The 71,863-nt window shown below is 40.8% G+C and overlaps 5 protein-coding genes across 5 annotated transcripts; 3 read left to right on the plus strand and 2 right to left on the minus strand.

Annotated features, from left to right (window-relative positions):
• Window positions 1-5,423: 5,423 nt before the first annotated feature.
• On the plus strand, window positions 5,424-6,841 carry LOC128715830 (vitellogenin-3-like). The gene is made up of 5 exons (XM_053810748.1): window positions 5,424-5,670; window positions 5,756-6,154; window positions 6,223-6,457; window positions 6,524-6,561; window positions 6,627-6,841. Exons 1-5 carry the CDS (start codon window positions 5,424-5,426, stop codon window positions 6,839-6,841), a joined length of 1,134 nt encoding a protein of 377 aa, XP_053666723.1.
• A 2,532-nt stretch (window positions 6,842-9,373) lies between these two features.
• On the plus strand, window positions 9,374-10,782 carry LOC128715829 (nedd8-activating enzyme E1 catalytic subunit). Its single transcript, XM_053810747.1, has 2 exons — window positions 9,374-9,530; window positions 9,590-10,782. The coding sequence occupies exons 1-2, from the start codon at window positions 9,374-9,376 to the stop codon at window positions 10,780-10,782; spliced, it is 1,350 nt and encodes a 449-aa protein (XP_053666722.1).
• A 494-nt stretch (window positions 10,783-11,276) lies between these two features.
• Window positions 11,277-20,071, plus strand: LOC128714610 (centrosomal protein cep290). Its single transcript, XM_053809484.1, has 11 exons — window positions 11,277-11,447; window positions 11,517-12,655; window positions 13,303-13,458; window positions 13,529-15,114; window positions 15,176-15,329; window positions 15,403-15,631; window positions 16,698-16,923; window positions 16,987-17,372; window positions 17,437-18,864; window positions 18,931-19,103; window positions 19,438-20,071. Exons 1-11 carry the CDS (start codon window positions 11,277-11,279, stop codon window positions 20,069-20,071), a joined length of 6,282 nt encoding a protein of 2,093 aa, XP_053665459.1.
• Window positions 20,072-20,363: 292 nt separating this feature from the next.
• Window positions 20,364-21,121, minus strand: LOC128711405 (charged multivesicular body protein 5). Its single transcript, XM_053806276.1, has 2 exons — window positions 21,053-21,121; window positions 20,364-20,972 (listed from the first exon to the last, which is right to left on the minus strand). The coding sequence occupies exons 1-2, from the start codon at window positions 21,119-21,121 to the stop codon at window positions 20,364-20,366; spliced, it is 678 nt and encodes a 225-aa protein (XP_053662251.1).
• Window positions 21,122-23,253: 2,132 nt separating this feature from the next.
• On the minus strand, window positions 23,254-58,678 carry LOC128715839 (homeobox protein orthopedia). Its single transcript, XM_053810757.1, has 8 exons — window positions 58,645-58,678; window positions 49,845-50,095; window positions 49,568-49,729; window positions 27,854-27,923; window positions 27,641-27,775; window positions 27,302-27,427; window positions 24,076-24,308; window positions 23,254-23,439 (listed from the first exon to the last, which is right to left on the minus strand). The coding sequence occupies exons 1-8, from the start codon at window positions 58,676-58,678 to the stop codon at window positions 23,254-23,256; spliced, it is 1,197 nt and encodes a 398-aa protein (XP_053666732.1).
• Window positions 58,679-71,863: the final 13,185 nt, after the last annotated feature.

Below are 71,863 nucleotides of genomic sequence, written 5' to 3' on the forward strand. Positions count from 1 at the left end.
TGTGTAGTCAAATCCTTGCTTTTGACTGAAACCTCTAGCAACCAAACGAGCTTTATATTTGGATTGCTGTCCATCGTCACCAGGCTTCACTTTAAAAACCCATTTGCACGATATAAGATTTCGTCCTTCTGGTAATTTTGTTAGCGTCCAAGTCTTATTCTTTTCCAAAGAATTGATTTCATCTTGTAAAGCTTGTTGCCACAACTTCCAATCATCTCGTTTCTTTACCTCAGATAACGATTTGGGTGTATTCTCTACGTAGGACAGAGCATTCAACGCAAAATTGGCATTTATCTCATAGTCTTTATGCCATACAGGGGCAGTACGTTCGCGAACTGGTCTGGTATTTGGTGTATCTTCACTAACCTCATCTTCACCAGTATCATATTGTTCCTCGCTTGCAGTGCTCTCCTGATCGATAACATCATCTATGTTTTGACCGTTATCTCCTCTTGTTTGTTCCGTCTGCTCCTTCTCTAAAACGATAATATCTGATTCGTTATATCGCACAGAAATCTCACCTCTTTCGTTGTCTGATAGCGACTCCATTTCGAAGAAATCAACATCTCGCGAAGTAATGATTGTTCTCGTTTTGGGGTTCCATACTCTGTAGCCAGTAGGTGCATATCCGACGAATGTACCTTTCCATGCCTTTGCATCCATCTTTTTACGATTTTCCTTCGGTATGTGTACAAACACCGAACATCCAAAAACACGCAACTTAGATACATCAGGCTTGATGTTTTCCCATATTTCGGCTGGAGTTTTATCATTGTCGTTCGCTCGTGTCGGGCATCGATTAACCACATACCCGGCTGTCTGTATAGCTTGCACCCAAAATTGTTTATCAATCTTTGCACCTTCTAACATTGATCTTGCTCGTTCAACTAGTGTCCGATTTATCCTCTCACTAGTGCCGTTCTGCTCAGGAGTATACGGCGTTGTATATTGTATTTCGATTCCTTTCTCACGACAAAACTGTTCCATAGCATGATTTTTGAATTCTCCACCATTATCGCACCTCAAACGTGATATTTTTGATGAGAATTTAGCCGTTACCTTAGCCTCATACTGTTTGAAATTCTCGAAAACCTCACTTTTGTTTTTCATGATATATATCATAACAAAATGGCTATAATCGTCTGTAAACGTTAAAAAATATCGCTCGCCTTTACGACCAGTAGGCGTGATTGGACCACACACGTCCGAATGGATTAGCTCCAACACTCTCGAAGAACGTTTCCCTCCAAATGTTGTAAAAGGCTGTCGCGTTTGCTTACCGATAATGCACGTTTCACATACCGTAACGTTTTTGTCCTTTTTATCAAAGTTTTCGAAATCAAATCCTTTCACTAAACGGTTTCTTATCAACTGCTCAAGTTGTCTACTATTTAGATGACCGAATCTACGATGCCACAAATCTAGATTTTTCTGGATTCGACCATGAGCCACCAAAGAATTGTTCTCGATACGTTTATCACTAAACACATCTAAAGCGTAAAGATTTCCATAACGCGATCCTGTTGCAACGAGTCTTTTGTTATCCCACACATACACCTTTCCATCTTCGAATATCACTTTCATTCCTTTTTGTTCTACTTTTAACACGGAAAACAAATTGAAACGCAAAGTAGGGACATAAAGAACATTGTGTATGGTACACGGAATTTGAACACCTTTGACCACAGAACAAACCCGTATTGTTCCTATATGCCGAGCTTCGATAGATTCACCATCTTTGGCTACAGCAATTTTCACAGGAATTGCTAAAGGAGTTAGCGTTTCAAACAATTCTTTGTCTTTCACCAGATGATCAGAACACCCCGAGTCCACGAACCACTGCACTTTGTTTGTTTCGATAGAACTAACACAACTCACAAAAGAGACACTTTCTGCTTTTGTTAGATTTGCTTTGGGCTTCCTTTTAGGGCACTCGGATATCTTGTGTCCTTCTTGATGACATCCGTAACACTTTAGAGTTTTCTTCTTTTTCATCGGTTTCTTAGCACTCATGAATACCGATGATTCACTTTGAACCGTTGGTTCCACACTTAAGCCTTTCAGCTTAATTTCTTCGTCCAAAAGACGACATTTTGCAAAATCTATGGTAAGATTTTCTGCGGCCATGGTTTCTATCGCAGTGATTACCGTGGAAAATTTGGGTCCTAAAGTGAGTAACAAACTACACACCACTTCCAAATCATCCATCACTGCGCCTGTCGCACGATACTCACGCACTAATCGGTCATACTTTAGGAAATGATCCTGAAGATTTCCGCACTCGTGCTTTAGTGCCACCAGTTGTCGCTTCAAATACATACGGTTCGCGATACTTTTCCGTTCAAAGATAACAATCAAGGCGTCCCAAATAGCCTTTGGTGTTGCTTTATCCTGCACGTATTCCAACTGAGAATCATGTATTCTAGACACCAACAAACTTTTGCACCTTTTGTCCATCTTGAACCTTTTTTCACGCGCCAAAGCCTTTTCGGCTTTCTTAGCCGTTGTATCACCTTCATTATCACAAAGTTCCGCGACATCAGCCACTTCCGACTGAATACATCCAAATAAATCACGCTCCTCTAACACAACACGCATGCGAAACTTCCATGCATTATAGTTGGAGCCGTCAAACAGCGGTAACAGAAATTTGTCGTATTTTTCGTCTTCCATTTTCTAATACTCTGGGCCCATAACCTAAAGGTTATGCAGTGATATAAAGAAAACCGTGTGTTGCCGCTTTCGATGTATACTTCGGAATGAATATATTTCAGTGTTGCCAATACAATGTAAATGGTTTACAGTAGAGTCTTCGCACATCGTGTCTATCACACGTCATAATTGAATATGCAGGGTTTGCATTCCTAACAGTCTCAACCAGCAGTAAAACATTGGAAGGTTTGTCCATCCATTATGACTATCATTATGCCAAGAAGTAGAGTAGTAGAATTAGTCCCATAATTTGTTCAGTGTTTGATTGGGTTCTTGATAACACGTTTTGAAACTGAATCTTCACTTTGATAATCGTCCGATAAAGACTATTTTTAGGCGTGTCTCTATATAGCTTACTTACTAATGTACTAACGTTCATTAATGAACCCGAAAAAAAAAATGGAACGGTTTAATAAATACTTCAACAACAACAGTTTGAATCAACAGTTTGAATAATTATTCTTTTTCGATAGCGTTTAAATCATCTAACGATCAGATTTCCAACCTGCCAATAGTGGTTGTCAAGGTCAAGAGAGTGCCTCCCAGTTTGCAAATGTTCTCGAAAAACTCACACTCGACCGTAATGAGCGTTAATGAAAAAGGTTTACGCCTGCTGAATATTCATAAGTCAACATACAAATTTGTCAGTGGTCAACCATATATTCAGCGTTTGCAGTAGAAGAAGACGCATACAAAGAATGGTGCTAGTTGTTAGTGACATTGACGATGCATGACACACAGGAAGTAAAAACGATAAATGAAGCAAAATTTCTCTTACAACTTAGCTTTCGATATCGGCTGCAGTTCGGCCAATATTTTTACCCCTCAGTGTGATGCATCGCATGATCGGTTCATTGATCGTTAATGTACGTGTCCTGTGACTAAGTTTTTCCTCGTTGATTGTAAAACAGTGTGTGGTTTACCTCCCAGCATCCAAAGTGTTCTGTTATCCTTGAACCGAAGACACTAGTAGTAACGGAACCTGTAGCGTATGTCGGAGGCATTGATGACATTGACCGTGCACGAGGTAACGTACATGCAAAGGCTCCGGTTGTTTTTCATCTTATTGCACACGCACGCGCCTTTTTGCAGTGATTTACGGATGCGTAGTTGCGCCACCGTCAGCATCTCTCCATCGCCGGCGGTGTAGCAGAATCGTATGGCATCAATTAAGCTGCACCGGCATCAGCATGATTCAACGTTAGCCCCGCAGTGTACAACCGTTTAAATGGCGACAACGGCCACCAGCTCAGGTGTGCCAGCGGATGGATTGGCAGGGAGCATTTGAGGCGGGACGCGAGAACGCAAGCCACGCTGCATTACGCCGATATAAAATTATAATTTTTCTCAGATCACAGATTAGTTCGATTTGTTTCGCCGAGTGAAGCTGAACACGGAATTACACCGTTGCGTGAAGCGTTTCTGTGCTAACCGAGTTACCGAGTGGCTGTCACAAGACGTGGTATGAATATTGATCTGTGTAGCAAACATAGTTTGTGGAAAAGGGTATGTTTAGCATGAGATTTACGAGGAAAAATTTTACAGTGTACGCGATCGGTGCAAAACCTGTGTTAAGGCTGGTTTAAACTCAGATTGAATTTAAGGAATGAATTTGAATTTTTAATGTCATTATAAACAACAATGTATGTCCTACAACTGGCCTACCTTTTCACAGTGAAAAAGCCCTATTTCCAGTAACTGTATCTGAACCAGTGGAATGGGTGATGGTTCATTATCATTTAATTGGTTTTCAAACGTTGACGTTCGAGAGTTATGAATTTTTCATTCCACGCGTAGTTAATGTTAATTTATTGCAGTATACATTAATGTCAACTGTGACATCTTTAGTGGAATGAGGATCACGTTCTTTTCTGAGTAACAATTCGAAGTTTTAATGCTGTTTCCCAGAACATGAGCACGTTTCAAAAGCAGCATAGTCAGCATACTTTTGGCATTTCTACCCCAGAGTTTTGCCAATACCAAGCCACAAGTGTTCCCGCCAGTAACAAGGATATTATAGGAAGTTTGGAATATTATAAAGAATAATAACAGCTACTACCATGTTTATAGAATAGTGACGAAAAATATCTAGTACTGTGTTCGTCATTAATCGTTTCATCATTTAACATAATCAGACTAAAGATTTCAGTCATTTCGGTTGGTGCACAACAATTCTCGTTTGAATACACTACCTTTTGGCACTGTTTGAGTTGTAAGTACAAGTGTTGAAGTTAGATTTTTCTTGACTGAAACGTGGCTTCACTCCTAAGCGATGCTAAAGAATGGGAAAGCTTAGCAAATTTCAATCACCTTTGAATGTGGGCTTCATTACAAAAGGTGTGTCTATCAACTTGGCACCAGATTAGCTTATAAGATGGCTTAGCCCTAAAGAATATTTTAAATGTTTTACTATTTTTGCCATGAATGAATCATTTTCGACGTAAAGAGTTTCTCGTAGTTACTTCCTTGTACTCGTCCCAACCTGTCTAGTCACAATCTATTATTTTGCGTCCGAATCGTGTAACGGTACACGCAGTATTTACGCTCAAGTTAGTCAGCAGCGTCATCAACAAACCGAGGGAAAGTGGAAAACAATGCTTCGAACAACGCGATGTTTTCCCGTGTGAAGTTCACTGGAGTGTTCTTATATTGTTGTTTTTTTTTTTAATTTCTCACGCTCGACAAAACACGCCCGCCTCATGTAGTTGATAATGGACAACCGGTCGATCGTGTTGATCGTGCTGATCGCCTGTGTTTGCACTCCTCAAGTGCATTCGTTCGATTTGGGAGGGCTCTTCAAAACGACTGGTGACGTCGCCAAGGTGGCAGCCAAAACGGCGAAGGGTGTGGCCGCGAGCATACCGCAAATATTTTCACCGGAGCAGCTGCTGGAGTTTAGTAAGCAGTCGATCATTGGCCTCCCGGCGGAAGCGATTGCCGCCACGATTAATCAAATATGTGAGTGAGATAAGGGCTGACGGTGGTTAAGTGGATTTTTGTACAAAGTGATAGTAATGTGTTAATTCTATTTCACTCGCTTAAGGCTCTGTTGCGCTACTGTCGAATGCGACCGCGTCGGAGAATACGGTCAACATAACCGACATGAACTACATCCTGATGACGGAGGACAATAACGTGACGATACCGCTGTTGGAGTCGGATGATCTGTGGAAGAATGAGCTTTTCAATAAGTCGTACGATACGGTCATATTGGTGACCGGATGGACGTCGAACGTGAACGAACCGAATCGGGCCATCGATACGATCTACAACGCGTATAAGGCACGTGGCGGATACAACTTCGTTGTAATAGATACAGCCGAGTATGTGGACACGCTGTACACTTGGTCCGCGTTCAACACGAATGATCTTGGCCAAGGTTTGGCGGATGGGTTGAAGGGATTGATCAAATACGTGCCACTGGAAAAGATTCACCTGATAGGTAGGCAATGGTGGGAAAAAAAATCACTGCTCACTCGCACACCTTCAAGTCGATTTCCGAATTTATAGGTCACAGTTTGGGTGCACACATCGTTGGTGCTGCCGGCAGATACTTCCAATACACAACGAACAAAACAATTCCCCGTATTACGGGACTGGATCCGGCAAATCCTTGCTTCAATGAAGGAGAATCACTGAGTGGCATACAGCGAGGTGATGCCGATTTTGTGGACATCATTCACACCAACGCTAAGGTGTTGGGAAAGCGTGATCCGATAGGCGATGCAGATTTCTATCCCAACGGGTGAGACATCGTCTTGTTTGAATGCTGGCGATAAGATTGTGCTAATAATTTGTTGTTCCACTTTAGCGTTGTTTCCGTCCAGCCCGGATGCATAGATCCATCATGTAAGTAGGAAGGAAACGCTTAGAAAGTCGAATTGCTTAGACTTCTTCAATTGCTTTCACTTCAGGTTCTCATAAGCGCGCCTGGGAGCTGTATGCCGAGACGGTGTATCCTGAAACCGAAAAGAGTCTGCTGGCTGTGAAGTGCAATTCCCTGCTTTCGCTCACTACTGGTGGCTGTATTGGAAATCCGGTTCCTCTTGGCTTTGGCTGTCCCAAAACGGCCAAAGGAAACTTTTTCCTGAAGACAAACGACAAATCACCGTTCGCTCTAGCCTCGTAACACCTTTTACTCGGTTAATGTTGATGCAGGTATCATGGATTACTCTTTCTGTTGTTTAGTATGTATGAGAGTTACAGCCCACGTTATGGAACGAAGTTTTTAGATTGTTGGACCGTTGTACTGAAATGAAAAGTGTTGCGTTGATATGTAATGCACAGCAAATTGAAATAAATTGAATTGACAAAGCCGCGTGAACGGTGTGCGTTTGTTTTGTAATTACAGATACGGTGCATTAGATTAATTACGGTGCACGAGGCGTGAATGAATGGAGAGCACCACGTGTTTTAAAGAATCTTCTTTTTGCTCGTTCTTGGAGGAGTTTGGATATCATATTTGCCTTTCTATGATTTTTATTGGAATTTCGATTGAATTCAATTTCGATTCTAATTCGATTGAACTGCCTTTACTAAAATTATTGACTCTGCCGCGTTAGAGTGTAAGAGTAGTGTGTGTTTGATGGTTACATAATAAATACTGTGTTATGGGTACATGGTTTCTGTTTTTGCCTTAGCATAACGGGTTCGATATTAATGCTCTCCCATTCTACTTATAATTAAAGGAAGAAAAGAAAATGAAAGGAAACATTTAACCTAAAATCTATCTATAGCACTATTTACACTAGCACTATTTTACACTATTTAAATAATATGCTAACGAGGCTAGTGCACTAGTTGTTGTAAGATCGGATTTTGGCTTGCCAAGCAGTTATTATAGTCAGCCTAAATTATCTCATACTGGGAATATATACTTCTATTTTGACCATCACTGGTCATTAGTAATATGTTTTTGTTAGTTTTGGAACAATTTTTAGAAATCGGTGTGCCGTATTTGAGCATTGGCCAGAAACAGGCAGAGTATAGGACAAGCTTATTTTTTTTAATTTAGTTGAGATTTTCTCGTAAAAAATATGGCCTCTGATTTGACACCGTTTATTTTCAATTTCCACTTCCTACAATATCTGATATATGATTTCAAAGCGTTATTTAGTGATCTGTTTATGGTGTTGGGAAATTTGGATGATGATGAGATAGTAAAATCGGCCGCATATAAATTTTATTCGCAATTAAGCATAGTAAGGATATCTTATGTATATATATTAAATAATAGTGGTGATAACGTGCTCCTTTGCGGAACTCCAGCGACGGGTACATAGGTTTTTGATTTTTCACGACCAATGCATACGCTATTTTGTTTATTATCGAGAAAAGATTTAGTTTGTTTGATCAAATATGAAGGAAATTTGCCAGATATAAGTTTGTTTAGTAGTCCTTCGTGCCATATGGTAGCAAAAGCCTTTTCTCCATCAAGCTTAACTAACCCTGTTGATTTTTAGTTTTTCTGTTTATTAGAATATTTTTTGTTAATCTGTGTAACTGATGGTTTGTTGAGAGTGCTGGTGATACCCAAACTGATATTTGGGAATTATTTTCTTATTATCTGTATGAGAACGAATGCGTATTTCTATCATCTTAAAAAAATCCAGACAATTTAGTAAACTAATAGGACTAAAATTCTGCGGGTTTGTTTGCCTTGTTTGTTGAAAAATATAATTAAGAAAACTAATGCTTTGTTAGGGCCTTTGTAATGATTTGTTAGTGATGCCATCGTATTCAACTGCTTTCCTGGGGTATATTTCTTTTACTAGTTTTTCGATTTCTTTTGGCTTAACTAAATTTAATTCACTCAGATCTGATGGTTTATGATCCAAGATTTTTTTTTGTTTATCCATGTTAACATGTTTATTCCATGTTTATCCATGTTGTCCTTGTTTTTCCATATTTAACTAAATTTAATTCACTCAGATCTGATGGTTGATGATCCAAGCATTTTTTTTTGTTTATCCATGTTAAGTCTACTGGACTTTTGGCTGTTGTAGTTTGATTTACGTTTGACTTTAAGCCGCGTTAGAAAATGATTGCGAGTCGCTCTAATACTAAATTTAGGACATTTATATTGAAGAGCAAAAAACAGAAAATGGAGAAATGAAAAAAACATTTATCGAAAAATGGTAATGCATAATGTATCTAGAATAATATATCTAAGTTTTTTGTTCTTTAGTATCACGTCAGGAACTACCTAACTGCATTGTTGGAATGAGTTATTAAATTGTTTTTGTAAGATCTTTATTTGAATTTGTTATGCAACGGTCAATAGAAGAATTTGAAATTTAAATTGAAAAGTTTCATCCGACAATTTGAAATCATTCCGAAGTAGCTAACCATAGGTCGTAGCCCAAGATAAAGAATTGACATTTCTGTTTGTTTTCGGCCGGCAAACGTAAATAAATTTCTTCCGGAAGCTTGCGAAGAAATTATTTGACTAAAAGGAAAACAGGACAGTAATTCTGCATAAGATTTGGTGTAACCCAATTCATAAAAAGTTGTCGATACGAACTTTGGTAGTATTTACCGCAGAATGTGAGTGAAGTGGTGTGTAAGCAAACACAAGCTAAAGATTAACCTTTTCACTTTGCAGATTCGTACTCTGTACTGTATTCTACTTTGACCAATTGAGCTTCTCAATACTGATAAAATGGAAGTTGCTTCGCCGAATAACGATCACTTGAGTAAGCGTTGGAATCATTTGCGTAAAATCCTCGAACGGTCTGGTCCATTCTGCCATCCTAACTTCGCCGCATCGTCGGAAACTTTGGAATTTTTGCTGAATACTTGCAAAATTCTCGTAATTGGTAGGTACGTCCATCGTTAAACATGGTTAGATTCTAATAGCTTCTGATGACCGTTACAGGCGCTGGAGGGTTAGGGTGTGAACTATTGAAAGATCTGGCTTTAATGGGGTTCCGTGATATTCACGTAATCGATATGGATACGATCGAGCTCTCGAATCTGAATCGCCAGTTCTTATTTCGGCGTGCGGATATCGGCAAATCGAAGGCGCAATGTGCAGCAGCTTTCATTAATGGACGCGTTCCGGGGTGTGTCGTTACACCGCACTTTTGCAAAATTCAAGACTTTGATTCAGCCTTCTATCGGCAGTTTCATATCATTGTGTGCGGATTGGATTCAATTGTTGCGCGTCGGTGGATCAATGGTATGCTGATATCGATGCTAGAGTATGAAGAAGATGGTTCAGTGGATGAGACCTCCATAATTCCTCTGATTGATGGTGGCACGGAGGGTTTCAAAGGAAATGCACGTGTGATTCTGCCGGGAATGACGGCATGCATAGATTGTACGCTGGATCTGTTTCCTCCCCAGGTAAACTATCCTCTTTGCACAATCGCGAATACGCCAAGATTACCTGAGCACTGCATAGAGTACGTGAAGATTATCCAATGGCCCAAGGAAACTCCATTCGGTGTAGACATTGTCCTCGACGGTGATGATCCGCAACACGTCACTTGGGTGTACGAGAAGGCACAAGAAAGGGCAAATAGCTTCAACATAACAGGACTGTCGTATCGTTTAGTGCAGGGTGTGCTGAAGAATATTATACCGGCAGTGGCCAGCACCAATGCTGTGATTGCGGCGGCCTGTGCTACGGAAGTGTTCAAGCTTGCTTCGAGCTGTTGCGAACCGTTGAACAACTACATGGTATTCAACGATGTGGACGGAATCTACACCTATACGTACGAGGCGGAAAAACGCTCGGACTGCTTGGCGTGTAGCCAAATACCAAGACCAGTGGAGGTTAACGATCCAAATGGAATGACTTTGCAGGATCTGATTCAGCACCTGTGTGACAATCCGGAATTTCAAATGAAAAGCCCAGGATTGACCGCGTTGCTGGACGGCAAAAACAAAACCCTGTACATGGGGACGGTGAAGAGCATTGAGGAAGCCACGAAGGGAAACTTAACACTCTCTCTCAACGAGCTTGGACTGAAGGATGGCCAGGAAATAATGGTAGCCGATATAACAACACCGAATACAATCCTTATTAAGCTCAAATTTCAACCGAATGAGGTGGAAATGTCTTGAGGGAAACCGGAAGTTGTCAGAGTGATGTTTCATTTGAAAAAATGGTAACAACATACAAACAAACAATCAAGCCACAATAATTTATCCTAAAAAATGCATCAATAAAATTGATTTTTGATTGATAAATTGAATTGATTCAGTTTTTAATATTATTCATGGGAAATTATTCATATAATTGCTTGCATAACTAGTGTCTTACGAACTAATAAGTGGAACTTTTCAATTAATATAATTTAGTTACATAAATTACAAGCTGTATGTACTTTTAACAAAAAATCGTCAGCTAATATGTATAACATGAAGGATTTGAAATTCGATGCCAATTGTAGCCCCTGCGTGTGCGTACCATGTGACTGTTAGTTGTAGCAACGAACGGTTACCATAGCTACGCAAACAAAAACAAAAGCATTTATCACACAGAAAAAAAACTGTTTGGCTTAGGTTAGTTTGTGATTCAAGGTTGACTGTGCCAGAGGGACAATTTTTCTCAGAAAATGGATTGGAAGCATCTGTTGTCGTTGTCTCCGCATAATTTAGATGACGTACGCAAGGATGGTGCAGCACAGGAAATCGCCAATTTGTCCACCGACATTAAGTTGGACAGCAAAAGTAGCAAAAAGTTATTCCGTTTGGCACAAGTGGCGCTGCGTTTCCGGAATGAACAGGTAACGGGGACATTTGGCTTACGGATGTTATTTATACAATTACATATACGTTATGGCTCTTCTTTTCAGGTGCGACAATTGAAACAGACGCTAGCAGAAGGTAAAGACGATTTCGGCAGCCAAGAGCGGCTGAGGGAATGGAAAAGAACTATTGAAAAGCTTGAGCTGGAACGCCACACCCTGCGAACAAAGCTCAAGGACGTGACGGAAGAGAATGCCAAACTGCAGGCCAAGTATGCCGAAGGACTTCATGTCGGTGGAGGTAGCGAGGGTGACGATTCACCCGATGCTTTATCGGAGATCGAAAGACAGCAGGAGCTGTATAATAACATCAGTATGAAGAATAAGCACATTAAAAGGCTTCTACGCGATATAGATGATCTGGAAAAGCGGAACAGCTTTCAGGTTGATACCATCAATGGGTTGCAAGTGAGCTTGAACGATGCAACGCTAAACATAACCGCCCTGACACATAAGTTTGAAGAATTACAATTGCGTTCGAAGGAACAGCAAGAATTGAACAACAAGCTGAACGAAAAGCTTCAGCAGATGGAAGGTGAGCTGTTGAATGTTTGCGACGAAAAGGAACATTTGCTGGATGAGCTTTCCAAGGTCAGTAAGCTGCATGCGGATCAGGTTGTCGAATGGGAGGACCAATTTGATCAGCGGGAGAAGCAGCTGAACGAGTTGCAGGATCGGTACGACGATCTATTGAGCCAGTTCCCGGGCATTGACATTGAGGCGGAACGACGAGAGTACAAATTAATGATGGAGCGGCTCGAGCAGAAGGATGAAATCATTGTCGATTTGGAGCAAAAGATTTTAACGCTTTCCAAGGAAATGCACCGCACAACGGAAGTGATGAACCGGATCAGCGAGGAGAAGGAGCGAGCAGGACAGGAAAAGCAACAGGAAAGTCATTGCTGCCAAGAGTATCGAACCCAGCTGGAAAAGGCGAGCGCACGGTGCCGCGAAATGCAAGAGATACTGGCCGATGTTGAGGAGGATAATCGGTTAAAATCACGCCAAGCTGTAGAAGCAATAGAAGCACTGAGACGGTACGAAAATGGCGAAGAGGGTCTGGCGAGTGCGCTGAAGAAGGTGAATCGCTTGCAGGAAAAGGTGAATTCCCGTGACAAACAAATTCGTCAGCTGATAGCGGAGATAAATCTAGCTAACGAGATTGCCATCGAAAATAGTGTGTTACGGTATGCAGTATATGAAGCATTATGTGTAGTGTTGGGTCAAGCAGCTCATTTGATCGAGCTGAGCGAATGGCTCGCGCTCAGCAAGTTGAGCGGCGAGCGGAAGGTAGCTCAAAGCTCAAACAGCGGTTGAGCGCGTTGAGCGATAGAGCTCAAACAAGCGCGCTGAAATTTGTATGAATGTACGGGTTGAACATCAAACAAAATCTCTTTTAAAGTATGTGCGTTTTTCAACTCTAGCGAGAAGATTACTTAACGATGAACGATGCTTTATCTGTGCCTTACGCTAATATCTAAAATTTAGACAAACTAATCGAATACTCTAGGTTCATGCTGCTAGAGTATTCGATTAGTTTTAACCGCATTAAAGTTAAAAGAAATTTAGTTTGACGTTTCACCTGTTCATTCCTACAAATTTCAATACACTTGTTTGAGCTCTATCACTGAACCGCTCAACGCGCTCAACCATTCGACGTGCTCAACCGCTCGTTTCATTTTGAGCGCTTCCTTGAGCTACCTGTATTTCTGCTGTGCGCGCACTGAGCTCGCTAAGTTAGTTGAACCGAGCGTTAAAGGAGGCTCGTTCGCTCACGACCCAACAATTACTATGTGTATTATGTTTAGATATAAATGATGTATTTCCGTTTCAGAAAACGATTAGGCATAGAGGACGATGAGGTTGTCGCGACGAGTTCAATACTGGCAAAACAGAAAAAGATTTCCAAAGTAAACGAACGGTTAGCGCTAAAGCTGCGTGCTTCGGAAGAGATGAGACTGCAGCTAAAGTTGGAGAAAAACGACCTCAAGTAAATGCTTTCAGCTTTGCTGCATGAAAAAAAAAGTTTTCTCGTATCTTAAACGTTGGCCTTTTTTCAGGCGACAGTTAGCTGGACTTGCACAGAAAGCGAAAAGACAAACAAACGAAACTATCAATGAAGCTGGTGAAGCAACACCTTCATCTCCTGGTGCACAAAGTGTGGCAGAAGTAGATGGCGTGATTTCTTCGATCACTGATATGCATGGAGTGAAGTTCTGTGAGAAATGTATGAAACAGTACAACGTACAGGACAGTATGAAACACTGCAAGGCGTGTATATTTCGGCACAGCTTCAACTACTGTGACAAATGCGTTGGGCAGTTGAAAATGAATTTCGACGATGAAAGCACCAGAGGTACAGTACAGACCAACGATAGGAACGATGAATCCAACAACTATCAGCGTATCGTCGAGTTGGAAAAACAATACATTACGGTATTGGAGGAGAATGAACATCTACGCGATGGAATGCATGAAATTTTGGAAAAACTTCGAGAATATGACGCAATGTCGGATCAGCTTACGATCGATAAGGATACGTTGGAGAAACTGCTGAACGTGCTCAGTGTGCGACCGATGTCCGGTTGGCATAGCGGTATGCGACTGCCAAACGACCTACTGGCGGCTCGGGAGCGGGATATGCTCCTGAAGGAACGTTTGACCATAGTGGATCCGGATGCAAGCGGGCGGAAAAGCAAGAGCATCCAGTCGACGGAAAGTGTGAACGATTCGGGAAATGTTTGCAACGAGGATGATAATTCAGAGTCAATCGATCGACTAGAGCCGGAACAGCTGGACTTTAGTGAACAGGTTTTGCTGAAAGCGGTGGAAATTGACCGTCTGACGGAAAGAAACGAGCAGCTGCGTACGGAAAACGAGCGACTGCTGGCAGTGCAGGACGAGCTACACGTAACGCAAAAGCTGTACAACGAAATACTTCACATTACCAGTGCGTCTGAGAGCGAAAAGGATCGACTGCTTGTCCAAACGGTCGATCGGTTGAAGGATATCGAATCGGGCGTCTGTGCGCTACAGCGAAAGGTGGATTTCTTAAAAGCGGACAATGACAACTTACACAACACGTTGCGTCAGATTAAAAGTGAATATTTAAATTTGCTACACGATCTGCGGTTAGAGCTGGCAAGGAAAAGTACCGAGCTGAAACAGACGCAAGCGACAGGTACACACAAGGAGGATTCGTTTGAATCGATGGATAGCGATCTGGTCGAAAAGTTGGAGAGCGAGATGATGCGAATGAAGTTTGAGGCGACAAATATTTACAACATATTTTTGAAAAACATACAAGAAGTGGACAAGGATCAATTACCCGACGTAGATTACGGCAAGCTGAACCAATTGACCATAGTGGATAACAACTTGGCGGTAGAGTTCATAACCAAGGATGAGCACAAGCGCATGAAGGACCGTTTGAACGAATTGGAGCGTGAGTTAAATCGTGAGCTGGTAAAAAATGGACATTTAGAAGAATTGTTAAAAGTGTCCAACGACCAAATCCGATCACAACAGTCCCTTATTTCAAAGTATTCCGAGGAAGAAGTTAGCTTGCGTCATCTGGTTGTTGATTTGCAAAGTGAATCCAATGAAAAGTACTTATTGGCCCGTGCAAACAAAGAGCTAGATCTCGGTAAGTGATGGGTGAGGAATTATTTTGTAAAGATAAAACTAACATACCTTTCCCATTTCAGTGCGCGAGCAGGAGGAAAGTTTAAAGCTAGACAATAGTAAAATGAAGCAAAAGTTGATGCAAAAAATGGAAGAACTTGATAACTTGAAGCAACGATACGAGCAACAGGAACAAGAATTTGGTGTCCAACAAAAAGAGAACAAGCTCAAAATAAGGTACATATCTTTTTGGAAGGCAGCAAATTGGTTGCAACAGCATGTATCACATTTCTGGTGACAATTTCTGCAGATATCTGAAGAAAAGCCTACAACACCTGACGACGGGTAACCACACCTATCTACCCACCTTTGCAATACCGGAGTTTATTAAAATGTACACAAAAGTGATGGAATTGCGTGAAAGTTTGGAGGAACAGCAACGGAAAGCTCGCAAGGAAATGCGGGATGAAGAATATGAGCGAATATTTGCAAAATTGAAGGAAAATATTGAAGGCAATCATATACAGGATAAAATTAATGTAAGTAGTTTGGGCAGTGAACTTTAAGGTAAGTATACTACTTACTTATCAGGCACTAAAACTTGTCCTGCAGTCCTCAATATCGCTAAGCTGAAAGTAACGAAAAAAGTAGCGGGGCGAATCCGTTCACGCTGTGGAACGCGCACGAGTGGAACCGCTCCTTCAGGTCTTCTAAGCCTACAGTGGATTAAGCCTTAATGATGGAAGGGGGTGTGGATGGGAAGGGGGGGGGGGGTAGTGTGGATAGGTCATGGTTAAACACCAAGATAAATTGCAAAACAAAAACAGTTAGAAATATTATGAGACGTTGAAGGAACGATATTTGGAACGTCGTTCCAAGCCGTTTCGTTCAAAGAAATGATATTTGGAGCGATATCAGTAAGGAATTTAAGATATAATTTTTTGAACCTGTTGTCGTTCTCTCCAAGTAAGCAACGGTCCAAGACCTTTCTATCGTGTTCGTTTCTTATTTCACATCAATAGTGGACGAGATAAAGATATTTTACGTGCTGGGTCGTACGGTGTCATTCTCACGACGTAAGCAGCCCACCAGAGCTTGGTGGAGTCTAATCCGCTGTATGAGAGTGAGCTCGTCCTACAGCTCATAGAGCTTTTCTATGTAGCCGTTCCTCCAGCGGTCCTTACACACATATCGGGCTAAAAGTACTTTTGAGCATCTTCCTCTCGAACGCGGCTAAGAGGGTTTCGTCAGGTTTAGACAAAATCCATGTCTCAGAGGCTTATGTAACTACTGGAACTATATACGTTCTATATAGTCCCAGTTTCGTTCGTGGCGACAGGTGTTTTGAGAAGAGAAGTTTCCTTATACTGTAGATAGACCGGATGGCAGCCAGCACTCTAGCGCGTATTTCAACATCAATGTTATTGTCGGTGCTGACTTTTGACCGCACACCTGCTCAACTCTTCGTAAGTTAGGATTTGATAGCAGGGTCGCTGGTGGTGCCACCATCAACTTGATTATTGTCTCGTCAATCTGCAACCCGAGGTTTTCCGCCGCCTGCTCAAAGATAAGTGTATTTATCATGAATTCCTTCTTCAATTTTAGTTGATTAAATTCGAAAGTCAAAGTGAGTATTTGACTAGACAGTTGATACTGTGCCAGGAACAAGTAGATCAGTTGCAACGTGAAAATAAACAGCTACGTTTGCACGAAATAGACAGCACTAGACACTGGGACACACTCGAGCTATTGTTTGACGAAGAAGCAGCAGCACAGCGACTGCGCAAGGATCAGGACAAATACTTCGACAAAGCGGTGCAAGTATCTGTTGGTAAGTGATGGACCAGGAGATTCACGGCCAAAGCTGTGTTCTAATGTGCTCGTTCCATTCCAGATACATCATCCAAGTGTATTAATACGATTCCTATAATAGACGATAGCTTCGGGGAACCACCAAGAAGATGTTCATCCGGTGATACCATAAATGATTACGACGATAGAAGTGAACGAAACCAAACCGTAGTGGTAGAGGATGAACAGTCAGTTAAGCCCGTTCAAACGGTGGCTCAAAAATCGCTCGAATCTCAACTTAAACAGGCAATGATGCTAGCTTCCACAAGAAGTGCGCTTTTGCTGGAAGCCGAAAGCCGGCTGTCCGAGTGCCAGGGAAGAATTAGGCTGCTGGAAAAATCGCTGGAGGAGAAAGATGGTTTACTCCGGCAACAGACACTATCATCAAACGTTGTAAAGCAAGATCACGTGGAAGACAGTATTCTTAGTGTAAGTTTCAAAAAGTTCCATTTGACGAGAAGATCAATTGCAGGAAGATAATTGTGTTTCTCAGTCTACTATAGGCTCGTTGCAGAATCTGCTTCTTGAAAAGGACACAACATTATCGAGGTACCAAGAGTTGCTAAAATCGGAACGAAACGAGCATTCGCAGGTGTACGATGGAAATATGGCTCAAATAAGAAATCTCAAGCAAACCATCGACGAGCTGGAGCAGAAGCTTTACGAAAAACAAAAGGAGTGTGACAATATTTCCACCCAGCTCAGCGACATGAATCGTCTTAAAGCTCTGCAGGAGAGTGTGCCGGAAAAGGCCAGACCGATGGAAGAGGAAACAACCGTATCGGAAGCTGGTGCGATGGTTTACACGGACAAAATAATTGAAAACATTTATGAAATTGACGAAAAAAAAGAGCGCGAAATTCAAGATCTTAATGTGCAGGTGAACATGCTCGAAAGTAACGTGCAGAAGCTGGAAAATGAACAGAAGCGGCTACAGCTACAGCTGCGGGAAGCGAATACTCGAGAGAAAAAGTGCGAAAAATTGCTACGGGAAAAGGACATGGAGTTGGCATCGCTGAACGATCGGTTAACTAAGGAAGCGAACGATTTGCGTGAATTTACCGAAACGATCGCAAGTGCACAGGAGATTGAGCAGCTAAAGGAGATGCTGGAGGAGAAGGATCGGCACATACAGGATCTCACCGAAACACTGTCGCAATTTCATGAAGATCAACGTAGCTTCATGAACGATACGTCGCTACACTCGGCCGAACAGGTGTCCCAGTTGAGTGCAGACCTGAATCGCAGCGAGGCTAGCAATCGAGTGTTGAAGACACAAATCGAAGCGCTCAAACGGCAGATCCTTAGTATACAGCAGCGCGAAAAGCAATCGCGCGACCTGGTAAAAACGCTCAAAAACCAACTGATTAAGCGTCCCGTCATTGCGATGAAGCCAGATCGAATGTCGACCCCACGCGAGGATCAGTTAGCCCGCCGTGTGCAGCTGCTGGAAACGGAGCTACTGGATACGAAAGACGAGCTGCGGAAACAGACTGTGATGAACGAAAATCGGCGGGCGAAAACGGCGGCCGAGTTGGATCTGTGGAACAAACAGAAACGTTGGCAGCAAATGGCGGAACGGTTGAAGGTGCAGCTGAAGGAGCGTGAGGTAGAGCTGGAAAAGTTGAAGGTTCACTTCAACACTGCCAAAACGACGATTGCTCGAATGGAGCGTGATCGTACGCGGCTAAATAGTGGCGCGAGCACAACTGCTGCAACAGCAACACTGCTGGACAATAAGTACCAACCTGCGGGATCGCCTGATCAGTACTGCAGCACGGACAGTACGGTTTCGGAGGATACCAGCACCACGACCACAACGCAAATGTTCACACAAAACAGTAAAGAAATCATCGATGCACTCAAGAGTCGGATCGAATCGCAACAGAGAAGAATTATTGCCATGGAGCTTGATAGGAAGGTGATAATGTCCATCCTTGGTGGTGGTTGATATTCAAAATAATATTTTCTATCTTTTCTCGCGAAGGGTTCCAATACGGTTGCACACGAGCTGGAGAAGATGCAAGAGAAGCTATGCAACATGGAAGCTCAAAATGTGCGTCTGGAAGCCAAGACTTTGCAGCTCCAGCTCGACAACGACATGTTGCGACAAAGTGATGAATCGGAACGATTGAAAAGGCAGATCAAGCATCTAGAAGAGTAAGTAATTCGATTAACTGAGCTGTTGGAAAGAATGAAAACAAATCAATTGTGATAGTAATTTTCCGTTCAACTAACGATACGCGCTATCAACGCTACTGCAATGCTGTTGTTCAAATGTGATTGCCTAATACGCGACCAGTTCCGTGCGGTTCGATCGTGGGGGAATTCCCACACGTTTGGAAAATACGCAAACTGGTTCTTTGCGGTCGTTCACGCAAGATTGTTTATCTTGTTTTTTTTTTGTTTTTTGCTCCTGATAATTTAAAGCCCCACGAACGTAGATTTCGTTGTCTTTTGTTTTAATGCACGTACTGTGTGTTTCTTTCATAAGGTATGTGATCGCACTAAAGGAAGAAATCGCCAAAGCAACGGCCGGTTGTCCAGAGTCTATCAACTTCGAGAATCTTTGCATACGTTGTAGTCGACGGAGCGGTTCGAATGATTTAGTCGAGCGTAACGCTAATCTCGAGCAAACCGTACTCACCCTGAAGCGCATGATCGAAAAGCTACGTGTCGAGAACAAACATCTTAAAGAACACCGCAACAGGGAACGTGCGGCTAATGCGGAATCTGTAAGCAACCCACCGAATGAAACGATTGCCAAGGAGCTGTACGATCGACTGAAAAAGGAGCACGAAAAATTACAGCAAAATCTTACGGAGGCTCTCAACAAGGTGTCGGTACAACAGGTGGAAATAGAACTTCTGTCCAGCGTTACGTGCACCCGGTGTAAAGTACGATGCAGTGGTGAAACGATGGCAGCCGGGGCTAATCGCGACGAAGTTGCCGCAGACGAAGCGTTAAAAGATAAGCTGGAAAAGAAAAGCCAGCTGCTAGAGAAGGCGAAAATTCTCCTGCAACGTGCAGCAGCAAAAGAACGTTATCTGAAGGAGCAAATCGATTTACTTCGGCGTAAATGTTCCGATTTGCAGAATGTACCCGTTATAGACGAAATAAGTGAGTAAGGGTACGTGATGTTTTCGTACAAGATAAATCATCTATTTATGGTCGTGTTGCAGGTTTAGTAATGAGTAGTAATATTGTAAGGTAAATCAGAACAATTTAAAATCGTGAAAAATATACATGTCAACAAAACAGATCACTTACTAACTGGTGCCGCCTGCTGCCAAGGACCGATTGCGAGTAGGTGTATGTAATTGTAAATTAATGATAAATTCCATGCTGATGCCACAGCGCACATGAATCTCCATTAGGGAAGCATTGCGTGCGAAAGACATCTCGGTAAGGCCAAAAAGCTTAGGTTGTTTTGACGGATGCAGGAATCTTTGGCAGACCAAACTCATCAACCAGTATTCCATCCTTGTTGGTAACACTGTCCGCTCCCGGTTCCTTGTCGGGAGCTTCGGGCGCCTTCACGACATCGTCCAGATAGCTGGCATCGTCATCGAGTGCGATCTCATCGCCGAGCGCATCTAATTCGGCCTGCAACTCATCATCATCCAGCTCCGGCATGCCGTACGTTCTGCCCATCGCTTCCTGTACTTCATCCGCCTGCTCCAGCATGTCGGCCATATCGTCCTGTATGTCTTCGATCTCTTCGATATTAATCTTCTTGAATTCTTTCTTCATCGACTTCATGCCATCCTTCATGGCGGCCACCGTCGCCTGAGTATCCTTCAGTGTTTGATGGGCAAAGTTTGCCTGCTCCATGTTGAATGACTGGTTCCGCAAATTTTCCACCTGGCTCTCGTACTGTTTACGTTGCTTCAGCACACGCATGGCCTTCTGTTTGACAGCGTTCTTCGCCGGACCTTCGCGCATCTTGGCCATTTGGTCTTTATACTTCCGAAGTTCGTTATCGAGCGTTTTTATTTTGCCTTCGATTGTCTCTGCCCGTGCATCAACCTGGATGGTGGACGGTGTGAGAAAGAAAGGCGTTAAGGGTGAGTCATCAGTCTGAAATAAATTCTAGCATTGCTGCTTACACCACTGATACAATCACTGATGCTTGGACCCGGCTCTTTGGGTTTTGATTTTCCAAACAAACGGTTCATTTTGTACTGCTTTATAGTGCGAAAGGAGACCAAATAAAGGTTAACAAATTAGTTTTCACTGTATATCGCGTTTTTGTCTTTCCGTACAACAAATGAGGCACAAATGAAGGTTGTTTGTTTGTATACTTCACAGTGTGCAGATGGCAGGCTCTATCATAGCACGGGTTCTGGTCGACTCACTGACATGCAAACTGTCATACAGGTGTCATACGGGTGCCCCAGTGATAATACTCTGCTAAAAGTACAAAGCACCATATTTAAATTATGAACGTTATATCGAACAACTATTAAATACGTCATTTAACTGATTATTTTACTTTCTCTTGTATTGGAATTAAAAAAAAGGTACATTATATGACGGACATATGGCGACAATGTGAATAAATTTTAATTCTGTTTGAAAATGTATTTGCTTTGCTCATTTCAATGGAAATATGTTTAAAGAATAAGAAGCTTTAAATTGTCCATTTATTAAAAATAATTTATGTTTTTTTTAAATAAAAAATACCAACGATGTATACCATCAAACCGTGCATTTTCATAGTCATTGTCAATATAATCGACTTACCACATCTGCGTCCAGTTTATCAACATTTTCATACGTTTGGATTGAATCAAATTAATGTTCTTTTTATTCGATATCAATACTATAGTTACTTTTACTAACATACATATTTTCTGACCCTTTTGGCATCGATCTTGCTGCTGTTGCTGCTAATCGGACATTCATCTTGAATGCTTTTGTGCTAATAACATAGCTAGTAGCTTGGTAAATCGCACAAGCACTGTGTTATTGTTTAATCCACGCAAATCAAAACGGGAATGATAATGGAAGGAAACGAATGGCGACATTTTTTTTCCTAGCTGCACTACTACAAAACGCCATGCATTATTGGCGCACAAATGTAGCCCTGCTTCGGATAGACTCGTTCTGAAGTGGCAATTCAAATACGAATGAGTGAAACAATTACAATATGTAGGCGATTATTTACAATAAGTTGCATTACGTTTCCGCACGGGTGCTTTCGGTTGGTTTTATGTTGTTGCGTACTAGGATTGATTCTTTTAGTAGTATGGTTTTTGACAATTGTTACTTTCTGTTCTGACATTGCAGCGCAGCGCATCGGCGATCGAGGCGATTTTCACCGATTAAATGTACTTTTGTATGTGTTTTGTGTGTGTATATATATAATTTTATATATAGTTTTCATAATATAATTTCTCCACGCCTCGCATGCATCTAGCCTTATGCGCAGAGTGTCTACTAATCGTACCGTGTAGTCGTATACATGTTCTCAAGTCTCTTGAAATTTTGGATTTTTCTTCCATTCTCTTGTGTTTCGTAGTTTCTAAAACGCATCATAGTTCCTGTTTTGCAACACGCTCGACTAAGCATCGGAGCAAGTGTTTCGTATACATTGGTTTACACTTGATGTTTCTCTCTCTTTAGGCTCGATAGTTTACTTGATCACTAGGGAGTGTAGGTGTGCCTTAATGCTCTAGGTCTGTCTAATTTGGGGCCGACCGTTTCTGCTTCACTTAAGGTTGCATGCAAATAAGTTACGTTCATTACAATTGAATTGTGTGTTTTGTTTATTTTTGTTTTGGATTAATGACGATCAGCTAAGCGCGAATATTCCGGCCAACCCTGCATTAAAACAGGGTTGCTCTCGTATACATCGATTTCAGGTGGAGCTCTTCTGTTCTGTTTTCGGTTTTAGTATCTATGCTTCAAATGATGCCATGCTTGTTCGCTATTCGATGATATGATACTAAACTTTACATTGAATTTGATTTACATGTGCTGGGATCACGATCGATCCCACCCTAAGATGATACGAAACTAAACAGAAGGGTGAACTATCTTAGTGACGAATGTAACAGACTATTCCAACAAAAAGGGAAAACACAAATAAAACGACGATCCGCCAGCGCTCCATCGCTTCTGCAGTGTGCGCGGCACATCGTTGCGAACACAGAGGCACCGACTCTATCCTTCCCATCGCTTCGTAATACTGCTCCGGTATTCGATCCGTGTCGATAGATTGCCGCCGTGGGTTTCCTGGGTGTGCCTGGTGTGTTGCAGCTAGTAGTTATGGTTGCAATTCGTTCGCTCACTTGAACAGCTGCAGTCAATACACCGAGTTGTGGTGATCGTAGTTGTGCGCGTGCAAGTAGGAGGGCATGGTTTGATTCAGCTCGGACGCTCGGCGTCGCAGGGCCGCTATGCTGTGTCCTCGCCAAACATCGTCATCTCCATCCGGAGAACCGGCCGACAAGCTCTGACAGTTACCGATACCATGCTGATTAGGGCCGGGCTGAAAGTAAAAGATTGATAAGATTCAGTGATCAATGATCTAGTAGAAGCTGTCCGTTTAGTTTTTACTAGGAAATGTATTGAACTACTTGAATAATCTAAGGAATACATAAAAGAGTATAAGCAGATTAGAATAATAAAATTGAATTACGAGGATAGGAAAAAGTTCGATAAAGTTGGTTATTTTGTTTGTTGAATTATCTAAAAGTTTAAATCTTCGGAAATATCTAGACATAAGATATTGTCAGATAGCATCACATTCAATGTTTAATTCGGGTTTTCTCAAACCAACGTGTTGCCAGTTGATAACCAGAATTCTCAAAATCCTGATTGACTGGAGACTTTCATCAGGTATTCTTTACGCAAATTACTAGTATTATTCTTCAACTTTAACTATTTGTCATATAGGACTTACTGGAAATAGTCAAAATCTGGCATTCAAGGCACTAAATTTTAGTATTTTCCTTCATATTTTTGAAACGTTGATGATATAAGAAGGAAAAATTGAAACTCATGTAAATAAAAATAACTTTAAACCATATAGAAAATGACAAATAGCTGCCAAAGCATACAAGAACTAAACAAAACAGACGTATGAAACGGTTTAAGCGCCAGTCTGAAATAAACCCATACGTACCATTTCCCCACTGGCCGATGCATCGTTCTGACTGGCACCTTGCTGTTGCTGCTGCTGTTGTTGCTGCTGTTGTTGCTGATGCTGTTGCTGCTGAGGCTGATTCGGCTGCTGGCCACTATTTGTTAGGGGCGGAGTGGATGGTGAGCAAGCATTAATGTTGGGCGGGGTGGACGTGGGTGAGCCTCCCGTGCAGCCTACACCACCAACCGAATGTTGGTACATCATCGTATCACCTGGTGGAGAGAGGAAAAAAACAAGAAACAAACGGATTTCCATGTTTAACATAGCTAGAACTGAGCATCCTCCTGCACACTTCTCATCACACCGGTCCGCGTTTCGGTTGACTGGACGGATCGCTTGAAGAACGAGAAAAACAACACAGACGTGTACAGTTCCTTGCCAGTTTGAACAAACAAACGTCCCCGTCAGCAACCGAAAAACATTTTTCAGTCATTTCTGCTTCTTTCGACACCATGCGTGGCCCCACGATGAGCCGATCCAAACCGGCGACGGTAGAAAATAACCCTGAGTCGTCCTCGTGGGCAAGGCCTCGCTGGTTGAGTGTTGCGAGCATGAATAATTTTGTGTCGATACGCTTTTTTTCTGTTGTTCATTTCTTATCCGAACCTCCGGAAAGGTGTTAATGGGTTCCGCATACCGGATGGGCCCGTGCGTGCAGTAGTAAGTCGTGACGACCATTGCCAAAGCGCACCGTTCAAGGCGTAAGGGGTGTAGCGGGTAGGACCGTAACCCATCTCAGGGATGATGTTCTATTTGACCATTAGGTGAGGTTTTATGTGAGCTGACATACACCTTGGTGTTGGTTTTCTTCAACATGACCTTGCGAAGCGCACATTGGAATTCGAAAGGCAAGGGACAAAACATTGCTACTAGTTCTAGGGTGTTACATTCCGAAAGATTTTTACGAACAAGGTAAATTGTGTTTTAATTAGAGAATTTAACATGAAAGTTTGGAAAACGGTAGAAGTTAAAACATATCTTGTCCATATCCATTTGGTTTAATTGTTTATTAGGTAGACGTCTAAGTATAAGCAATTGGCTATGGTTAATCCCGAAACTTAGTTAGCATAGTGTTAGTATTAGCGATAATGCAAGAAAAATAGCTTATTTTGGTATGTATTGTAATGAAAAGTAGTCATGTAGCTACTGGTGTTGAGGATTTCATTCTGAACCTAGAAGGTTTGTTACGTTCCTTCTGTGGAACGATAAACCAAGGTTAAAAAAAAAATAAAAAAGTAGGTTTTTTGTTCCTCAATGTGAAGATTATAATGTGAATGTTTACTTAAATTACCCTTGGTCAAAGCTACTTCAAACAGAAAGCATGAAACGCTCAAAGTAGTAAGAATGTGTTAACGTTTGTTCAAAGACCTTTTGAAAACTGTAGTTTTTTTAGATAATAGTTATATAGTATAGGGGTACAGTTGTCTTCCTCTCTTATGGGTATCAACTGTCTGTGTACCACGATGTTGTTGTGTAGGCGACTCTGTGCAACCTACCCGTATCTGTATTGTTAGAACGGATTTGATTTCAAAATGGGCAGATATGTACAGAACGAATGAGTGGATTATCGTCTAAAAGAGTTAAATTATGTTCATGAAATATAACCGCGGTTGTATTTGCAATCGGTTCGGATATTGCACCGTTCTTTCTCTCTCTCTCTCTGTCTCTCTCTCTCTCTCTCTCTCTCTTTTTTTCGATTTACTAGGTTATGGCTGCCATTTCTGGCCTACTAGACTTAGTTTACCACGTAGCCGGATAGTCAGTCCTTGCTACGGGGGATTGGTCCGAATGGGATTTTAGTCCGGTCCTACCATCATGCCACAGGCCACCCCACCGTACATCGGTGGTACATCGTTCTTTATACGTCTTATTTTTTAGACAAAAAGGGTCAAGCGAGTTTAACCTTAGTTCTTCAGCTCACTTGTTTAAACTGTTTTGTTCTTGTAATGAACATCGCTAAAACGTATGAAATTGATTGCCAAGTGATTTATATCTGAGGTTTTTTGTAAGCCAATAATTGTAAATCTAAATAAATAATGTTACTAATCTGTTTAATAATGGCTATGAATTTGTAAAACTCAAATGATGAAAGATTATTTTTATTTTTTCGTTAAGCTTGTTTTTTCCGAATCTACTAGATTCATTCCGTTCCTTAAGGAAAAGAACCTAATTCCGTTCTGTTCCGACAAAATGATCTTTCCCATCACTATTAGAAAAATTGCACATAGATATTCTCTAGTATACTTTAATACTTGTATTTGTTTTTAAGACCATAAAACGTTCAGCACCGCATCACCCAAATTTGAGTGATGCCCTATGGAAATCGCATTGAATAACTTTGACACAGCATAGAACGTGTTAAGAACAATTGTTGAGCAATAAATAAAAAATGGTATATGAATAAGCATACTAAAACATGGCTTTTCATAATTGTTGTGCTGCAGTATAAATTCATGGAGTAAAATCCAAGGAGAAAATGACTTTTAATTATTGCACAGACATTGCATTAAGAATAAAGCAATAAACTTTTAGTCATTTAAAATAATGTAACATTTAGTATTTGATATGTAACTTTATTTAACCCAAAGTAACGATCGCAAATCGGTTCCTTCCGATAACGTTTGAAAAATGGGCATGGACAAAAAATGGAAACATTACAAAGAAAATCAGCATAAAGCTGTGGACAGAAAATATTTTTAAAAATTGTTTAAGAATGTTATCAAATATCCTGCAAGGAAAAGGACTTTATTTATCAAACCATAAGTCCTAATTATAAAAATAAATACTAAGAGTGCACTGAAAATAGAATAGGAGTTGGAAACTTTTAGATATAGTATATTAAACATTCTTGATCACTTGTCACTAAATCCTTTGCTTTTTGAAAATTAAATTGTTCATGGCAGATTAACATTAGTGTCATAAGTACATCGTACCGAGTCAATAACCTATGTAGATTATAACAAAGATTTGCCAGAATAAGTTAGTTCGTTACGCTGAATAAACTACAGACAGCATTCTATTCGATTTGCATTTGTTTGCTTGTTTGAAGATATCATCTTCCATTTTGTAATACTAAAATGAATAAAAGAAAAAGACTTTCTGTAGCACAAAAACCATCCTGGGACTTTATATGAAACTAAATGTATTGGATTGTTTTCAAGCCACATACAAAAAGAACCATATCACGGGAGTAAGCAGTAATTACCTAACGCGTTCAGTCCATAATTATGATACCCGCCGGCTCCCATCGCCGAGGATATGTTAATGCCCGAGTTAAGCCCCGTGTTGAGCGTTGAGGAAAGCGAGGATGATTGGTTGAGCTGACCGAATCCTGTAGCGGGACCGTTAAGCCGTTTGGTTAGTTGCATTCCAGGTTTGTTAGTGGTGTTTAGGTTAGCCAGTGAGTGCATAAAAGAGAAAATAGATGTAGATCGTTCAATAGGCTCGTCAGTGTTGTCCAAGTCACAATTACAGCAGATGTTAGTACGCGTGTATTAGTATAGGGATTGTTTTTTTGGTACGCTAGGACCATATCTGTACCTACCGGCAGTCATCGGATTAACACCAACGCCCCATCGATCGCCCCCAAACATTGACGTGCCGCATAAGCTTTCGCTCATCGCGATGTTGGTTATGTTGGCCCCGAATGGGGGCAATCCGTGCGAAGGTAATAGGGCTCCTGCGAAGATAGTAAGAAAATGGTTGCGTAAATAAATGTGATTTCAAGTTTTTTTTTCTCCAGATGCCCCGTACTTACCCGGAGTACGGAATACGTTCGTGGTCTTCTTTCGCTTTTTCCACTTGGCTCGCCGGTTTTGGAACCAAACCTGTGTGCGTGAGAGCATGGTGGAAGACAATTTAGTACACCATCATTGCCAGCAACAGTTCATTAGAATGGATTCGAAAGAATGTGATTTTAATAAATTTTAAGTACCGTTTTACAAATCCAAAGTTCATTAACAGTTAAAATAATGTAAGGTCGGAATAAAACTCCAGCAACATTGGCTGGGGGGCAATAGTTTTTTTTTCCTACAAAAGGACACAATTTTTAATGCACACGAGAAGAAATGAAACAAAACCAACCAAACACCGGTCGATTGTTGGTTGATTGTTTGGCTTGATGAAGTTGAGTAACCCTGCGGTTGGGTTGGGAGAACGTTATTTTGTGTTTTTGAACGCGTGAATTTGTTTCCTTCTCTGCTGTTTTGTTGTCCTGCGCGTATCAACGCGCGTTGGTAATCACGTGCTATTTATTATTCACTGTTGTTTATCATTACGATTATGGTTATTATGTATGAAATTGCACGACAATGGTACCACGCGGTACGGTACTACGGCAGTTCCGGGAGGTTCCGTTCTCATCGGCCACGGTTTAAAGTCGAGGACGGGAAAGGACCGCAAAAAAAACATACCGGCCCGGCATGGGTGTAGTGTGCAAGAATTACAAACAAGGGGTGGATAAAAAAATATATGGAAAAAGTGTCAATGTGTGCCATTCGTGAAGGGTGACAATGAGCCAAATGGTATCGGCTGACGGAGGCAATGGGTGCACTTGGGTACGCAATGCATTGTACATTAGAGGACGCACAGGAACGTACTGGAAAAAATGGCACGAGACTCGCTACGTTCACTTTTCTAGGATGAACACGCGGTTGTTTTGTCCTTGGTAGCATTATTTTCACACAGCCACTTTAGGTTGTGAGGCTGCCCGCCTCACAAGTGCAGTGGGTAAACAATGATCTATGATAATGATACCGCTTTATGACTTCGACAGCGCGGAGAAAGAGCGAAAGAAAAACAAATGAGATCATCTTGTGGCCCAGTTGGTTGGTTGGTTGTTCTGATTTTGCCATTATGCTTCCACCGTTGTTCTGGTGAATGTGTATTGTTACTTTTTCGGTGTAGTCGCTAAATTTAGCAAAAGATTTTCCGACACTTCGAAAGTGTGTCGAACACACCCGGGCCCTGGCGTGCTAGGTGGATGTGCGAGGGACAGACCGACCGGCAGGATAAACTAATTCAACTTTTTAATCGAATGCAGGGGGAAAACTGCATATTATAAATTCATGAGTCCGATTTTGCCACCCGCACGCAACACGGTGTGTACCGATGACAGGCACGGAATCGTCCCTTAATCGGGTTCACCTTCAGCGACTGGCCGGATGGTGCCTTTTTTGTGCGTTTGTGCCCGATTTGGCCAGTCATTGGGTGTTGGTGTTTACTATTTTGTCGATCGGTGCTAGGGCGAAGGGTTCTTTTGTGTGTAAAGTTTTGTTATCATACGTAATTAAATGCCAATCGGTACAGTGTTTTATTAATTTTCACCGTTAAGTCAAAACACTCATGTACCGTTAATGGATATTAAGTTAGGATATTTGATTAAACGATAGCTTATAGAAAACAATTACAAGAGCAGAGGGAAAATATTATATCAACAGTCGTAGCTTAAATTTCTTCTTAAAAATCAAACCATTACAATAAAATAAAAACCCTCCTTTATAAATGTTGGTGCAATGACTTTCAGTTGTACATGTTGTTCCATAATCCATACGTCCACAATTAAACTCCCTCCAGTGCACCAGGGGCAAAACTACCAACAACAATTGTCTGATTTCAATTGTAACATATGCGGCCAAAAATTAAGGAGCGTCAGAAGAACTGATAGGTGGTCGCTCCCAAAACAAAAAAATAAAGGACAACTACAGCCTAAGTGATGCAGGGGTGGGGGTGTAAAAACCACCGTATCATCGTATGATTGTACCTGATGCAGCATATTTTACCCTCGTTACCCGGCGGCATGGAAATGAGCAGTAACTAATGAGAGAGGGTAAGACAGGGCACATCCTAGGCGTGAAAAGTCAACCGCACACGGGCTATGATTGACTGGCCGGGCAGGAAGGAAGAAAAAGTTGTGAGGTTTGATGTCCGAAGGGAATAGTGCACAAGGGATAATGGCAAGCAGCACACAGCAGACTGTGTATGCGTTTTTAATGGAGTTGAATGGTGGTGGTTGGATGATGTTTCGTGGAGTTTTGTGAGCTGTCTTTGCTTGCCAGCAGCCAGAAGGGCAAGTGAAGAAAGATAGGCAATAGGCAAATTTTTAGTACCATGCGCTATCGCTACACATTAGTGCATCGTGTGTGAATTGCGAAGGGTTTCATACTTCACTCGCATAGAAGTTTCTTCCAAATTGATTTACGATTATAGGTGTTGGATGTTTATAAACAGTTATTTATGCAGATAAAACATTTAAACACTTCGAATTATGACTGATGTACCATTTGGACTCACCAATGCTGTTGCTGGATTAGATTGCTCCAAATCTCACCGTAGAGTTGTAATGTTTTTCTATGGTTTATATATTTTTGGATGTTGTTTTAATTGTTCTTGTTTGTATTTCATTTCCTAGTTATGATTTTCCTTATTGTGTTGTATTTGCATTTTACTTTCAAATACTTTTGTATGTTTGCTTTTGTCAATTCTGGACTACACAATACCTCAAAAAATGGTTACATATATAGTCTAATAATATCGACAACTAGATGTACACTGAGGAAATTATCAGAATTATCCGAGAGTAAATTATTAGGCTTCTCTATGTGTGCCAAATTGCGTCAACGTACACCGAATGATTGGATAAGATAAAGCTAATATTTTTGTGATAGAATTATGGACTTCTCATCTAACTCCTGAATGATTCCGATGACCATGCCTCGGTGACCCTGTATCAAGAACTTGACTATCTAACATAGGCATTATCAGGTACCCTGGTCTTTATAGTCTCAAGTTCGGCTAAGATTTGCACCTCGGCTGAGCATATTTTGAAGTCATCCTCTAACGACCATGTTATTTAACTGGCCTGGAAGACACGCAACCCAGTATCTGCTTTCTCCATATCGATTTTAGGTTCAATATTGTGCCTTGCGGTTGGAAAAGGCGATGGTTTATCTATTGACGTTTCCAGTTCCCAATAATACTATATCCCAAATCAAAACCTCCCCCCTTCGATCCTTCCTCGCCCAATCGATAGACTCCTTCCCTTCCTTCGAAAGGTAATTTATGTCTCACTCAGTACACCAAATGCGATAATAATGTTGTCAAACGGAAAATCATTTCTCACCACCCGTTCCCGTTCCATGGACAGATATCGCCAAAACCGTTGGTGCGCATGGTTCGCCTCGCAGCATCCGTCCGGACATTCAAATACATGCACAGACGCACATACATGAAGCATAGGGGCGAAAACATGGTCCCATTTCGGCCATCAACGGTCCAGGGGAATCCTTTTCCATTTATCTCCGGCGCACTTTGATGGTGGAGTCCGAATGATTAATTACCCGTCTCATTACTCCCGGTGTTGATACCATTACGGCACCAGCTCCTCGACGGCACCAGTCAATGACGTTGCGCGAGTGAGGGTCTGTGAATGTTCCGGGTTGCATCCGGTGGGCTAGCCGGTGAGATTTACGTGTTGTGTGTTGGAACTGGTTCAGGGAAATTTCATTCCCCAAGAGCAGCAATGATGGACGCTGTGTATAAATTTGGTGTCTTATGGTGTTTAGTCTATTGTTTTTAATTATACGCAAAGTATTGCAACAATTTCGCCCTCATTCAATAGTTTCTAGAACTAACACAAGTCATATTAACATCAATATGAATCGCAGATGTTTTAATAGCACAACTACCAAGCTGAGTTCTACACGACTTGATATATTCTTGTGTGAGTAAACATTGTATTTAGAATGAAAATTTCATTACAATTACAATGTAATCTTCTCTGGCAAAATAACTTGTCACTAGTGTTGTAAGAATAAATTAGTGACCAAAAGAAAACATTGACGCTTTCTTTTTGCAACAATTGTCTTATTCATTTGTGGCATGCTTCTAGTGTCAGGATGGGAAGGCAGATCTGTTTTATTCGCCAGACCACACACACACACACCCACACCTTGCTCAACCAGCCTCGAACAGCCAACTAAAATGCCGGTGAAGTGGAAGTGATAAAATATTGGTCCTTCATTTCTGAGACTTTACCGACTGACTTAAGGTTTTTCCCCGCTGTTAATATTTACTGGTATGTGTCGGGGGTCGTATTTGTTGCTTTCCGAAAGAACGGCTGGAAGCATTCGCAGCCGACCAGCAATAACGTTCCCAATTCCCAATGGGCGGTTCCCGGTGAGGTTACACGTAAAACTACTTTGGCTCCGACTGAAATATAAATGATGGAAATAAAAATCTATCCTTGAAATGGGAAAAAAAACCGACAACATCGAGCAACCACCGTCGGTGAAACCCGTGTTCGTAACGTTTGTTTGCTTGGTACGATTCCGAACGTTTATGTCCTTGCAATGTGGCAAAGTGAAAAATGTGAAACCGAGCGAGTAATCGCAGTGATTGTTGAATGCCATTTTCCACTTGCACATCCCTGCCCATGCACTAGGTCCCGTGTTGGTATTTTCTAGAACGAAAAAAATGCCATATTTAGCCTCGTTGGAAAAACGCAAACCGATGTACCACGACGGATACGAACGGTCCGTCTGAAAAGTGACGGATGAACAATGGTGGATGATAGTGATGGAATAGGTTTTAAAAATGTATGTATAAGAACGCAACACTATTTCGATTGGAGAACATTTTTAGTCGGTTGAGAAAAGTTGCGGTTATCCTTGACGGCACTGACAAAACAGGTTGGAAAGATATTCCCCCCGGGCCAAGCGTAAGTTGCATGACAAAAACACTCTTTGTGCATTATATGCCTTTGGCGGCAACAGCACCAGACACCTGTTTCTGTATTATTTTTTGTATGTTTTGTTCGATGAAATGCACAGTTTCTTTGGTAGGTAAAAGAAGATGGCCAAATGATATGTTAATATACCAAACTGCAGTGCAGTGTTTGTAACGGAATTAGAGATATTTTAGAGAAATTTTTGAGTTAGACCGAAACAATCACTAGTATGATTTTTTCCATATTTTCTTTTCTTTTTAATACCTGATTCTTAGCATAAAGCATGTTCCCGAAGAGCTTTGTTATTTTTTACTAAAAAAAACGATGTGTTTGTTTATCATTTTACCGACGGCATTTACCGAAGATCCTGAAAAGCTAAATGACCAGTCACCGACCGGTCCGTGTAAAAGAAATACCGAACCAAATGCACGCACACCAGTGACGTGGAATATGGATGAGTAAATAAAGCTGAAACTAATAAATATTTTGGCAGGTTGGTGTGAAATTGTGTACTAATGACGCTACCATGTCGTGAAGCTGCTGGTGGTGCTGCTGCTGCTGCTTCTGATGACCTGCTTTGTTTGGTGTTCGGGGATTTCTTTCAGTTTGTGGTCTTTTTTTCCAACGTTATTTTGCTGCCGTCTGGTACTGTATTTCTTCGGCGTAACATTACTTCGCGGAGGTTATTTGAGACGGGTAGGCACGAAACCCTCGATGCCTAAAGTTAGGAAGTTATGGTTTTTTTTTACATTAGAACCTACTGTTCTCTGCAAGGTAGCCGCCTAATGGACATGATCAAAGGTGCTTTCAAACAATATTTAATAAACAATTGAAAAGTATGAATGTTTTGGGTGGTAAATTGGTTTTGATTGCATTAACAAGAATGGAAATAGGGGTATTATTGAAGCTAGTTTTAAATATATGAATTGAATAGTACTTAAAAATCAAAGCTGAAGTTATGATAACGCCATTAAGGTTGTTTCACATATTGCAAATTGTACAGTGCGTAGTTGGTGCGAATAGTTTTCTTTTAAGAAAAAAACTTCTCGAAAAAAAAACTACATTTAAATCGAGCAACACACATCGATGACTATGCTATGTAAGAAGAAAGAGTTCCTAATTGTACTACGATGATTGTAGGACAGGAACATATGAACGGCATAAGAGTTCTCCAGATAATATGTTTGAAGGAATTATAAAAATATATAAAATTGCACGAAATGCTATGTTCTATGCTGCAATGCATAGTTTTGTTACAGGAAGAGATTCTTCAAATAATTACAAAAATGGTTAAAATTACGTAAAAAAGCATGGCATACCTGCGCCATACAGTTAGGTTCTTACATACAATTAACCAATAGTTTGTTCGTATCTAGTTCGACGAAATATTGTTTAAGCAAAAGAATTTTTTTGAAAAAATAATTCTTAATTATTCGTATAATTATGCTTCGCCCTGTATGTGACTGTAAAGGAAAAATAATAGCATAACATAATAGGCGAATAAGAATACAAATTCATAAGGAATTATTATGAAAAAATAAAATTTATAACGAAAATTACATTCAAATAATACAAGCGCCTAAATTTTATTGTATACTAGCGATAAGTTATTGATTGCTGGCCTAAAGCATGCTTCTATAAAATAGAATTATTTTTTAATTGATTTGAACAAAAGTTACTTGGCGTAACAACAAAGACAGATACGAACGCCAAACATGGCGAAACTAGTAATAAAGTTTCCGGTTTGTATTTTAGATCCAAACTAAAATCACAATGCCAACGGCAGATGAAACGAAAATCTTGTTTCTTCAAAAAGAAAAAGGACCAAAAAGTTCTTTTCTACCTTCGGTAAAAGTTCTACGAAACAGGAGAAACAAAGTGTTGTAAGAAATCTGTTAGAGTTCTTCTGCAAAATGGATACCACCTGTCCGTCCTGAAGGAGCCAACCGTGGTGAAAGACGAAAAAACTACAGTACAGCACGAATCGATGTGAATGCCCCGCGCGCATGCTTCTGAAAAATTTATTCTACGTTTCCGGAACTCCCCTTCCCTGTGATGCTGCCTAGTGGCAGTCGCACAAGCGAAAACGCCACTCGATACTAAAGCATTGTTGTGGGGGTGCAGATTTACCAAAATGGCGAAAGCTGGAAAACTGCTGCCTCTTCCAGGACCGTGATTTCCACTCGCACTCTTTCTAGCTGATCTTATCTCCTTCCTCCTACTTTTGCTGCATAACCCCCCAAAAAAGGGAGAAAACACGCTTTTCTATATCGATGTGTTGGTATCGGCACTCCGGAGCACTAACACAGCTGCACAAGCTCCCTGTTTTGATGCCTTCAGTTTTCCAGCGCTCGCTCAATTGAGGCTGAAGTTTGCAGCGTTGCCATAGCGACGATAAGATGCTTTGACCGTCGGAAGGATAAAGCAACGTTCGTCCGAAATCGTTCATGCGACCGGGGGCTGCCAGAATGCCAATTTTGCCGGTATTTAACCGAAGTACACTTGAGTTCAGTTTAATGTGTAGCGAAATATTCGATCCATTTCACAAAACATCCAACGGTTTTATTTGCCACAATGTAGCGAGCAAGAGTTACAGAGGAGTTTTTGTTTCGAAATTTGAAAATTTGGGCCCTTACTGTTCGTTTCTTTATACACAAAATAATTTATTAGTACGTCCAGTTTTTTTGCTGTGGACATGAAAGCTACTAGGAAACGTACTGTAAAGTATCCTTTTTTCCATCTTGCTTAACGTCTGCAACACAACAGTAAATTGAGTTCCGCGAATTCATAGGGTTTTATTCGGTTGTTATGTTGAGACACCAGTTCATAAATGTTTATAAGACTCTCTGTTTGTCTAAGTACAAGAGTTGTTTCTGATGAGTTATTTGTTACTACATCATCAATTTAAAAATTAAAATGGTATCAATTATAAAAACATCGTTAAAAATTACCATCTCAATCGTTATCAAGTACGAAGGTCTAAATAAACTCCACAATAGTCAGAATCTATAGACAATGACCTCCTAAAGAGTGTAACTATACTTGTTCACAAAACCATACGAGTCACAATTCCGGTGCGTCGTGTATCTTCAAAAACACACAGCGAATAAATTCATCCAAAAAATGTGAGCAACCGTTCGACGGTTTTGGGGGTCATTGTCAGCGGGGAGCATGAGTGTTACAACTCGTGTTGTTTAGATTTCTGTTTTGAAATTGTGCTACAAACGGTATGTCGGTCGGTGAACATCAAAAGCATTTTTGTTGTTTGTTAGTGATGGTGTTAAATAAGCATCAAGCTTTGGATGGATGTTTCCGCGGTACGGAGGAATACAGTAGCGTTGTTCAGAGATGCGAACAGAATTCTTGAATGTACATTTTGTTGGTTTATGTAGAGAACCTGTTCGTAGAAAGATACCATGGTTTTTAGTAAAACGCTGCTCATACTGTATTAGTCCACAATTTGCTTTATATTATTATAGTGACTTTTAAAAAGTTTTAACAGACAAACATTTAATCCTCCTCTTCAAACATCATCCAATTCGTAAAAATTAATTATCTTCGATTTGAAATATGCTTGCTAGCTGCAGCTCGAAACGAATGAAAATTATCACAATGGGTTGAATAAATCATTCAAAAATGCAGGAGTATAGATAAAAAATCGTGAATAACAGCTAACCATCAAGTTGTTAACCAGAAGGATGTCCTTAGAAATGAAAAGCCCTTCACCTCCTTGAAGGAGGAGGTGGAAAACTTCATTTTCCAAGTAACAGACGGTGTTTTTTATTGAAATTAGTTGAAATCAATGATGATGGATGAATTCAATACATTCATAAACAAGAAATATAACAGATTGTACGCCGATTCGGTTTGCTAGGCTTCAACGAGACGCGAGTGTTAAAAATCTTTATTTGCATAAAACCATAAAATCCTCTCCCGGGATAAAGCTTTTTAATGGATTTCAAAATTAATGCAGTTCTCCAGACCGAGCACAGAAACACTCGCTACTGGTTGAGCGAACTCGCATTGCTGATATGGCTCTTGGGCTGCACAATTGTACCTAAGAAATGGACGCACTTCAAACTTTGATGGAGGCGCACGGTAATTGACGATAATTGATTGATTGGTTTCCGATTTTCAATGTTTAGAAAATGGCAGATGCGGTGCAGGATCCTTCCATGCTCGGAAGTGGATCATCACGAGTGCAGGGTTTTATGATACTTGTGACGGCCGGGTAGCTCGGCATCGCATTTTCTGCAGAATTCCATCACCGACTGAGACAATCCGTCATTTCGTACGACACAATTCACGTTGAAAGCCTTTCACTGTTTCACGCCTCAATGGCAAACGGGTACCCACTCGTGCCGGGCTGGGAAATGTGCCGTTTAAAGTGTGGTGCGCACGTGCTGTTGAGGTTGATGAAAGTATCGTTTTTTCCCTCCCTGTGGCCAGTCACCTTCACATTGTAAAGACGATTGACAAACGTACCTCAGCATACTATTCATTAGCTAAGAAACAAAGGCTGGAAACTTCGGCTCGAAACAATGACGATCCCAGCAAGATGGGAAATCTTGCAAGAAAACTTCCACTTTCGCTTTTCTCCATTGCTACTCACGGAAAATGGAGATGTTTCTGAAGAAGACAACACCATGGAATAATGGATACGGGGCTAGGCTAGCAGAGCAGGCGCAACTCAGCAACAGCAAGATGACTGTCAGGCATTGCTCACACCGGTTCCACGATACCGGTACGATACGAACGAAACCGTCTTGCCGTACCTTGGGCCATGTCATGGTTTGTCTTAGATTTGTTGATAGGGTCTTGCGAAAATCCCCGTGCGTCAAAAGCGGTGCGCTCGCACGTAAACCATTCTTAGGTTGCTGTGAATGTATTTATTATCAATTTTCCTGAAAGTTTCATGCCACTAATCCTCGCATGAATTAAACCAGATTAAAAGCTTGCCATTTCCACCGGGCACCGTCGCAGGTAACGCAGTACGGTATGCCGCCAAATGTTTTACGATGATGATGGCCGTGAATGGCTTAGAACACAGGAAGTGTTTCTAAGGCCGGGACTGGTTCTGCACAAGTCGAGTCGGTTGCTACCGGCTGTGGCAGATGTGAAACTTCTTGATGATTTTGTTCGGCGTGCGTAATGTACGAACGATGACGGTGGGAAAATTAGAATACTGTAGCACACGGATGCTTTCTTACGCTATAGGGAAAATGGCAGCCACTGGGAGGCAGGGATTGAAAACAATTGACTGCTTGTTTTAATTTACGTGAGCTGTTTGCCTAAATGGTAGTGCATTGCTGTAAGCGTTATGCAAAATTCGCAGTGTTCCGGGTTTACTCTGGCAGGAGTTTTTTGAATGATTGTTTTATAATTGAGTGCATTTAGGTAGCGAACGGTAGATGGGATCATTGACAGATCATCTTTTCGTGTTACGAATACGAAATACGAAATGAAAATCGAAAAAGTGTAACTCATACAATAGTTTGACAGTAACTGGGGTTATAATTAATACAGTGCTGGTCATTGAAGTAAGGCAATGAAACCGCAAGCGCAATTTAATGAAACAAACACATTTCTTCTTTTCTGGAATACCGCAGTTTTTATCCTGCTGCAAACATGTTGGTTGTACCTTATTTATTTTTGATTATAGAAAGTAGGGAAGGGTTCTTATTATTCTGGATTTTTTTTACACAGAGCAATAAAGGCCCAAATAAATGAATGATGAATTCGATGGAATTCTACTAGACGATTATCATTGGAAATGTTAGACCAAAATCAAAAATTTCACAATAATTCTCAATGTATATAAATTCACAAACGTTAGTGTTTGTTTTTATTAAAAAGTAGCAAAATGTAGTTATTATTGAAAATAAAAAGAAGTTTCATTACGCTTAGTCTACAACTGATAATTAAGTAAGAATCTACAACTAGCCACTGAATGCATGCGTATATCAAGTCTCGGCAACAAACGATATCTCATACGCGAATGTTTTACTATTTGGACACAACATAGTTGAAGTTAACTTAAATCATATTTGTTATGAAAAGTTTTCTTGGAGCCGAGCATGCTTGGGAGAAGACGAACTTTGCCTTGCAAAAGGCAAGGAGGAAAAGCCTTGAGTAATTTGCGCTCATATGCAACTGTGAATACGACGAATTAATACTGTCGTATTATTTGAAAAAAATGATAATAAATAAAATAGAATAGAATAGAATTAGTAAAATAATAAATGGAACATTTTCTATAAATATGCAATTTATAAGTTACTTTCTCATTCCATTTCTCATTCTGTTTCCTAACGCGAAAGCTTTAAATAAACTTAGATTTAATTTCAAAATTATTTTTTCTTCAACATTTCATTGTACAAACACGTATATATATATAAAAAAACCTCAATCATGCTAATAGACACTGTACGCGGATTCATTCGGTCTCTTTAGAGTCGTAAATCATCCTTTATTTAACTGATCACCAGTGTACAGTACAAACATATCGTTCTAGAGATAATCATGCTTTTAGTTACTAAAGGTTACTAAACCTTTTTTAAATCGATAATACAATTATGTGAATGTGATGAAGTTATGCACATTCAAATTAAATAATTATAAGTTAGAGGGAAAGAAAGACAGTGTATGTTGTGATATGTATGTGCTTCTATTTAAAACGATATGGTAATATAAAAGCTTTAACACTCCATTACATTATCTATATCGAAATTTATCTGCAGTGTACCAATATGACCATCGCTATGTACGAAATCGATTGCTAGTCAATGTGTGTCCGCGTGCGCGCGCTCGTATGTGTACGGCGCATTCGGTTCGTTATCGGTAAACCCGCCCGAATGTTTTCAATTTGCATGTTATTAATAAATAAACAATAAATCGTACGCCTCAATAATACTTTTATTACACTTTCATTACCTTACACTTCGGGTAGGATTTGTGGCACGGCGGGCGAAATAGCATTTCCCCCTTAGCGTGCGACCCGGCCAGCATTAGGGAATCGCTGTCGTTCCCAACAGCAACCCTCATCAACACCCTGCCCCATCCCGCCGACAAGCCGATTGGATCGTCCCATCACTGTGGTGGCTCAGCGGGAAAAACGTTCAACGCCCCCTGTCACCACAGGAGCAGACACATTAACCCAGGGCAGAAAAGGGACAACCGACCGAAAATGGACACACTGCATTGATAATGCTGTGAAGGAAGGATCCAAGGGATGGGTGCGTGTGTGTGTGTGGGGGGGAGTAGGTTTTGGGAAAGGAATTTGTAGCCTGTTTATTTTTGGGCTCGTACAAATATCCTGACTAGTAAATAATGAACTAGTCACTGTTTCCCGTTGATGCACAGTGGTATAGGCAAATTGTTTAATGGTTTGGTTTGATTTTGATGTTTAATTTTTTTTATTGAGTTTAGAGCATAAGATGCAGATTACAGAAAATAAGTTAGTTAAAATAATAGTTGCACCTAATAGAGTGCGATATTGATTTCAGAAATGTAAATTTTTTCAATACATGTATAGGTAAAAGAATTCTTCTACCTATGTTTGTTTTATATTTAGTACATCAGTTACTTAGTGACATTTGGCCATAAAGTGTGTTCAGGAACCTTCAAAGTTAACCATCAGCTCTAAAATGCTTCACCCATTGTTCCTGATTTAGCAATCGACCGTCACCCACCGCTGGCAATGACTTGCGCGACAGACAGACAACGGTGATACAACCCTACCCGCACAGCGTGGTCCATATGGTTGGTCGGTAAGAGGGCAAGGGGTCGATGTGCACGAAGTCGTGGAATAAATCTTTTCCTTCGTGCTAAATCTATTCGGGATTAATAGCACATTACTAGCCGCACTATTTATCATGTTGGGAAAATCTTTGCCACTTGCTCTCTTCTTACAACCACCATGGCCACGCCATGGCTTGGGAACAGTCGCACCATGTCCTTTGGGAAGAAAGCCTTTCCCTATCTGTGTGCTTGTTCCAGTAGTGAAAGACTTTTTTCGCCTATTTTGCTCTGATCTGGCCGTTAGGATGAGAAGAACCTAGAAACACAACAGTGCAGGACTAGCGGTATGAAAGAGCAAAGGAAAGTGAAAGTAATACAGTGGCGGTGTAAATGGGAGGATGACTTTTTGATTCGATTCCTAGCAGCGCAGGTCTCGCTAGCATTATCCCTTCATATCGTCACCCTCCTCGTTTGGTCGTCATCAGTTTCACGGCTAATTTCCACCCGTTGGACCGCATCCCGTACCATGTGGAGGATGTGTTACCCATTTCGGTGTACGGCGGAGCGAGATTTAGAGTTGTTTTCCTTGTACAACCGCATTCGGTGTCAGCCGGTGCGGGTTTGCTATTATTTATTAAAATCGTTACACCAGTTTCGAATTTGCTTCTTTACATCGGGTGTGTTTACCAATTTCCCAAAAAGGGGGCTTCCGGGAAAGTTTAGTTATTTACGCGGTATCGATTGAAGAAAAGGTAAGGCATTTTATACACGAACAAACGATAATTGTAAAATGCTTTGGAGGTCGTAGCATAGATACATTGTGCTTCCTTTTTATCGCTATGAAGTAGTTTTAAGGCGTCTCAAATAGTTATCCTGACCGGTTAGGGCTGAATCAGTATTGAACCTTTTTAAGGAATTTACAAAAAAAAAAACCGACAAACACGCGGAACAAGAATTCATCCTACGCACAGCGGGCACAAAATAACAGGTGGACAACTTGTCAATTGCAGCGAGTTCCGCACCGAAAACAAATCTATTTTCTGTTTATTTGCTGTTTTTATTAAATTTCGCCACGTGTCCTGTATTATCGAGGTGGTTTCGCACGGTTGGCACACGCTCAGCCACCCACGTCGTTGTGCGTTTAGTTGGACGTGTTTTATGGCGCGTGCAACAAGCTAAATGGTTAGGGGGATTGATATTATGTTGTAAGGACAAGGTTAATCTTCGACTGATTTGTACTGATTTGAACATGGTAAAAAACGGCATGGTAAATTTTGGCTTTAGTACGTAACAACACCTGTCCTGTATGGAATTTATCATAATAGTGAGGAACATTTCATTTGTGCGGACAGCACTCAGATAAGCCGAGACACGGCAGCGGAAGCATCATCGGCCTTTTTAATTAGGAACCACTTCAATCACGTGTCATTACTTCGATCAGGAGATTTAGTATGAGAGATATGAGGAATATGTTCGAAATATATTGATATACCTTTTCCATCTTCACTAAAAGTTTTTTAACTAATTATACAGTTAACAATCTTATGAAAATTAAAATCTTTATAGAGTCTTGTGAACAAATCGATTTCGAACAAGTCGATAATAAATTTATTATTTATTTATTTTATTATTATTTATTAATAATTTAAATACAATAAAAATCAAATAAAATGTTTTTTGGATCCTGCCACCCTTCTTGTTTGTCACTCAGTGCTGAAAGTCAAAGATTATAATACTTTGGACAGATATGGAGTTTGCTGATGCTGCTCAGACTTATGCCACAATTTAATGAACTTATGATATTGACCTGTTTACGATTGAGAATTAAAAACCGTAACATTCAGTATCTTCGTATGTTACATATGGAGGATCCATCCTCCTAAGCATTTATGTCCGCCGTACCAAGGAAATAAATCCATTCAAATATTAACAAAAAACTTTAATCAATTTAATACATGTTGAACGCAAAGAAACCATGAGATGCGGTTTTTTCATATGATAGCAAACATTTTGTTGGCGATACAGTGATTTTACGAACGAATAGTTAATGTGAGAGAAATGCTATTACTCATTTATAATTAACTCTCATTCACAATATTACAGCCTAAAACACAAAAAACGGCCATTACATTTGACCCTTACAAAAAAAAATCAGTGATAGTCTACCGTCTAATTTGTTATTAAATTGTGTTTCCCGTGTCTTCAAGAAGATTCAAACATATTAGTTACAAAAACATACAATAAATAAGGAACTCGTTCGTTCATGTATGATCATTTTATGCAGCAGATTTTTTATGTAATAAAATTCCATATTAAAATAAAATTTTTAGAATACATTATTTTGCTGTTGTCATTAAAATTTACTTAAAATGTAATGACTTTCTAGAGTACAAAAAAAACAATAAGCAATACGGCCATCCCGTCCATTGTGTAACAAAGAACAAAGATTATAAACAATTCCTCGGAATGGGTCACTATTCATAGATGTTAAGCGTTATTAAACTGTTTCGCTACCGAAACAACGGTTCGATACAAATCCGAAACGATTCGCCAGTGGTATTCACCTGATATTTGCGTGAAACCAGCAACAAAACCCAAAACACGCCGGGCGAGAACATAACGACACTTCGGAATCAGACGCAGACTGACCACTATCGGTAAAACCACACACCCAAACGGGTTTCGACCAGCCCTGCGATTGTCTGCCACCGACTTCGGGCCCTTATCCATCAAGGGGACCCATTTTTATTTCGCCCATCGGGTATTGCAGGGATCGAATATCATATCGACCACATTTGGAATCGGTGGCTGACGATCCGATTACAGAACGGCGCGATTCTCCCTTACGAATTCCTCGAGCCGCGTCTGTATGAGCTCTGGCCAGTTTGAGGCTAAGGAGTCCGTTTGTTGTTGTGGGATGGTGTGCTTTTTCCCTTCGCATTGTCACTTTAGAGTTCCCTCCGTCGCACCGTTATACATTTACCTAGGTTGGTTTGGTTGAATTCAGACGGGTTTGTACGACGGAATGACAGCAGTGCGGTTTGAATTTTTGGGATCGGTTGATTAACCACCGTACAATGACCTCGTTACGAGACAGAGGTGCATGAAACATGTTTTGTTGTGGCACATATGACCAGTTGGTTCACTTGTATGTGTTTATTATTTTTCGGTTATACTTATTACAAAAAATCCCATCAAAACTCCTCAATATTTACACATTGGTTTCATTGACAGTTTTGTCCAATATTTCCTTAAAGCTGCTCGGAATATTTACATAAGTTTTCCGTTGTAAACTCAGGCAAAATGTAAAGCATCTTTAATCTACGCAGAGCTATCCGCCCGGTTATGCTTGAAACTGGGAGGAATTTATTTATGCACAGGGATTTCAGAAGCCTGCCCTGCTCACGGAGTCGGCAGCCCGAGGATTAAGCGCAGGAATTATTTCCGCATATAAATTGACATTGTGGGGATTTGGGGAACAACAACTAATGCCACACACATCTCCACCACTCTCACTAGCCATGCGCGTTGTGGCTATGGCCAACAGGATAGAGGCATTTTTTGAAAGCAAAAGAAAAAATAAAAACACTGCCTCACTGGTCGGTTTGAATGATAAGGACCCACCGTTGGCCAGAAGCCTCACCGAAAGAAAACCGTGCTGGCACTGCCCCACCGTGCTGTGGGTAGCTAACAAATAGTGCGGTAACCGTGTAGACGAGCGACGCGCAAGTAAGGACGTGTGAGAAGTAAAAACATAACAAAAAATAGGGAAATTCAAAACCATCCGTTGCCGTCGTTCGAGCTGCAAAACTCCGACGTTCGCCAAGTCTTTACTATCATTTCTCACGATTTAGCCGGTCGGCTTTTGCTGGTTGACCCCCGTCGGAGATCAACGACGGATCCTTTATTTGCATGCGGCGTTGTGTTGGTTGGCTGCGCTTCGCTTGGGGGTTTTCTGTTGGTCATAAATCGCATCCAAGATCCCCGCTGTTTGAATATTCTTCGTGTTGGTTTGGTTTAGATATGAATGTGTTATTGCCTACATGTTTCCTTCGGTTGTGGTACTCAAGGGGAGATGGAATTGTAAAACAAACGTAGAAAAAAAAAAAACACAAAATAGTGAATTCTTCAAGAAAAAATACTAAGAACTAAGAAAGTGTCATTTTCAGTATATTGAAAATTGGTTCTTAAACAAAGTTTTGCTAAGTTGCAGGTGTTTGAGTATTAAAGCAGTAAATATTGATGGATCTATTTCTGAAATAATAGACCAATAGTTATAGCATCTAAACAAACCGAGTGCTGGCCAGTGCAATAGCAAAATCAGCAAGACACGACTCAACACACAACCGCCATTGGTCGGTGCTCAAATCTCCCTTCTCGGCCAACGTGCTCTCTTATAAAGCGGAGCAGGGTTCAGCTGTAAGTTATTCAATCTCATTCGAACCAGTGGAATTGGTATAGTTTAATGTTTTCAAATCGGTTATGGTCATGTTTCGCACTATATTGGAATAAGAGTCAATAACAACATAATCCCCCAAGGTTTTGAATAAAAAAAAACTAATAATAGTAAATAGTTAGTATGAAATATTCTTGTATTTCCGGACACCTGTTTCCGTTAAACCCTGTAATAATCATCGCATCAGGATGGTAAATTTTTTAGGTGTAAAGATTTTGTTTCAGTTGGACTATTGTCTCTGTATTGACTACATAGGAGCAATCCAGATGTGATTCGATCATCGACGTTGGAAGTACCAGACCGAACATCAATTAACTACTCATTGGAATCGATCCATCGGGATGTACTATTTGTTCTACTAATATTGGCCGGGTGGGTGGGTATATTGGTGGCGGCACCGGTCTTCACACCATAAGACCGGTCCAAAATCCCGTCCAGACCAATCCTCCGTACGCAGGACTGACTATCCAGCTACCGGTAAACAAAGTCAAAGGAGGCCAGTAATGGCAGGGTAGTTGAGGTTGTTGTACCGGTAAAAAAGAGAGGGAGATAATAAGTCTGGTAGATTTGAATACACATAGGAGAAATAATTGAAAAGAATAAAACAAAATTGTTTATCTCCCTGAAAAAACCATGAAGATTGGTTATATATATAAACTAATGTTAGAATAACACTAAAATTTGTAGACACTTGAAGTAAAAGGTAGCTTTATTAAGTACATTGTTAATGATACATTGCGTGATCATTGTCGTGATTCGATTTCTGTTACTTAACTATGCATTGTTTCGCACTAGTGTACAAAATGATCATACGCGTAAAGATTTAATTTAACCACTGTCTGTGTTCACTCTGTCTACACTCAATAGTGTTACTACACATCCGTGTCTAAATTTATGGATCATTACAGCACAATTTGATCGCACGCAATAACACTACAATGTAATGGGGAAAATGAGAGATCTAAAGTACGTTGTCCCCTGGTGACGGTATGCAGTATGGCCGAGTTCTGATTGCGACGGGAAACGCAAATCCTTTAATTGGTTTGGTCACAATTGAAAAATGGGAAAGTAATCCCAACATAACATCTTCCTTCCATGTTGCTGAATGCTTTTTTTGCTGTCCTTTCGATAACGTGGGGTGACTGGCTGTAAGCGACGCTTCGGATGGATGAAGCAGGTCGTTCGAGGTGAAATTGGTTCGAATTAATTCATTCCACCCAGTGCCCCGTGGTTGGTGAAAAAGAAGAAACGCAAAAGGCTCATATCGATTGCTCTATCATTTCGGTCATTCTCGTGGTGTTTTGTTGGAGACCGGACTTTGCCACATTTGGAGCAATCAAAACATCAAACAAATCGCCCCGGTCTGTCCATTGGAGGCGAATAAATGTCTCGCATTGGTCGATCGTGGTGCTAACAAGCGAATACCGTCACTAGTTCCATTGGATTTGGGCGTAATGCTATAAAAGCAAACCTATAAACTCATAATGATATAATAAAAAACGAATAAAATTCTTGCTCCTTTATTCGTTACGATGGAACAGTTTGGGCAGGATGTTGTAGGGGAATTTTCTCGTGATGGTAACATCTTAGTTTTCCTTTAATTTTTTGCCCCATCTTGGGACTACTTTCGTCGCAGTGAAAGCTTTCTAACGCACGAAATAAGGGACCGTGTGGAATGATTTGATTCTTGTGGTAAAGTGAGATGTTTCGCAAGGCAAAAGTATCCTCAGTTCACGTCACATAGTGGTTTTGTTGGTTAGTTAAAGCAAACCAAACTTGGAAATACAGACGAACGCAACATAGACCTGAGAGTAAAGTTTTGGCAACCCACAAAACGGAGAGCCAATAGTGGTCGGACTGGAGTGGAAACTATTGGGTTTAACACCAACGCAAGAGTTGGAATATTTTAATGGAAAAACAATGCTGCCGGTCTGGCCCTTCCTTGGCTATGCTACGCACAACATTTCGAAACAACGAGAACAGTGTTTTAGGGGGGCAAATAAGGTACGGATCAAACCATGCTGTGTGCTGTTGCGTAGTGGTTACGTAGCCACAAGAACGAGTCCATTAGTAAGGGGAAGCGTAAAGTTGTGGAATTTATGTTCATGCGGTTTCGTGTGCGGCTCTCGTACGCAGCTGCTTCGCTCTAACCGGCCATGAGAGTTTGCTAAAGGATCGGACCATCGGGTATGGCACTTTATTATTGGTGTGATTAGTGAAAAGTTCGTTCGTTCCATCAACCTGCCCATTTGCGAAACGGTCCAAGATGGTGCAGATCAATCGACAAACGGGGGGAAATCCCATCCGAAGGAACCGCTTTCTTTGGCCACATCTCGAGTTGCAATCCAATCGATAGGGTCGTATTCAGGGATGCGAGTGAAGTGAATATAAAATCTTCTTTTATGGCACACGTTTACTGGCGCGCTCATATGCGTGCGTGCGGTGTGACTGGAGACTCATCAGGGTGGTCTTCAGAAGGAAGCCACAATCTGCATGATCCCGTGCTAAGCCGCTGCAATAACCTTGAAAACACTTTATCCGGGTTTGCTGGGAAGCGTTTCATGCTGTGTGGAATTTTTTCCAATCGCCAAGTTGGGTGGTTATTTGCCGGTGGATTTTCCATGCAGAGAGGATCAAAAAGTTGGTGCGGGGTTGGTTTTTGGGGGGGATGAGTTGCCAAATGGAAGGGAGAATAGGGAGCCACACTTTTGTATGGGAAACAAATACACATACACGGAACCCGTAGTTAAGGAGAGAAGACGTGATCAGATTGTTTAAAGCTTTTTGTATAAAGTTATAGCTCCATGATTGATTTATGAGATGACATGGGGATCTAAAGGTTCGTTTGGAGGATTAGAATAAAAAAACGGGAAGAAGTTTGGATTCTATGGAACGGAAGATTTTTTTTCCTAGAAAAATTACTGATATTTTCCATAAAATGTGTACACACTTTAAATTGAGGTACATATATCGATAAAATAATTTTATCCTAGAAATAGTTGCAACATAACTACACTCAAATCAATAAGAAATATATGCTTGGGAGGCCGAAAAGAGATATGGTCAATTGTATTGTAGCAATGTTCCTAATAGCGAGATGCGATAGTCTCCGAATAGCTTGTCTCGTCTAGGAAAAATATAGAGATGTCTGATTCAGCCTTTCAGGATGTCAGCCAGTGTCTTATCTTCCCAAAACACTGAAGTAAAGCTTGCAGTGCTTTTGACATTTGATACACAAGGCTGCATGTCGATTTAAATCTTTGGAAGGGAAGCAAAAGGATATCATGTTAAGAAGAACATGGACCGATTTGTTACTCTTCTATGCTAATCGATAATGGGGGTTCACCTACCTGCCAAAGGGTAGTGAGGTGAAGCAAATTTTGAATCTCAACTGTCCAACACGTTAGTTAACATGTGTCAGATATCAGCTTTATGGACGGGACATGCTGACGACAATCGGCAGTTGTTGGATAATGTGTAGGGACACATTTGCTCAGACAATCATTAGGCAGACAGTGTGGGGCGTTTACTAAATCGATCGTCCCGGAAAAGGTGACCAAACAGGTCTCATGATTCATGTTTATGTAAATGGAAACTGGGCTAAATAATTACCCATTACGTTGGTTTTCCCAGCGCACAGTTTCCCCAAGAAATGGTCACAGAACCGTCAACAGAAATAGAGACGGTTTTGGTCAGAGAAGCGGTTCTTTGGTTGACTGGGAGAACGGATTAGGTAAGTGATTCATTTGGTCGATTTAATTGTTAATTAGTGAACCAAAGGCTGGACATTCCAGTACACTTTTGCCGGGACGGGTGGTGTAGTGGGTTGTGTCATAGTTACATGTGTAAAACATTCGTCTGTCGTCGGTATTTCTTGGCAGAGGATTGCGCTGGAATCTGCAGCTATATCTAGCAATTTATTGCATTCGTCCAGGATTTAGCCAGTTGCATAGTTATGCAAAGTTACACCATTTGATCAATAAGTTAAGTCAGAAGGAATTTAGTATATAGTCAGGGAAGCCTTCTGGAAGACGCTGCTAGTTATCTTAAAGCTCGCGTTGAATGCGAATCGAAAGGGTATTAAAGACACCTTGTTGAATCATACGCAATGACGATGTTAACAGTACAAAGACATGAACTATAACGTACTGCAAACAACCTCATAATGTCTCAAAGGGCACAACTGGGTTTTAAATTTTACCAAAACTCGTGCGCTTAGCTCTGGACCACTTTGGCCTTCATGGAGCTTTCTCCCATTGGTTTTGTTCGCACCTTGCACGAGAAAAGTGATTTCTGTAAATAATCAGCGAAGGTAAATAGGGTGTGAGAACTTCGTCTCATGGCCCAAAGTCAGCGTTGTCATTGTGTACTAACGCCAACCCTGCATGACTCGGAAGGTTTCATGACATTCCATTAGGTCGCACCGTCTTGCATTCTGAAGATCCCTCGCGGGCTCGCGAACGTGTACCAGAAAGAGTGGTCAGGGCGTAACTGTAAGCAGTAGGAGTAGTGGCAAGAGAGCAAACTTCATCTTCAACCTACGAACTCACCTGCACTCGTGACTCGGTGAGACCGATCCGCATGGCAATCTCCTCACGCATGAAGATGTCCGGGTAGTGCGTCTTGGAGAAGCAACGTTCCAGCTCGTTCAGCTGTGCCGGTGTGAAGCGTGTTCGGTGCCGTTTCTGTTTTGCGCCATGTTTGTCAGCATTCTGGTGGAGAGTAAGCAAAGTCGTTCACCTTTCGGGCAATGGCGGTCGGATGCTTTGGCAGATCCGACCGGAAATGTTGGACGCTTGGAGTTCCCCCCCGTATAGCTACATTTACCTGATCCTGGTGGATGTTGTGTGGTTCACATAGCGACCCTGCACCGGAACCGCCGCCTGTTCCACCGGTGCCGGCACCAGCACCACCGGTATTGCCACCGGGGCCACTGTTGACGTGCAACCGGTTGCCGTTGCTGTCGGCGTTGGCGGCATTGGGTACCTGGCCAAATCCGGTCGCACCGTGCAGGGATGTGAGGCCCGACTTCGGCAGATCGCATTCCTTCGGACCTGCGGACGGGTAGAAATGGTAAACTGTTAACCATTACTCGATTGAACTGAATTACTGTCAAGCGTTGATCAACAATTATATGCACATCGATAATTACAAAAAAATAGACCTTACATAAGAAAACAACAGTTTTATGGTGAATATGTACCATACATGTAGAAACTTGGAAAGGAAAGAGTAGATAGTTTTTTTTTCTGTATTTTTAAATTCTTTGCGGAACGATTGTACACGAAAATATAGCGAATTTTAAGCGATTTACATTTTGACAACTTTTCCACATTTTGGATACTTTCCTGAATAAAATCGCTTAATGCTAATCGTATATATATATAATTCTAATTATTATTGCTTTCTAGATTTTTTTTTGAAAATTTTTAAATATGAATGCAGGGATGTAAAGGAACATGATTTGAAAAATACATAAGTACATAAAAATTTCCACATAAATATGACACATTGTGCCAACTTACGCCAGAGATCCGAAAATCACATTTATCAGATTGATTGTAGTTATAAACGAATATTAATTTAAGCGCTTTAAATGATAATACACCTTGAAATTAAATGTTTAGCTTAAAGTTTTTTCTCATTTCTTCTGTACTTCGCTTAGTCGTATTCACAATTCCTGTATTCAGATGGTTATTCAGAGACCTCAAAGACCTCAGAGACCTACTCATTGGAATTCTATTAACGTATGCGTACTCCATATAAACCAATACCTTTACGTATCTCTTTATGTAACTTATTGAACCTCCAACCAATGCGTAATGCAATAAAATAAGAATAATTACCTTAAACCTTGATTAAACTTAAGTAATTAGAAATCAGTTTTCTAAACTTTTGTTGTGAAATGTGAAAGGGAATTAACAACAAATACATATAAATTCCAAGAGAAACAACACATGTAACCGTTTATATGTTTTTTGCGAAGATGAACCGTACAATAACATTAGATATTTCAATATTACTTGGAAAAGCATGTTTATACCGTTACACATATTCCACACCCAACTTTCGATAGATTCGTCGCTTTTTTCGATAGTGCATCGCTTTAAAAGCTTTACATTTGCACCCGTTCTACAGCAGGATTCAAACAAACAAACATGAGCTCACCGAAATCATCCAACAAGTACATGTGATCTCGTTTTTTCAGCATGCCCGGTGCCTGGGCAACAGTAGTCGGGCGAATGCCAACACTGTCATCGGCTTTACACCGTTTACGTCAGGGTCCCTACCGATGACGGATGATGGTCGGAGCAACAATTTTACCCGTTAGCCCCGTGGAACAGTTTTTCAAACGGACTCATGTCACATCTCATCACACCCTGTTGACAGTTGAGCGGACGGAGCCAACGCTGGTGGATGTGGTGGATCGTATGAATCCATTTCGATCCATTCTGACAGTTTTGTGAGAGCGGGTGTGTGTATTTTTTTGCCCCCCATTTACCCCCCAATCCCGGTCCATTTGTCCTTGCCCGCTACGGTGAGCGCTACATCGAAACCAGCTATGGTCCAGCAGAGCTGGTGGGGCTTATTCGTGGAAGACACGTATCAGAAACACTTTTATGCTACTCTTCATATGCAGGTGTTAATTTTAACACATCTATACGATTTTGGCTACCGTTTTTGTGGTGCAGTTTGTCAGCGCATGTGAGCGCCCCCTTGCCGTTAACCCTCTACACACCTTACCGGATGCGGATCGTGCATGAAAGTTTGGCCAGAAAACTTGGGAGATTGACTGCAGTTGATCAGATCAGGCATCCAGTTGTGAGTGAATTGTGGTAGAGGGTAGGAGACGTAGAAATACTGCACACTGAGTTCTCGAGACAAACCAGTATTACACTATGGAAACATGAGAAATGAATACAAGAAGCAAAGTGGCACCTTTGACTAACACTTCTGGGCAGCCACGCTTTACCTGTAAGCCCCATATGAGCCATTCCCGACTGTGTGTAAGGGTCTCGGGCCAGCAAGAATCTCGGTTCGATGCCACTAACGTGTAAAAAGCAGTGCATCGATGAAGAATCGACACCAGCCCAGTGTTTTCTCTTTACGAAGCGATCTTCACCATGGAGTTGATACTTTTAACAAGCAGCGCACAAAACGATCGCTTCTGTTCCCACTGTTTTCTTTTATGTGGTCGATTAGTGCGGGGGGTTACTCCACACCGTAGCACACTGATGCTGTTGCGCTGCTGCATCTTCCCGTTTGCAGTGTTTACTTCACCGTAAAGTGTCTGTGGAATGCATCCGGGCGGAATCGGATCTATCGTCCAGAGTGGAAAAAAACGGGAGCGAAGAAATGTTCATTCATGCGTACGAACCACACGCAGCGTAATGAGTTATTAGGTTTTGATTGCCACGCTTTTATGATGATGTTAACCGTCTACGTGTTTGGGGAAGATATTTAGCAACGGCTGTGAGATGAATCGATGTATTGATTGATGCATTAGTTTTTGAATGGAAAGTGACACGGTTCGAATTAGCGGCTTTGGGGATAGTGTGAAGATTTATAGCTATTTTTATTGTATCAATGCGGAGAACTCTAGCGCGCAGGTATTTTAGGGTGGTTGATAAACACGAAATGCTAATATAGCTTTAATTCACACTTTTACTTTTCTGTGGGATCAGTGTGTTTAAAAAAAAAGGAAACAACATGTATGGTGAGTGTATTTCCTGTCTAATACTATCTGTTTAATGAGGATAGGAACTGCTTTAGGTTGAAAACAAGCTATTGGAGAAATGGTTTTAAGATTATGAGACAGTTGAGGAATCGAAAAAGAATCGTATGATAAACTTCAATCAGTGCCGAACAATGTCAAGCTACTTAGAGTCATATTTTCCAAAAAAGGTGTTGTTGCGGGGAAATTAATGCAGTGATGTTCGATGAAGGCTTCACCGTTTAAATGATGTTACAAAGGTGCGATGATGTTACAAAGGTTCTGTGGTGTTGGTCGCTTCCGTACAAGGTCGCAACTTAGTAATTTCGTATATTCATACTCACGTGCGAAACAAAATTAATCTTAACGGCAACTATTCCAAAGCTGGACCAGCAGTACGAGTTATACAAACTAGAGTACACACAAAAGGACCCAGAACGGACAAGGAAGTTGGGACGGAGTTTAACAACAACAGCACATAAAAGATGAAACAGGAATATGACAATTATATAAACTTGTAGCTCTTGGTTTGGATGTACTATGTGTAAGGCTTTCGGTACTTGACCAGTTCGATTAGTTCCTAACTGTTCTTGCATTTTTGCCTCTTTCGTGGAAACAAAATCGTACTTTTGATCGGTATACTACCAAAGATGATGCTATTAAAGTTGCAGAATATAGATTTAGGAGACTATGCAGTTTAGCTGAATTAAAATCCTACGTAGTTATCTAACGAAATCCAGTCATCCAACTTTAGGATCCATTAGAGTCTTTCATATGATTAATTGCGGAGATCCGAGCTTTAGATCGTGGTAAACTTTAAAATATACGAAATAAGCAAAGATACTCACAAACAGGAATTCAATGGAATGTCATGTCCGTTAAAATCTTACAGTACTCTTAAAAAATTGTATGTCATGATGAGAAATTTGGTGTCGTTTGGAGCTCTCCGTAATAGCTCAAAACAGTCTATAGTTTTTTGGATTGTACGGAGGATTGCAATTAATATCAGATTGTCTTTTGAATTCGTTGTTTGAGTGGCAGAATCTTTGTTCGCATCCAAAATCCCTTAGAACTAGTTTGAAATTAGCTAACGTGTGTTACATAGACAACATTCGTAGTTACTGCTTAATTAGCAACATTTCTACTTTGATTCAACTCGATCTCACACAAAAACAACACGTTACACCAAGCACGTCATTATGAGCCAAAAACAACACGCTGATATCCAGTATGTCTTGATTATGTGTTTTGAGTATGCTATGACTAATACCAGCAAGCAACTTCAAACCAAATTTAAACGTGTTATCCTCGTCTTTAACATTTAGATCAAAGCAAATAATCAAATACGGCAAAGAAACTAAAACTTTTTTCATATAAATTTTTTGAATGACCGATGGCTTCGAGATTCTTTAAGCGAAAATGACTACATATCATCAAGTAACGAGCTTAAATAAGTTAAAGTATACCCTTCTGTGGACAAACCATGTAACCAGCTCCGACCAAACTTGGGAAGGTCATTTCATCACTAATCTAACCCTAAACTCGTGTGCGCCAGCCAGTCAATACCTGAGAAGCTTGAAAAATCCTTCCACTTCAATTCCTCTATCCGTGACCCCTACAATCAACTTCTATCAACCTCGACCCACTGACGGCTCCCAAGGGTCTATTTCATTTTGAATTATGAAGGCCTTCCCGTGTGCGTCTGGTGTTGTTGTTCGCTCGTTCGGGTTGCGTGAAATCGTTGCCGCCTATCGCACGTAAATGAGAAACCATGACAACAAACACCAGTTACCAGGACTACCAGGACCGTTTTGACAGGGATGTTGCGAGAATGCGAAACGCTGTCCCGACACCACCCAGACTGCACGCGAAGGGACCGGAGCAGGCGCAACATCTCGCCACCTTTCATCATCACCAGCGCGCATGGATCGATATAATTAATGTGCAAAAAAAAGTATGAATTCACTTCGCGTCAGCAAGGGTGTTCTTGTTGGGTGCTGGAACGTAAACTGGTTTTTCTTTGTGGCTTTTTTCCGTTCTTGTTGTTGTCCGAAGGAACATAAGGAGTAATGAATATTTAAAGGTCGACCGTCATCTGTGGTTGGTGAAGTGAACCCAAAAAAACAAAAACAAGATCTCTTCGGTATGGATGCATCAGTAAATTAAGTGGTATTTTTCTATGCAGAAACTTAGTTTAAATGAGGTAGAAAGCAAATTTGCTGTAAAAACGTGTACACTAGCTTTAACTAGAGTCTTGTCACTTGTCACAGGGAACTTCTCACACTACACGTACACTAATGAATTGCCAAGTGGCACTAATGTGTGTAAGCTTTGACATTTTCGACCGAAACTAATGCACTTTGCTGATTTCCGTTTCGTGTGGGCAACGAAAAACGAATCATGAGTCCGCTGCAAGGGAAGCTGCTCGTTTGACTACGGCCCACGCTTCTGTTTTACGCCTGCGATGAAGTGCAATTTGCCACAATTCATCGAAAAATCGATTTCAAGTCCTTCAGGCACGGTACGCTGGTAAGTGCCGTGGAGAGTCAACGGGCGGAATGGAAAATGCGACAAAATGGGGTTTTTCACGACCGTTCGCTCCATCCGTGTTGGAAGCAATCGCATCCAATCCATGTCGATCGATAGTAGCATGCTACGCGCCAACATCGGACTTGCGACAACGACACGAACAACCAGCACAACCAAACTTAACCACCATCGCTTCCCATTCGGATCATAATATGCACGTTACACGGCACAGTGAGACGTGCAGCAGAGATCGTGTGAAATCGTGGGGCTTGGGCACCATCTCGTCTGCACTGACTCCGGGCGCTCGAGCGCGTGTAAATAGGTTTTAATAAAATTAAATTAAACATTATCACCATTTCATTCTCGATTCTGCTCCATTGTCACCGTCTTTTAGTGGTGCCATTTGTGCCGTCGACGAATACTGATGCTGCCGGCAGGGGTTTTGGGGATCTCGGTTTTAGGAGGAAATGGAATATTCGGCGGCAAGGATATTCCCGTGTAAGGTGCGCGTGAGAGGACGTTTCTTATCGAAATGTCCATTCACTGGAGTCAATTCCGTGTAATGCAGCAAATGGATCGAAATGTGTACTTTGGACTTTAAATGTTTAGATTTTTTCAGTAGGATTGGCCCATTGAATAGAAAATTCGCGTAAGATAGAAAATGGGATGATATGGTTTAAATTTGAAACGTAATGATTAAAATTAATTGTTATACAACTCTTCGTTTTCTTTCATATTCTTCATAATTAAACGATTTTTTCGAATAGAAATCAAATATCGATTTTCTTGAAAAAATCATCGTTTTGTATGCCTTTATCGCATAATATAAGTTTCAACAATTTAAGTTTTATAAGAAAAGCCAAATGGGCATTAAAGAATAAAACTCAGCGGCATTAACCATTCACGTACTAAAAGGATAGTAATAATCTGCAATGCAGTCGGACCGATGGCACACTTTTAAATTCCACCATGGTAGCACCATATTCAATTATGGTGCTTCAATTAAACGATCATTATTTCAATTGTTTACCACTTTTAATTGCGATACCATTAATTATCAATTTTATGAACACAAATTTACACAACGCTCAAAGTAACCGCTTCGAAAGGTGCACAAGAGCAGCTATAAAGAGCACTCTTTGGCACGGCTCCATTGAGACCTCCACGCTGCGTCGGTACATGTAATGAAGCGTGCAGTTCGAGAATTCGATTGGAGCCCCACACGCAGAGACCCTTTCGTTGGCCGTTGGTTGGCCTAATGATCTCGATTAAGCACCTTTTTTGTGCATCACCAGTCCCATCATATCGTATCAGCCTGATGGTTCTTTGCTGCTTTACTGTTATCCCGCGAGTGCGGTAGTGTGGTGCATAATGCATGGACACTAATGTGTCATAAATTATGCGTATCGGAGCTTTATGTTGAAACGAAACTAGAACGCCACGGTATGCGCCGTTGTGATTCGGGTCGATTTCGCGGTGTGTGCGCTTTTTCGATGGTATCGCGGATTGGTGTTACTGCAACACGCGCTTTTCACATCGGGCCACACATTTATGCGGACTTTACGAGGTGAGAATTTAATTTATCATACGATGATATTGCGCCAACGGTATTGCATGTTGGATTAGCTTCCCAGCGTATGGTTACTATCGCTAACGATGACTATCGCTAAACAAATGATCGGGCTTGTGTAGGTGCGTGTTAAACGGTGGCATTTAAATTAAGTGATCCGATAAATTTTGTAATATTGCGCTTCTAGCTATGTAACCATTCCCCGCTGGAAGTATTATTTAATATTTGAATTTATTTTAATCCGTAAGGGAATAAAACAATACGCATTCTAATGTTGGTGCTGAACAGCAAACAAATGTTTGACCATTTTTTGTTTAATATTGATATTAATTTATAATTTCTTCTGCCTATCCTTCCAATACACTCGTCGTTATTAGTGCTAGATACGGCTACATCTAGTATTGATCATGTCTCCGTTAAGAGTGAAGGACAACTGCATACCTAACTCGCATCTTCTTTGTTAACCAAGACAAAGGACTCATACCAGAGCCAGACTGACAGACTTTATAAATGCACAGTGATGGTAAGATATATAAGACTGCTCATTACGTTTGTGTATTTTATTTGCTGTCAGACAATAGATTCTAAATCAGTTACCGATTCTAACAAAGAAGGTTAGTACCAAATCCCATGCTGGCCTTTCATCCTACGCAAAATAAAAACCAAAATTAGTTGAAATTCGAAGAAAAACCTTAGTCATAAAATATTTTGATTGGCATCGACAATATAATAAGCAGTATTGAAGAAGCATGGTCGTAATAATGAATTATTATGATATACATTCGATGACTAAAGAGTGATCATAATATTATTTTGTATTTTGTATTGGTTCGCGATGTTATACTGCATATTTAATCTGTATTCAATATTATATCGCATATTTAATCGAATTTCGTTACACCTAAGTGGTGGATGAGACCTAACTATGAAGTTCTACACTTAGTCATCTGTTATCATCTACCGATAACGCGTAACAACAACTTGAATTATGCTGTTAAAGGTGAACGCTGCTCATATAAGACAGAATCATATGCTTATACATAAGCAATTCCTATACTCTATACTTCTTATGCAGGAAAGAACTTTGGATTTTGTCCGTAAATCGATGTTGCAGTCCATAACGTTTGTTTCAAATTTAGTTATTTTGTACAAGCAAACTACACTATACTTTCGTCTAATCCCATTTTTAATTAAAAATCGAATGAGGAAATCAACAGTATTTGCAATATTATTTTTTATAATTGAATAGAATAATTCAAAGAACAACAACAATTGATTCATTAAAAATGTGTTAAGTTAACAGATGAGTTTAATTTCAAAGACTGCCACTGTAGTTTGTATTCAGACGGAACTTGGGGAATATTTGTTTAATTTATTCGGTTTCAGCATAATATTGTTCATTAAAGCATTTGCCTGTGTGGTCAGTAAATGATTTCAACTGAAGTATAAAGAAATTTTTGAATTTATTATTCGGATTTGGCACCGCTTGACTTGAATTTTGTACTAAATTTTCCAGCCATTATCGCTGTGTAATTTGCCTTATACCGGGGAAATTTGAGAAATTTGTTTTAACTTGGAAGGAAAAGGAAAAAAAATACTTAAGTTGCTTGAACAAACGCTTAAATAATGCACCAACTAGCTACATTAAGAGTACTTTTTTTTTTATTAAGTCAATTTTTATGTATTGATTGTGAAAGATTTGATACAATAAAAACTGGATCAAACAGATATTTCCATGCTACTTAGTACAACAACAACAAAGCAAACAATGAACAACGAGTGCACACTGAATTCTTTTACTCATGTAAACTCACCACCCAATCCGGCTGCGTTGAGATTGTTCAGCATATTTGCTGAGAAGTTACGTATCGATAGCGCCGACAGTTTGACCCTTTGTGTGTCCAGCGATGGAAATCGTTGATTAGCATGAAGGAGAACAATCGTTTTCCGCTATTGAACACATTTTGCACAGTTTTTGGAGTAGTTTAAGGAGCCGTTCTGTGTTCTGTCTAAACGGAAGCACCTCTTGTACTCTTGTCCGGAGTTATCGATCCTTTCGATTCGATTCTGATACAAATACAATTCGGATTTTTCACGTTTGCTTAAACTGCACTAGAAGCTCAATTTTTTCTGTCGACTAAAACACAGTAGGCTAGGAAGATATACGTTTCGGAGTGACGGTTGTTCGTTAAACAATTTTCCTGTTCAAAATCCACAGGTGTAAAATGAAACGAAACTTTGCAGCTACGGTACCGCGTTCCAGAGCATAAAGTCGTTGGTATTGGATCACTATCCTGTCAGCGCTATCTGTACCACAGTGCCGATCAAGACGCACAAACTTTCCTAAGCATCTCGCTTCCCGTTCGATGCGTACAGCGTGATGTGAACAGAAACGTGACGTGTAAACTAAACGACAAAGTTAAAAACAAAAACACTTGCAGTGAACAATTGGTGCCGACATAAAAAAGCACAACACACTGTACGCACGCGACACACACCTAGCAGCGCAGGCTTCGATCACAAACATATAAACACACTCACTTTCACACACATACACACACGCACACCTCAGTGGCGCTCGGCGCCGTGCCAGCACACTTCTCACGCTTATTAATTAGGCTTTATTAATTAAATAAGTAAGTAACAAATTAAATTCATTACGACGGACTGGAGGAGCAAATTATTTATCAAAACTCGGCTCGGCCACTACCCGAAGGAGGTTCGGTGCTGAAGGTGGTGGTGGTGGTGGGCGTTTGGTGCGCACCACTAGTGTGAACCAAGTTTTGCGAACGATTGCGATCGGAGTGCAGTGGCGTTTAAGCTGGATGCTGGATTTTCTTTGCCAGAATGCGCGATACACACACGCACGCACACGCACGCACGAGCCACGGACAGAAGACGAGCTGGTCGGGCGTCGTCCGGATTGAGTCTGACGGGATTCCAGTCCGGCGACAAATCTCGATGCTCGAAAACCGCCTTACCAGATCGTACCAGATTGAGGGCAGGGCGACAATGCGTGTGCACGAGAGAGCAACAGAGATAACAGTGTGTGCTGCGAGCTGCTGGAAGCCGGAGGGGTGTTAGGAGGGAGAATGGAGTTAGGGGTAAGTTAAGGGGTTGTTTTGGGCACCCTGCTGTCGTGGGTGAGCCACGGAAGCTTGACGAAGGAAAAAATAAACACCAGAAAACAACGAAACCGCGCGCGTTGAGTGTAGCGGAAGAAACGTGCGATTTATTTTTCGAATTTTACGTTCAGGCGGGTGCGAGTGTGTAGTAAGCGCGGTGCCTGTCAACAAAGGATTGAACCCCAGCATCAATCTCGCGTGTTCATTGTTACGGAAGGGTGTGCTTTTCTCGCACAGCGAGGATTCGTTCTCGCTCTGTCTCTCTCTCTTTCCTGTGTGGAAACGGGTTGCGAAGGAATCGTTCAATAGGCGTAGCTACAGCACGTTTTCGGGTGAAAGAACCAGCGAGAAAAGCTAGTAGGCCATGAGCAGAGTGCATCGGAACGGGACAGCTAGCTGGACGGTACACGCTCACAGCATCCTGCGTTGGTGCGACTGCGCAAGAAATCAAGCTCGCGAGAGTTGTGTTTTCCCGCAAGTGCATCGATCTAATTTTTGTTTTTATTCTAACCAAAAAGTGCATTTCGTCCTTCCCAATCTCTTTCTGGCCCCGGAAAGGAGCAGAATGTATGGAGAGCTTTTTGTTTTTTTGCTGAGCCGCTGTCATCTAGACTTTATTCGTTTGTGGAGCGCAGAAAAATGAGCTCATCGTAGCTTTTCCGTTTGCTTATCGTCCCTCTTTTCTTTTTCTGCATCACATTTATGCAGCAGCAGCAATAGCACCATCACCATCATCATCATCATCATCGTCATCGGCTATGGCGGTGTTTTAGAGAGGGTTTTTGTTTTGTTTTGGCTCTTAGCAATGGTATTTCCTTTTTCAATCCTTGCGTTTTTCCAATTTTGCGCAAAAGGGAGATATGCTTTGTGTGTGCAAGTGTGTGTGAAGTTGCAGTTTTTTATTTAGTTTTATTTTATTGCATTTGCTGTTGGAGTTTTTCTTGTCGTTTTTCGTTGCATCCATTCATGCAGCCCGGCTTGGACATGGCACTGAACGAATAAAACATCCCGGAATGGAGGGTAAAGCTCGTGCGCACCATCGCACTGGCGTGGGATGGAAACCATACACGGCAAACACACCAGCACCGGGACGGGTTTGACGTGAGTGATGATGCAAATATCTTTTTCCTGCCACTGGGCCGGGGAAACCGTTTTTCTTTTCCACCCTTGACGATGCTCGGCTCGTTTTCCGCTCTTTCGGGGGCCATTTTTCAACGTGCTTCCACGGTGGTTGGCGTGCACAGTGCACGGTAGATTGAGAGAAGGCGATTACGAAGCGAAGGAGATACTTCTGTAGCATTCGGCGGTTGGGGCGTCTGGGGCGCCTGGTCATGGCAAGGATCAACAGATATCCTCCTGTGGCTGGTGTGGGCCTGGGCAATCGGTCCAAAACGAAGGACATAAAATGGTAGCGCAAAGCCACACACATTTGTGAAAGCCCTTACAATTTTAATGCCACGTGACGATGGGAGGTAGTTTCGTCAAATAGTTTTATGTTCGATTTTAATGCCGCTGCAGTGTGAATGAATTTTAGAGCGAACAGTTATAGTAGCGATCGGAAGTGTCTGTTGGGATATGTGCCACAGGCGAAAGATACATGACTGTTGGGAACGTTCATGAGCTGATTTTTTGTAGGGTTTGGTAGTATTTTTTTATGCCATTATGTTTGAAAACTTCTTTTATCAAATTCTAATAAATGCAAATGTTGAAATGTTGAAATTTAGCAAATTGTACATAATAATTATACGAAATATTTTATTTTAGTACTTTTGATAACTTTTCTACATTTTTACAATATTGTTTAAACTTCTGTTTAAATTAAATTGTGTTTTAAAGGCAAATAATGAAGAATTGGAACAAAATTAAAATGAGGTGGACTTGATAAAGAATCAATTAATTATTGATTGATTTTTATTTTAAATTAATTGATATTTTTTTAACACATGATTTGAAGCCACTTGTGAAAATTATGATAAGTATAATATAGTATATAAGTAAAACAATTGAAATGGACTGTGAACAAATAGTCTAAACTGTGATGGAAAACGTTTATAGCAAAAAGCAAATATAATTTATCGCAGAATCTGTTATATGATTATCGCACAACATTATACATTGGAGTTTTCTCTAAATCGTGATGTAATATTCACAATTTTGTCTTCAGAAATAAAAATATTCTTATCGTTTTGATTAACTTTGTAATAGACTTTTTAGTTTATTCGCTTAATTTGTCTATTCCAACATATTATATCATTTTGTAAAAGAACAGATAATGAAAAAATATTAATTTTGATGACACATCACAAACAAAACTACAGTAGAAAAAAGTGCACAGTGAAATTTTCGGCAATACTGATTCATTCAATCATCTAATCAGTAACAAACTCATATCATTTTCACACGTCTCAAAATGAAACTGAAAATAAATAATAAAGTCAATAAACACCTTACACCATGGAGGAAATTAAACTTGCGATGGGAAACAATAAGAAAATACAATAGGAATGTTCCGTTTTTCCGCAACATTACTTATTCAAATTTGTTTCCGCTCGTAAATCACGGTAAAGTCTTACTAAAAACGCCGCAAGCATCTATTGCCCAACCGATGCACTAAAGCATTTCCACACACCTCACGTACATACATTTTCACACACACACACACACACACACACACACACACACACACGCACATACATATTCGGACTTGGAAAAAGTTCAAGTATGCAGTTCAAGTCGAGTCCCGGCCGGGTACGGGTGTTCCCGAAAAACACATTACGAGAGCAATCCACAATCCGCCACGTATTTAGTTTCGATGGCCATTCGGCGATCAACGGTGATTTATGTTTTTTATCATTCGGCTTACCCATTGCTAGGAGTATCGGCTTCCGGCCACCGTCCCCAAACATCAGCGAACCGTTATTGGGGAGAAAATGGAATGAAACTACCTTGCATGGCGTACCGATCGGAGTTCAAAACGCGTGCAAACATTCGACCAAATAAATGCTTCAATGGTCAGAGGTTCGTGGTGAAACAAATCAGTCTCACTTGGGGGCTTTTTTCTCGTCCCAATTTTTTCCTTCTTTCTCATTCGCAGTGAAGATAAAATGCAAAATACCATAAATTGGAGTGAAGTAAAAAAAAAGAACCAAAACACGTTTCCACACACACACGATCTGATGATCTTCTGCGCTATCATTCGGCCGGGGGAATGTTGCACAAGGGCAAGGAAAAAGTAGACGAACAAAAACACTCCTCAGTGAGGATGGAAATTGCACCAGACAGAAATAGGAAAAGCAGGAAACGGGCAAGTGAGACAGGGACCTGAACGGAACGTACTAAAGCGCAGTTAGCGCAGTTCCGTTGGCAAGGATTTTCGCAGGGATTTGGCGCGTTCGGAAAAATTGTCGTTTTGAATGTATATTACCGCATTAATGCTTAGGTTGAAACCGGAGCATGGATTTACTACGGCGTTTGCTGGGCAGAAACTGGGTGGAAACTGGCGTCCTTGGAACAATGGGCCCGTTGCTGCTCCACGCATCATCGAGGGGAGGGGGGGGAAGCAATTGACGTGCGGCTAAGTGACAAAATCCCGCTGCAGTGAACCCAGTGTGGCGTGTTGGCTTTCGGCGGTTGACTGCTGCTGTTGCTGGACTATCTGCGATGCATCCAAATCCTTTCATCCTGGCGACGAAACTCCACGTTTGACCGTTTTCCACACACCACAACCAAACCAAAAACACCCAGCGGTTATAGCTATTGGAATGCACACCATACGCCTATCCCAGCGAGGTGTGCTGCTTGCGGTTAGAATCGAAGAGGTTTCTTTTCGTGCTCGAAACAAACTGCACAAAAAAGCGCACTTTTGGGTTGATAGGAATTTCTTTTTTATTTTCAAACATTTTGCTGGGTTGCATTTCGCTCTGGTAAATGTTCTTTGTTTGCAGCAAAGCAAAAAAAAAACGAGTTGAACGGTGTGAAAAGTAGCAGCAACGGTTGAAAAGTGGGGCTGTGCGAGGAACTGAAAGCAAATAACCATCTTTTGTGGCTGTTGGTGCTAAAAGTGCGAAGTTTTTGTTTTTTGTTTTGGTAAATCTGTGGTGATGACTGTTTTTGTTGAGTTTTTTTTTGTTGGTAATTTGTACATGTTGCCACTGATATCTGCGATCATTCAAACGAAAATTATGAAATCACGAGCAAATTGTTTGAAATAAGGTTGACAGTTCGTTCAAGTTTACTCAAAAACGATTACAGAGCAAAGAGACTAAAAGTTTGATAGCCATTAAATTACACTAAGTTAAGATTACAGAATGTTTCTTGAATTATATAATTTTTTGAGTAATGTATTTCAACTTTTTAATATACTGCTAATTTGCTGTACCTGTTTTAATATTTTGAAATGGTGTTTAAATCTGTGCAATATCCATGAGTTAATTGTAGCACTACTTTGATATTGTTTTGTTAGTATATTTGTTATACTATTATAGAAGTTTTTAATTTTTAAAACGTTAAATAAGGTTTGTTCATTTACCTTTTTTTTTGTCCGACAAGGAAGCCCCATTTACCCCTCAAACAAAACATTCATAAAACTTTAATTAACGAGTTTTATGTTATAATGGGTCTGAAATAAAAGCATTTTTTTCTGGTTTTAAAATTGATGATGCTTTAGGGCAGGGGTCTCCAAACTACGGCCCGCGGGCCGCATACGGCCCTCGAGAGTCTCAATTGCGGCCCGCGAGTGCTATTTCTAATATTACCATTGTAATGAAAATGTCTAATTTGGGAAAGTTGTAATATTTCTTAACTGTACAATTTAATTACTGCAATAGTTAGCAATATTTAATAGTAGAAATTGTGAAATAAAAATCATCTCGAGCGCAACATCTCTCTAAATTATTCGGTAGATACAGGGTTGGGCAATAGATAGAATCTGACGAGTGCAACTGTGACGAGTCTGTTCATGTGATTCAGTAAGTTCGATTCGCCATATCCTATCTAATGTAAAACCCTGTAATGTGTAAGTGGCCTTCACGCTAGTATAGTTTCAACCAATGCGGCCCGCGGACTGAAAAGTTTGGAGACCCCTGCTTTAGGGCGATGCTTGAATAAATTGTCTTTAATTTTAAATTGAATAAATTTGCTCATCCCTATAAATGATTATTTTTAAATTATCGAAAATTTATTACATTTCATCAATCTTTGGTGTCTAGGTACTTATAAATAATGCCAGATGATAATTTAAGACTGCCTTTGGCGCCAGTAATACTACGTTAGTCAATGATGGTCGATTGTGTAGAGCTTTGGAGATTGCAAAGTATAAGTAATTATGGGATGATATTATTGGTATGGTATTGTATTAAGCAGCGGTAGTCTTCCCTTTAGGTCTAAAATCCCTTGCGCACCATTCCTCCATACTATCCATGACTGATTATCCGTCTGCGGGTATATAAAGTCAAAGAAAGCCAGAAATGGCAAGCCAAGATCTCTTGAGGTTGATGTGCCAAGCACTTCCTTATGGTGACCTTAAAAAATGACATAAATTAACATTACAAAGGATACAATGTTTTAATTTGTGAGAAAATTATTATCGACAGCACTTAGTCATTGGAATGCTTTCTTTGCACCAAATCCGGAAAAAATATAACCAAAAGGTAAAAAAAATCAGATATCTCTGCCTCTGAAGATGGCAAATGGAAAATTTTGTCCTAGCTCCCCCATTTTGGGACATTCCTACATCGATCAAGATCTCGTAACACTGGTATGGCTTATGCCAACATTTGTTTGTCATTTAAACATTTTCGAAACTTGTGGAAAAATACTGCATTTTTGAATTGAACTAGCGAAATTAGTGTAATTTTGGGATTAATAAAAGTTTAACTGAATTTTGTAGTTTTAGACTTGTCAAACTTGACAGAAATTCCGAAACCTTATATATTGATTTTTTTATTTCGCTCTGTTCACACTTGGTAATTGTTATGCCCAAATGCAGATTTGCTTTTATAAAGTGGTGAGTAGAACATATTTATCCACTTCTAATAAAAAAGGAGACTTTTCATTGATTATTTGTACATACATTAGTCAAATAACAGACTCACACGGTTTTTATTGCCAAATCACAGGATAGTATTCGTTATAATACCGTCCTCAAAACGTAGTTAATAGTAAGTAAGATGTCTGTTTACTCCTCAGTGTTGTCAGTCGGATGAATCGATTCGGTTTACACGTCATATTAGAATTAGAAACAAACTAGAGTAGTTCGAACCCATTCGGCACGGATATTGGAGTGATTTGATTTAGCTGCTAATGTAACCGTATCGTTGACAGGAATAACACTCCCCAACAGATCACGAGTGTTTCCCGTGTTGCAAGGTAGCGTAGCATCTTCACGCCCCAGGCGCCGTGCCCATACCGTGGCCGGATGGCTTGGTACGGTACACCACCCGGCACCGGCAGTATTTGGTCAAAGGTAACCCTCCCATCCATCCCACCCAACGCTTCGCGACGGTTTTACCATGCGATGGTTGGATGATCGACTCACGATCGGCAGCGTTTGCCCGGCACATGTGTATCCCGCGGCACCGGGGACAAGTGTACCGTGTAGGTAAACATGGGCCGTTTTTGTGGTGAGACATGGCTACCCAAGATGGAAGCTCCGTTCCAAGCGCCATGTTTGGTTCGATCGCGCAAAAATACAATTATCGTTCATTAGCACCTGTGGCTTGCCGAGATGGGTTCTTTTTTTTCGGGAAATATATTCCACCGATCATCGTCCGTTTTCAGGTGCGCGATGGAAAGTTTTGTATTAAGCAAGACGTTCCAAGGCGTGTTTGATAAAATGTGTCGGTTTGTATTTTATCGCTTGTCTTTGTCGCATGTTTCTGACCATCTGAAAAAATACCGCACATGGGGAACTTTACATCTTATCCCAAAAATAGCTAGAGCTTCACCGTTCGCTTGCTGCTGAAATTTGCACTCTGCTGGAACCAACCAAAGCAAACTAACTTGTTTTGTGTGGAGTTTATTGTATTTTTTTTTTGGGAAAAAAGTGTCAATGTTTGGACGCCATCCCGATGTCATCTGCTTCGTGCACGGCTCATGCAGTCAAGCAAAGCTGCGAAAAATCGAATGAATTTTTCCACTAGCCAAGAGGTTGCCTTTTTGGAGGGGCGTGTGGAGTTGCCTTTATATTATATTTGTTTGTGTATATTTTTTGCAGTTTAGAACAAAAGGCTTTTTGAACAATCAGAACAGAAATACTATAAAAAACAGGATCGAAAACTAAGAGCAAGGAATATGGTTATGATTGTTCATCCTGATTATCAAACACATATGGTTTAAATAAGGACTTGAGCTTAGAACTGCAGAAAGGCTGCAGCTATATGTTATTTAATGATCGGGATAATCAATCGGGATTGGAAAACCCTAAGAGTGTTTAAGTATTTTACATCACATGCTTAAAGACTTTACATGACTCAGTTATGTTACAAGTTGGGTGAATGCTGGAGCACTGCTCAAAGATCTGAGCACTATAGGCAGTGCTTAATGTGCTTAATTAAGAAGAACCTTTCATATAAGTCTGCAATGTAAAATCATTCGATATTTAAGTTTACTCGCTAAAAGTAAATATTCATGAGATATGAATGTGAAAGAAGATCTTCAGAGAATCGAATAATTAATATTCATAATAGAGATTCAGAGTTATTTTACAGATTTAAAAAATTCAATCAATTCATTCAGATTAATAATCTAAAGCAGAGTACATATAAAGCCTTTTTTACGAAACCTTTGTTACGTTTATTTGAGATAAGGTAAAATAATTGGAATGTAATACTTAAGTGTTAAGTTGGAAATTGAGCAATAAGAGTACCACTTCAGCAACTAACAGAGTTGCACTAATAATCGCAGCGAGAAATTGTCTTGCTAATTCCAAGGTAATATTGGAAAGCCCTGCTATACTGTGTAATAAGGTCTGGGGGAACATCAACTTTAGGAGGACTTTGTCTACCAAGCTAAGATCCTTCCTGTCGCTGCTAGCGACAACAAAGTAGCCAAAACAGCCGATCTATCTATATCTTCTTTCTAAATTGTGCATAATGCCCATTTGAAAAAATTCTGGAGCATAAGTACGCTTCATCAGCTGTAACGATCTGCATCTGCATACTCCTATCTTCTTTAGTGGCACTATAACATTAAGACGTCTAGCCCAGCTATTTCTACCTTTGTTGGACACTACTATACTATTTCCTGGATAAGAGTAACACATAGTACGGCCGAGTACACCCGGGATAAGGTGACCTTTCACGGTTTGGAGAAGGAAATGTCTTCAAACGTTTGTGAATTGTATCTTAGATTAAGATTCCCCATTAGTTGTAAGCAATACGGCCTGGCCGTTCTTATTGAATAAAAAAAAGTAACACATAGTAGAGTTTAAAAGGTTTTTTGCAAATGATATCATCGACATCATTGAAGACAACGATGCTGTGATGTAATTCAGCCTGAGAAATAAAGTAGAAAAAAAGCCAAAGGGCAGTCAATAGGTGGTATGCCTGAAAATTTAAACGATATTAAAAAATGTTATTATGCCATTGAATAATGCATAATGAGTAAATATGTGAAATATAAAAAATCAGTAAAAAGATAAAACATTTTGGGTACGTTCTTATTGAACAATATTTTCGATTGGATCGATGTGTGTGCATAGAAAAGATGATCAAATCAGTCAACCCAAATGCATGGATGCAAGGGTTTTGAAAACAAGGAACTTAGTACAGTTAAAAAGTCGCTTGTAACTGTTTTATTGTATGCTTTAAAATATGAATTTGTATTTTAAATGTAACGATAGTATTATACAATATCTTCAGTTGGATTATTCTTGCTTTTTGTTACAGTAGTAGCAGTAATAGTGGTTTATTGGGAAGTGAACAGTTCTTTTAATTTACACTAATAACAATGGTTTAACAGGTTAATTTAAAGCAGGGGTCTTCAAACTACGGTTTGAAGGGTGCGGGCCGCGGGCCGCATGAGGCCGTCGAGAACCTCCGCGAGCGTCTCGCGACGCCGTCGCTGTTACAATTTCAAGAAAATGTCTATCTAAAAAAGTTATAATATTGCTTAATTGTTCAAATATTAATTAATAAAGTCAACCAATCAGTATCATTAAACACTAGATATAGTGAAAAAAAGTAATCTCGAGCGCAATATCTGTGTAGATTACTCGCAAAACAATGTGTTAGTGGCCTGCACGCTTTCGTAGTTTCAACCAATGCGGCCCGCGGGCTGTTGGAGCTTGAAGTTTTTTGGAGGAGTTTGGAGACTCCTGGTTTAAAGCCTTTCTTATTGATAATAATTATTGAAATATTTTGTTACACACACAGCGTCCGCGTCGAACAGTTGATGAAAAAAATGTCCATTCATCTGATCAACACGAAAGGAAACCGATACTAGAAAAGATCGGTTAATTAGCATCACCGATCGAACTTGCCAGAATGACGTGAAACGGAACCAAACCAGAAGAAGGTGCAGTTGATACCATGTGCATCCGTGACCGGGCAAGCGCATCGTAAAAGGTGCCGCCACCATAAAGATGGATGCAGTATCCTAACAGCTACCACCGTAAGATGACATTGTTAGATCACTGCTGGCTTCCCCGATTGACCGACAGCTTCCAGTGAACCGAACAGTACCGGGCAGGGCAAATGAATGATTAGAATTTAATTAACAAAATGCTTTCCTTCTGCCCTTTCGTCCGGGCTTTCGATCAGCCCGATTGATCAATGTTTTCGGTTACAATTTCAAAGCCTGTCAGCGTGGTGGTGGCCTTGCTGGTGGAGTATGCGGAAATGAAATGATGAATGGTTTTGTAATAAATGTCACGCAACCGACGACAAGAGTTCAGATTGTCAGGGTAGCGCGTGAACGCGTGGTAGGTGGACAAATGTGTGGAAAACCATCAGCGCAGAAGATGAAGGCTCATCCGTCATTTTTCGACCTGAGAAACCCGTGAACCAATCGGGTGTGAACAGCGTTTAGTAACAGTCGCACATCCAGCTTGACGATTCGTTGGTGTGCGTCGTACGCATTTGCATAACAAAAAGCACTGTGTGTGTGTGTGTGTGTATTTTGTTTTCTTACTCTTTGACTTCTTCTGTAGTGCATTAGCGCAAATGGTTTTGTTTTGTAAGCCACCTGTCAGCAGATGTCAATCTCGTCCTTTCTAATACTCGCTCATTAGAATCGCGTCGCGGGTGGCAAGGGCAATACTTTTCCTTACGGTTCAATCATCATTTTTGTCTCTTATCAAAAAAGGCAAAAAGCAAAAACAATAGCTTCACAAGATTTGAATAAAATTTGATTTGAGTTTAGTTCGCGAGCGTCCTTATGTCTGGCATGAACTCCAATATCATGATGCATCGATAGAATATTAAGCAATTGCACCACATTAGGCACAAAATTGAATATGGAATCATTTTTCATCGGAAGCAATAACGATCGTCCAGCATCAAACAGTGTGCCTGCTGGAACTGTTGGTCACCGGAATGCGTTCGAAATGAATCTTCAACCTACCGATATGAGGATAGCTTGAATGATTTGGTGTATTTGTTTGATCCGAATTTATAGAACCGGTTCGCAGAAACAGCGCAGCATCATATTGCTATTTCCTGTATTTTCCAGGTGCACAGATGAATTATCCCGAAAGCGACAATTAATTTCTAGCGAGCTCAAATTTATATGCCACTTTGGAATGCATTTTGTCTCTCGAGTTGATTTGCTCGCACTGGCTGTTTGCGAATATTGTACAACGCTTTATTTGTTTGGTTCGCTTTTTGGAGAATCGGTGCAGTACAGCTGAAAGCAATCCGAAGTGGAATCTCGCATACATTGATTGAGTTGCATCTGGTAGTTATGAATATTTCTAAAATGCTTTGCTCGAAATACACTTCGTTATTGGCGCACTCTGTATTCCACCGATAATCTAGTATCAGAATTCAATCAAACATTCCACCTGTTCCTGCACGGGGGAAAGGGCTCCATTGTGTGAAAAATCTGGCTTTCCATTGCCCACAAACCTGATGCTGGGTATATTTGATTTCCCCCAGGGAAGCTTTGGCCCGCACGAAGACGCCACTGTGCGCAACGTACCCGTTGTAGTGGGCATGGCATACTCAAGCGTTCGAGTCTTTTCTCGGTAGCAGTAGCCAGTAGCAGAAAGCCAATAACATTTCAATCAGTCACTGTTGAATTTCAAAAACAAGCTTTCCCCGTTCTCACCCACAGTTAGTCACGCCAGACCTCGAACCAGACCCTCGAAAGCACTCGATGGGGGCGGCTTCCCGGAAGGTTGGGGGCGACTGGGTGGAAAAAGGTGAATTCGAAACATTTTTAATATCCAACGTTGCCATCGTCGAAAACCCTCTTCAATGCGTGTACCACACCGCCCGTACCGGGTCACCGGTTGGCGAAACCTGTCGACACGAGTCTTGTTGCCGAGGTAGGAATGTTAGCTTCATTTCGAGCGCTTTCACGTTCGGCCTCCGGCGTACGGGGTTGATGTTCCCAGGGCTACCGAACTTCAGGAAACGAAATGAAACCCGGGGGCTCACCATAGAAACCGCATTCCTGTTTCGGTTCCGTTTCGCTCGCAAACTATCCGCAAAATTCCCCGGAACGTACGCCCTTTTCAAGAATGGTTTCCAGGCCGTCCAGGTCCTGCCCGAGCAAGGGATGTCCCCAACCTCAGTTGCGAGTGGTTTCCCTTTGATGGGAGCAAATGGTATCCTCAATACCTGTGCACACTACCAAACGGGGGGAGGGAGAAAGAGAGGCGGCCCTAGGTGGCAAGGTGGGAAGATTTTCGCCGGTGCCCTTTACCACACTTGCCATGCCACGTGCCCGGTTCGGGAGAAAATATTAA

The sequence above is a fragment of the Anopheles marshallii genome, chromosome 3 (genome assembly GCF_943734725.1).
Source record: "Anopheles marshallii chromosome 3, idAnoMarsDA_429_01, whole genome shotgun sequence".
Classification (NCBI taxonomy): Eukaryota; Metazoa; Arthropoda; class Insecta; order Diptera; family Culicidae; genus Anopheles; species Anopheles marshallii.

Coding starts and splice junctions, on each gene's coding strand:
- LOC128714610 (XM_053809484.1), top strand. CDS start 11,277: ATGGATTGGAAGCATCTGTTGTCGTTGTCTCCGCATAATTTAGATGAC. Junction 15,330..15,402: donor GAGAACAAGCTCAAAATAAG/GTACATATCTTT, acceptor CAATTTCTGCAG/ATATCTGAAGAAAAGCCTAC. Junction 16,924..16,986: donor AGCGGTGCAAGTATCTGTTG/GTAAGTGATGGA, acceptor GTTCCATTCCAG/ATACATCATCCAAGTGTATT.
- LOC128711405 (XM_053806276.1), bottom strand. CDS start 21,121: ATGAACCGTTTGTTTGGAAAATCAAAACCCAAAGAGCCGGGTCCAAGC. Junction 20,973..21,052: donor TCAGTGATTGTATCAGTGGT/GTAAGCAGCAAT, acceptor TCCACCATCCAG/GTTGATGCACGGGCAGAGAC.
- LOC128715839 (XM_053810757.1), bottom strand. CDS start 58,678: ATGCTGAACAATCTCAACGCAGCCGGATTGGGTG. Junction 50,096..58,644: donor CAACGCAGCCGGATTGGGTG/GTGAGTTTACAT, acceptor AATGGTTAACAG/TTTACCATTTCTACCCGTCC. Junction 23,440..24,075: donor CATCGGCCAGTGGGGAAATG/GTACGTATGGGT, acceptor TTTTACTTTCAG/CCCGGCCCTAATCAGCATGG.
- LOC128715829 (XM_053810747.1), top strand. CDS start 9,374: ATGGAAGTTGCTTCGCCGAATAACGATCACTTGAGTAAGCGTTGGAAT. Junction 9,531..9,589: donor TTGCAAAATTCTCGTAATTG/GTAGGTACGTCC, acceptor TGACCGTTACAG/GCGCTGGAGGGTTAGGGTGT.
- LOC128715830 (XM_053810748.1), top strand. CDS start 5,424: ATGGACAACCGGTCGATCGTGTTGATCGTGCTGATCGCCTGTGTTTGC. Junction 6,155..6,222: donor GGAAAAGATTCACCTGATAG/GTAGGCAATGGT, acceptor CCGAATTTATAG/GTCACAGTTTGGGTGCACAC. Junction 6,458..6,523: donor GCAGATTTCTATCCCAACGG/GTGAGACATCGT, acceptor GTTCCACTTTAG/CGTTGTTTCCGTCCAGCCCG.